This window comes from Chelonia mydas, chromosome 2 (genome assembly GCF_015237465.2).
Source record: "Chelonia mydas isolate rCheMyd1 chromosome 2, rCheMyd1.pri.v2, whole genome shotgun sequence".
NCBI classification, from domain to species: domain Eukaryota; kingdom Metazoa; phylum Chordata; order Testudines; family Cheloniidae; genus Chelonia; species Chelonia mydas.
In genome coordinates this window covers 164115595-164187683 of record NC_057850.1, presented here as the reverse complement: position 1 = coordinate 164187683, position 72089 = coordinate 164115595, and the positions used below count along the sequence as shown (strand labels likewise).

The 72089-nt window shown below is 42.7% G+C and overlaps 2 protein-coding genes across 2 annotated transcripts; one reads left to right on the top strand and one right to left on the bottom strand.

The window, feature by feature from the left end:
- Positions 1-14704: 14704 nt before the first annotated feature.
- On the top strand, positions 14705-22204 carry IGFBP1 (insulin like growth factor binding protein 1). The gene is made up of 4 exons (XM_007061364.4): positions 14705-15105; positions 17556-17731; positions 19464-19592; positions 21210-22204. The coding sequence occupies exons 1-4, from the start codon at positions 14745-14747 to the stop codon at positions 21339-21341; spliced, it is 798 nt and encodes a 265-aa protein (XP_007061426.3). The 5' UTR covers positions 14705-14744; the 3' UTR covers positions 21342-22204.
- Positions 22205-42690: 20486 nt separating this feature from the next.
- Positions 42691-59459, bottom strand: IGFBP3 (insulin like growth factor binding protein 3). Its single transcript, XM_007061355.4, has 4 exons — positions 57713-59459; positions 53427-53653; positions 51965-52084; positions 42691-43204 (listed from the first exon to the last, which is right to left on the bottom strand). The coding sequence occupies exons 1-4, from the start codon at positions 58083-58085 to the stop codon at positions 43079-43081; spliced, it is 846 nt and encodes a 281-aa protein (XP_007061417.2). The 5' UTR covers positions 58086-59459; the 3' UTR covers positions 42691-43078.
- Between the last annotated feature and the right edge of the window lie 12630 nt (positions 59460-72089).

The window sequence follows — 72089 nt, the reverse complement described above, 5'->3', positions numbered from 1 at the left end:
TTCTGAAGTTTGGAACAACCTCCCCTTGGAGGGTTCCCCCTCATTACAATATTTTTCCTTTAGAAGTTAAATGGTGACCTTGACCCAAACATTGTTTTTCAGTTCATTTGTTACACAATCTACCTGCTCATGGTGACTAAGCAGGATGTTGGATGGAGAAGTGCAAAATACAACAAAGACTCTATAGAAGTGGGTTACTTGAAAACAAATGCCGTAGATTGAATTCAGTTTAAGCATAGGAGACTGATATTGCTTCCACTGAAAGCAATGGCAAAATTGCCACTCACATCGGAGGTGCAAGAACTAGTAATACTTCTGTTGGGTGCACATCTAGAGCACTATTATATAGAGATAATTTTAAAGAGACAGGTTAAAATATCTTTTTAAAAATATCTTCATGGTAAAGAAATAATTTGCCATATTTAGTCTAGCTTCTCTCTTTAATGATTCACTTAATGCATTAATGGTTATTTGAGGAAAAAAAAAACCTTTCTTGGTAATTGATTATTTCCTCTGAAGTCACAGTACAATTTCATAGCCAATAAAAACAAAACAAAACAAAATACTATGTAGCAAATTACTAGCAGGACAATGTGGTACTATTAATTACAGTATTACTGAACTGTGGTCCGGTATATACGATTACATAGGACCATAGAACCAGATCATGCCCCCTGAGATCACACATGGACGAGCCATTCCATGCATAAATGAGGTTCAAGTGCCTTATGGCACCCCACTCTCTACTTCCCTCCATAGATCCTCTAAAGGGTCCATGTAGAAGAAATGGGGTGGACTCATGGAGGGCCAGGGGAGAAAGGGACAGACTGAGAGTGGTAACAGGGATGCACAACGTTACCTCCACCTCCTCCAGAGGTGTTCACACAGGCCCAGGCTGTATTCAATTTAATGCAGATGTTGCCTTACACCTTGCAAATCCTGGCCAGAGAGGAACCCTGGTAGCATGGCTGCATGCAATCTGTGTCACCGCCAGGGCTGAGACACGAGCGGAAAGACTGCTCTGAGCAGACAGGGCTTCCGCTTGGATGGCACTGGCTGCCCACAGATCCCCTGGGAGCTGCCATGTTTGGGGTGGCTTACGAGTGTTTACCTCAACCTGTTAACACATGTTAAAACTGCAGCTGCCTTGTCCGTACTAGGATTTTACCATGTGAGATATCACATGCTAAAATTCCACCTTTTTTCCTAGTGAAGACAATGCATCAGTCTAAGCTCCCTTGTATTCAGTTTCTCACTCTGCTTGGAGACTCTCTCTCAGCTCAGGAGTATCTGTACTCTGAAGAGCTGGTTGAAAAAGGGAGGGAAAAATTGGGGAAGGGGAGGGAAAGCTCCTCAACATTATTCCCTGTGTTTTTATTTTTATTTATTATGACATTGCAAAATGAGATCAAAATCTTGAAACTTGAAAAATGTTGGCCAGCTCTTGTGGGCTCCCATATAACAAGAAAAGAAGCTGATAGAACTGAAGCTAGAGGGTAACATTTTCAAAAGTGACTCGGGACCAGCTCAACAAAGGGGACTGAGGCTCAGCCGTTCAAATCTTAATTTTTAGACCCCCTGCACAGCCCCAAATGAATGGCCCAGGCACCTCGTACAACACGTGGAGAGTTAGGTGCCTAAAAAAGGATTCACAGAAGCCAGCAAGCTGAACGGGGAGTGACCTAAGCTAGTCAGTAGGAAATGCTGAGAAGAGGGATAGGGAGAAGGGCTTAGACCTGATGTGCTTGGCTGATGGGCCAGAGATTGGTGCCTTCTTCCACTTAGGATCCTCAGCCACAAACCCTCTTATGGAATTAGGCACCTAAGCCAGATCAGCTGCTTAGATAGCCCTTGATTTGGCAGCCGAAACCATGTCTCTGTCTCCTGCTCGATACCACTCTCATGCTTGCCTTTTGTTTCCCTGTGCACTTGTGTGTCATTTGTGCAAGACAATTGGATAGTCTAGCCTGCATCTAGCCCTCCTAATGTGGGGTCTGACAGCTATCAGGTCTTTGGCATACTCTGAATTTGCCTCTGGGGGATTGGATCCTGCTGGCAGCATACTCAGTGCTTTGGTGGCTTTGTGAATGCCAACCAGTGGAAATTAGCTGCCTTTGGGACTTTGGCACCTATGGTGTTTTGCAGCAGCTGAGCAGTCGTTTTGAAATGTCAGTGACATCTAAATGGAGGACTTAGGTGCCTACAGCAGCAGATAGGAACCTAAATACCTTTGAGGAGCTGGGCATAAGTTGTTTTTCAAAATTCCACCCACTGACTGTCACAGAGCTATAAGGCTAACTGACTGAAAGAAAGACAAGAGAGTAAGCCAGATTTACCCCATAAACAACTGCAAATCCACTGAAGTCAATAGAATTGCAAGCAGCAAATTGCAGTCCTGTCTCTTTAGATTGCTTATGTGCCACTTACCCACTGGCTGCTGCCTTAGGACATCTAATTGATGCAAGAAAAACATGGCAGCTGCGAAAGTAGAAAAGAACTTGCACGTGACCTTGAGAGAGACATAAGTGTGTGTCCCCCTGAAAAAGGATGATCCAACTCCCTGGAATGGGAGAGGGGAGTCACATGAGTTCAGATACAGTAAGTTGGGAACAAATAAACTAAGGATTGAGCAATATTGCTATCAAAATTCCCTAGGAAAACAAAACAGTTCAGGACCACCTCACATGAAGGTTGAGACTTATTTAAACATTCAAACTGATGCATCTTTTGCCAGGAAAAAGTACAAAACATAGATAAAGTAGGCTTAGATGTGTAATTACCAGCTAATAGATCATTGATCAATTAACTGCATGATCAAATTGGCAAGTAGGTCAAACAGAATTTTCCTCACAAGTAACTATGCAGGGAGACTAGTGCGTAGCAAATGTTTGACTATCTTTAAAAAGGAGTCTCACAAAAATAGGCAATATGGTGACTGCTGATTTCATTGGTGCCAAATGGGAGGTAAAGCACAATAGGAGGAATAATTTGAACTCCTAAACATGGTTGGGGAGCTATGTTAACTGTGACTGCTCCAAAAAAAAAAAAAAAAAGCCTTGAGTGACACAATGTAGCTCAATGAAATCCTCAGCTCAGGGTGCATGGATGGTCCAAAACAGCAAAGAAAAAGTTAGGCTGCATAAAGGATGGAATAGAAAATGATACCACAAAGTTATGATGCCCTTATACAAATCAGGAGTATGGCCTGACCTGGAATACTGTGGCCAGTTCTGGCCACCCTATAGCTAAAAAAGATGTCACTGAATGAGAGGGGATTCAGGGAGAGGTGGCAAAAAAACAAAGCAAAAAAAAAAAACCCCAAAAAACAGAAGAAGGAAAAAATATTTCCATGTGACATGAAAATGAAAAGAATGGGACTGCTTAGTTTCAAGGGGACATGATAGAGGTATAGAAAATAATGAATGATTAGAAAAAAGATAAATCAGACACTCTTATGTCTTATAATAGAAGACCAAGGAGACAATCAATGAAACTGAAAGACGTTTTTAAAGAAGTCAGTTTTAAAACTGATATAATACTGTTTGTACAGTGCATAATTAATGTGTGGACCTCAGTGCCACTACATATCATCGAAGCCAAGGAATTTGTAAGATTCAAAAAAAGATTAGACATTTATATTATGGAATGAGAATATCTACAGTTAAATTAAATAGGTTTAAAACATTTGTTTTTTTAAACTCACACTTCAGGGCATAAAACCACTAACTGGTCACTAGGGGCCAGATTTAACACCTAGCAGCAGAGCCACGAAGGGACTTAGCTGCCTAACTGCTATTTGTATGGAATACTTACAATTAGCATTGGTCCAGAGAGAATGTGAGCATGACACTAGTGCCTAGTGGTTAGGGGCACTCACCTGGGAGACCCATATTCCAGTCCCACCTCCATGAATACTCAAGTAATGCATGCAAGGCTCTCCTTTGTGAATCTGCTTTTGAAAATCCTACTAGGTGCCTGTCTTCATCATTAGGTGCTTAAGTACCATTGAAAAGCTGGCCCTAAGTCACTGATTTTAGGTCACTAAAATCTTGTTATTTTCCTGTACCAAAGGTTACATGTCATGCTTCAGTCACAGGGGGCGAAAGAGTGCTCATTTACTGAAAGCAGTCAAATAGCTGTTTGTAAAAGAGGGCACTCTGCTTTCATCTTTAGCGAAGTAGCTCAACAATCTAATCTTAGCCTTCTGTTTTGTTTCATTATACATTAATGATATTGATTCTTTTTGTATCCAGTAACTCTATGTGATCTCTGTGCCTGATGGCTCAGATTATTTATACGGTGGGGCAGGCAAATATTCGTGTGACATTTAGTCTGGACTCCAGTGTGATTTTGATTTATTAACAGGTTGGGTTAACCCCTGCAAATCTGAGTGCTTCCCTACCTCAAGCAAATGTGTTATGGTGTTAGAGCTTAAGATGGTAAACAGGAATAATTAATTTTGCTCTAATAGACAAAGATCAGGGTCCAGATTCTGATTTTAATAAAACTGAGCTAATGAAATAGAAGATTTTCATGAATCTGAAAATACATAATGCAAAAATTCTAGTCCCCTGTGCACAGCCTGAGTAAATGGGCTTTGTTCAAGGGATCTTCATGGGACCCAGAGGAAATGGGCTCTCTGGCCTATGCCCTAGAGTTGTAATAGTGGCTGCTATCTCTGCAATCTCACAAAATGATATGGCTGCACTAGAAGGTGTCCAGAGACAGGTGACAAAAGTGACCAAAGGCACAGATCGATTTCTGTCCGAGAAGAGGCTTAGAAAATTGGGGTCTGGTGAGTTTAGCAAGAAGATGGATCTGAGGAGACATACCACAACTTCACAAAATAATAACTTGTGTAGGGAAGATAAATCCTGCAGTCCTAGTTACCGTTTCTCCTAATACAAGAACATGATGGTCAATGGTATTGAAAGGCAACACGTTTAAAACTGTAAGGAAACAAACACATAATCAGCCTGTAGGACTCACTGCCAAAAGGTAACACTGAGGCAAAGAGTTTAACAGCATTCAGAAAAGGGCCTGAGGGACTTAGGTGCTCAAATCCCATTGAATTTCAGTGGGAGCTGGTCATGTACCTCCCTTAGGCTCCTTTGAAAATCCCAGCCTTATATGGTGAATGAGACCATCCTCACTTGCATTCAATGCATACAAGCTAGACCGAGTGAGTGAGGTAATAACTTTTATTGGAACAGCTTCTGTTGGTGACAGAGACAAGCTTTTAAGTTTACACAGAGCTCTTCTTCAGGTCTCCAAGAAGTCATTCTGACACACTGCAGAGCAGCATAAGTTAACTATGAACTGATGGGGCTCGGAAGAAACTTTCCCTGTGGGCAGAAAGCTGTCCGTTAAGGTGCTTCTTGCACCTTCTTTTAAAGCATAAAGTGTTGTCCACAGTCTGAGCCAGGACATCAGATCACCCAGAGCACTGGACTGATTTGGTAGGGCAGTTCCTGTGCTCCTAACCACCCTACTGCACATGGGACAGTAAATCAATGCAGCAAAGGAGATGCTCAAGTCATCTTATAGCCTATCCTCACCATGGAGAGATGCACTGTACTGCCTCATGAAGCACCAGGGTGTCGAGACTTCCCATATAGTTTCTATATGTCTTTCCCCCAGCTCAGACCGGGGGGCCTTCTACAACGTTGGCAGCATCTGGCCCACAGTGTGGACTCTGACTTTATTTTAAGTTAAACAATTCTCCTTCTATTACTATTCAAAGCCATAATTTGAAGGGGACGCTTTAATGTGTGTTTGAAAGAGCTACTGGGTTTAAATTGTGAAAATAACTCAGGGATGAATGTGTTTGTTTGACCTGCATAGAATTCCAAACTTTAAAAAAAATACAAATGAAGCACTTGCAAAGGGCTTTGGAACGACAGTCCATGAGGCTCAAGGCCACGTTCTGTGTACTCAATATTTACTACCCAGGTGGCAACAGCCAAGCTACTCGACACTACCTAGTCCATGTGCCTCTGTCCTGACAGCTAACAGTGCCCCTAGCGAGAGAGGCAGGCCCGCAGCTGCGGGGGGACAAAGGGGTTAATTGCCCAGGGGCCCAGCGATTTAAAAGGGCCCAGGTGGATGGGGTAGATACGCGTTTGTTCAATAAAAATTAAGAATAAAAAAAAAGAAAATCCGGTTTCTGCTGCTGCTGCTCTGTCCCGAGTGCCGCCCCTCATTGTGACAGGAACAGTTTGCCAGAGCGCTGCTGCACCCTGCTGGGCTGGCGGAGCATCCGCAACAGCAACCTGGGGCACCGCAGAGCTGGGGAACGGCCTCCTCCGGCTGCTGGGGAGCCGCTGTGCCTGCGGTGCCATGCTGGCTCTCCGGCTGCAGGGCTAAGGGCACAGGGAGATTTTAAAGAGGCACAAGCTCCCTCAGTGCTTCCAGAATTCCTTCCCAAGGAGGCAACTCCTTGCCGAACACAAGCCAGCAAGTTCGCCCACCCAATCAAGCTGCCCCAAGTTTGCCAAGAGGCAGCTTAGGCTAGCCCCCGCTTCGCAGCCGCTAACGCTGGCTGACGAGCCGCTATCAGGAGCACAGGATGAGGGGCCTCCTCCACCGCTCAGCCAGGGAATGAGGCATGGGGTTTCCCTCTGCCTCCACCACTGGCCGCCTCCTTGGAGATCTCCCGGTAGATATGGCGCACCATGGCTGCCGTCTCCTCATTGCCCTGGGTGTCGATGTCCCACAGCACCAACAGTGCAATTCTCATATTGTGTATTTTAACTTTGTTGGTCATATTCAGTTGCACCTTGTATATCAGGATTTTTTCCCCTTGTCTTTAGACTACACGTGAATCACGATTAGGTGTTTAATTCGCCTACTTGATACTTCAGGTGTTTTCTTACTTTGTGCTTCTTTCAATGTTTTATATATTAATTAATTTCATTGCATAATGTATTTATTTAATTTAACTATATAATTCAAAATAACAAGTCATACAGCTTATATTTAGGCTCACAATTTGTTTAATACTCCTGCTGTAACTAGAAAAAAAAGTGTCCTGGATCAAGTAATGCCACAGCTTACACATAGTGGGTTTGAATGTGTTAGCAATAGGATAAGACGTAGTATTGTAAACCTCAGCTATCCCTTTCTAGGGGGGCCATCGACTGTTCTGCCCTGGGGCTCGGAATTGCTGTTGGCCGGCCTGGAGAGAGGATAGCTTAGGCTTTGTCTGCACTGGACTTCCGTCGGTAAAACTTGTGTCGTTCAGAGGTGTTTAAAAAACAGCCACCCGAACGACGAAAGTTTTACCAATGAAAAGCACCGGTGTGAACAGTGCTTTGTCAGCCGGAGAGCTCTTCTGCCAACCAAGCAACTGCCTCTTGTTGGGGGTGGAATTTCTTTGTCGGCAGGAGACCTCTCACCTGCCGACAAAGAGCGGCTACACTGTGCATCTTTTAGCGGCAATGTTGTACTGGCACAGCTGTGTCGCTAAGAGGTGCGTAGTGTAGCCATAGCCTTAGCTTCTACTAGGCTGCTAACAATTGTGCTAGTTGTGAGGCTTTGTTTATGATCTGGATACTTGTTCACCAGGAACGCAACATGAGGCTAGAAAATCATTTCATACTAAGGCAGTGATACCCAGACCTCCATTGCGCAGGAGCCAAATTAGCCATCAATATGACCTAAAAGAGCCACAGCAGTGTGAATTAACGGTTTCCTTTACTATAAAAAGAAAAAGAGTACTAGTGGCACCTTAGAGACTAACCAATTTATTTGAGCATAAGCTTTCGTGAGCTACAGCTCACTTCATCGGATGCAATGAAGTGAGCTGTAGCTCACGAAAGCTTATGCTCACATAAATTGGTTAGTCTCTAAGGTGCCACAAGTCCTCCTTTTCTTTTTGCGAATACAGACTAACACGGCTGTTACTCTGAATCTTTTACTATAGTGTTAGATATACATAGTTAAGCAATATGACAGGGGAAATGTTTAGTATATTATTCTCATAGCAAATAAGTTAATAACTTAGTGTAAGTTGATAACTTAATTGGTTCATAACATAGTAAAAGCATCCTGAGGGGTTAATAATTAAATCACACAGTGTTTTCATATCATGTGCTGCAGAGGGCCACAGGAGAGGCATTAAAGAGCCATTTGCTGCTCACGAGCCACAGTCTAAGTATCACTGTACTAAGGGATCTAGGTCAGCTAGCAGAAATCTTTCAGTCACTACCAACCTTGGGGTGTATTTGAACTGAGATCCTGAAGGCAAAAAGCGTACCTCCTTGACGCCAATGGACTGTGAAGCAGGTCATCATATTTTGCAGCTGGCCCAGACTTTCAATGGTATTTAGGTGCCTAATTCCCATTGATTTGTATGACAGCTAGGCACCTAACTATCTTTGAGGATCTGGACCTCTGTCATTTTGTTTCATCAAAGGACTGGAAATTTTGGTTTAGGAAATAAAAATAAATAGGTGCATCATTCCTTCCCATTTAAATGCTCTCCCATAGGGACTCCCATGTACACTCTATTCTAGTCTATATAGGCTTTTATACCACACTCACCACTAGGAGTAGCTGAGTGCATTCCAGTAGTGCATTGAGAGATGTAACTACACATCTGTCGTGTGTTGTTTGTTCCTTCATCTTCTGCCTAAGAGAAGAGGCATGTGCAATGGAGTGTTTTGTTTTGGTAGGTGTTGGCTTTTTTAAAATATACCTGTTGCTATGTGTTTATGTGAGAGAAGGAAAGGTCAAAGAAATGCGCTTTGCACTTGGAGCAGAAGGTGGGGAGCTTTGTGATGGTCCTTAGTTCCTGGGGGGAGTTCATGCCGCAGTTTTGACCAGCCCCAGAGAAAGTTTTCTTTTCCACACAGATGAGCTCTGCTCTCATTGTTGAGAGTTTCTTTGTGCCAGAGGAGGGTAGAAAAGGCAGTGTCATGGTATGTTCCCATTTTGTGACTGGAAATGGTCTGCCTATACAAATTACTCTTAGTATAGGGCCCTGCTGAGGTATGTAACCCTGTAACTGAAAGGAGATATCATTCATTTTTCTGTTCACTACAATTTTAAATAAATGCCTGCAGCAGGAGTAGTGGCAGAGGCAGCTGCCATTCTGTGTTCCAGAACAGATGAAGATTGTTATGTTACCAGATAATCTGGGGGGTGCTTAAAGTTGTCAAACTGGGGGCATAAGTATCATCTTATACTTTGATTTTTAAGACCTTTGGGACAGGGATTGTCTCTTTATACTGGGTTTTACGCCCCCTTGCACAGTGGGGTTGTAAGCCATGAGCAGGGACACTAGATGCTACCAGAGCACAAATAAATAATACTAATAAATAGTCTTTGAACCTTAAGCCCCACCCTGGAATGTTCTAAGTCACAAAGGATTGAAGAGAAGCCTTCCTGCGTTTGTGAGAGGTACAGGGAGGGCTTGGGAGACCAAAACAGAGAGGAAGGCTTCTATCTTGCCCTCCCTTTCTTTGGCATGCCCCTAGCTGCACCGTGCAGCCATAACTTGGCATATGGGATGTCATCATTGGTCAATGGATTCATTTATTGATGTACAGTACATAGTAAATTAATAGTGAATTATTGTGGTAAATTCAATTTTGCGTAGAGGACACACTGGACATTAAAGTTCAGCTTCTAGGAGGATTCCTGCGGAAAGTGAAAAGCAAGTGCTTGTAAAAAAAGAAAAGAAAAACATATTGCATGTCTCCTCTTTAAATGTGCAAGTACTCTGTTTTTTGCCCACACCTGCCACTTTCTGAATTAGATGGGAAAGGGGCAGGCAGGACCATTGTTGTGTGGCCTAGGAGTTGTGTTTGCCCCATTTTGTGGTCAGTAACTGGCATTTTCAAAAGAGCCTAAGAGCCAGGTTTTTAGTGGTATTTAGGCACCTAACTTCCACTGAGCATCTGGGCCAAAGTGGTTTAGGAGTAGGGTTGCCAACTTTTTAATCGTACAAAACCAAACACCCTTGCCCTGCCCCCTGTCCCACTCCTGCCCTGAGGCCCTGCCCCTTCCCCGAGGCCCCCACCTCCGCTCACTCCATCCCTCCTCCCTCCGTCACTCACTCTCCCCCATTCTCACTCACTTTCACCATGCTGAGGTAGGGGCTTGGGGTGCCGGAGGGGGTGAAGGGTGTGTGTGGGCTCCAGGGTGGAGCCAGGAATGAGGGGTTCAAAGTTTTGGAAGGGGCTCCAGACTTGGGCAGAGGGTTGGGGTGTGGGAAGGGGTGAGGGCTCTGTCTGGGGGGTGTGGATTCTGGGGTGAGGGTGGGGATAAGGGGTTTGGGGTGCAAGAGCAGGCTCTAGGCTGGGGATGAGGGGTTCAGAGTGCGGGATGGGGTGAGGGCTCTGGCTGGGGGTGTGGGATCTGGGGTGGGGCTAGGGATGAGGGGTTTGGAGTGTAGGAGGGGACTCAAGGCTGGGGCAGGGTTTGGGGTGCAGAAGGCGGTCAGGGCTGTGGCTGGGGGTGTGGGCTCTGGCATTGGGGCAGGGATGAAGGGTTTGGGGTGCAGGAGGGGGTTCTGGGTTTGGGGCTGGGGCTGAGGGGTTTGGAGTGTGGGAGTTCCGGGGTGGGGCAGGGGGTTGGGGATGGGAGAGGGTGAGGGATACGGCTGGGGGTGGGGCTCTGGGATGAGGCCAGGGATGAGGGGTTTGGGGTGTAGGAGGGGGTTAGGGATGCAGGCTCCAGGTGGCGCTTACCTCAGGCGGTTTCCAGGAAGTGACTAGCATGTCCCTCTGGCGCCTAGGCATGGGGGGGCAGAGGGATCTGCATGCTGCCCACAGGCTCCGCCCCCGCAGGCCTACAAATATTCTAGCAAACCAATGTACTTGCTGGAAAGTAAATGGAAACAGCAAATTTTAAGCAAGTGCTAGAAAATATTTGTGAAAAGCAAATTTTGAACACATAAACTTGAGTATTTGCTCTGATTCACATGCCTGGTCTGCACACCACAATTAGGTCAACATAAGGCAGCTTATACTGACTTAATTATGTCAGTGTCCATATTACAGTCTTGTCCTGCTGATGTAAGTTCCCTACTACACCGACATAATAACTCCATCTCCACAAGAGGCCATAGGGCTTATGTCAGTGTAGTTAGGGAAACCCAGTGCTTGTGTAGACACTGTGTTCCTTACACTGGCTGTTATCTCTCTTGTCAGTTTCACAGCTCCAGTAGACCTGTGAAATTGACAAGAAAGCTGGAACCTAGAGCCCAGCTACCCCCTGCTCCCTGGAGAGCTGGGTGGCTGGACCCCACTCCCAGCTGGAAGCGAGGGTGAGAATGGACCCTGCTCCAGGTGGGGAACAAGGAGTCAAGAAGTGCACTCCCAGCGGGAACAGGGAGCGGAAGGGCAGACCACCAGGAACCCGGGAGCCTGTGGGTCAGCTGAGCCAATGTGACTTAGCGTTCCTGGGAGGGAACTGCTAGCGTAGCTGAGAGACCAGGCTCTCAGGTCCCCACACTACCCCTCTTAAGTCGGTGGAAGCGCTCCTGGTGAGGACACGCACCACCGACCCAAGGCCGGTTGTGTGGACATGCATCATCACAGTAATTACTGTGGTGGCTGTAAACTGACCTAATATAGGTTTAGTGTAGACATACCCTAAGAGTTACCCTTATCCATTCTGAGTACAGAAACAACACCATGTGACCAGTGTATCCAATCAAAATTAACCAACAATAGATGTAATTTCAGACACGTTTAAGAAACTGCTTGTGAGCAATCTACAGACCAACAATTATTCCTAGAAATTATTTGATGAATAAATTTGAGAAAAATCATAATCTTGAATAAGTTTCGCAACCAGAAAAAAGGGCTAAGCTGATTGAATACATTATTTGCTGCTCTCTAGTGCGCAAGGACCAGTTTAGGATATTAAACTTAGAACTCAGGAGCAATATCGCACCTAGAGGGAAATAATAACAATGATTCCACAACCTGGGGAACGGCCAACAGAAATGGCAGGAAATTATTTTACAAGACGACTGAATTTCTGATGAATAGGGGAAAAGAATGAGGTCACCGAATGAAATGACAGAGAGACTGGTGAGTGCATGCAAATACGCAGAGACTATGATGCATGTGCTGTTCCATGATGAGTGGCTCAGATAAGATGACACTAGTAAGAACACCTAAAACTTACTGTCAACAGTTTTCAGTAAACACAATTTTACACGGGAAACACTTTTTTTATCCTATGACTCTTATCTGCACTGTTTGTGTTCTTTAAAGCTATGTCAAGGTCAGGGATGTGGGCTTTGTTGGGAAGTTGTAGTATTACATCAAACAGAGCACACATAAACAGCTGCCCTAGTATCACTTCATTGATTACGGCTGTCTTAGGTAGTTCTGTTCTAAAGTAAGTAAACTACTTACATAGTAAAAGATAGCTAGAGCCTGATTCCTCACCACCTTGACCCTGGGGCAGTCATTTAAACCCATGCAACATCTGGTTTAGCAGACTTTTACCCTCTCTGTGCAGAGGTGCAAATGAGCACAGAAGATGGAAAACAGTGGAGAAGCAGGCCTGTAACTTTATGCGCACCAGCATAAAAAATTCCTCAGGATACTGTATAATTCATGGTTTTGTTAATTAGAGGTGAGTCTGAACAAATCCCAGATCCACATACCCCCAACTAATAGAAAAAAAATTGTGATCTGGCTCAGGTATTTGCCTCTGTCTCTTATCTACATAATAAACCAAAAATAAAACTCCAAGGACCTGAACACCAGGGAATTGGGGAAGAATTAAGATTTGAATCAGAATTTGGCAGATCAAACCTATTGTCGGTAATGCTCAACATTAGCATTAGCATTTTCTTCCTTTAAACCATCCACTCAATAATGTAGTCTAGAAAGGGTTGCACTTTGTTGTAGTGAAAGTGCTTCACCTCTTTCCATGCCCCCCTTTTGCTTCAAGGAATTTGAGATAGGAATTAGGGTTGGTAAAATACGTGCTACCCAGTCATTTGATGTGCAGGAGGTTCTTGATGCTGAACAGTCCGTAGTTATACTCAATTCTGTGCAAAATAGTGCACTTCAAAGCAAAAACCATATATGATCTTTGGGTTTTTATCACTTCCAGTAACTAGTTTTATTTAAGAGAATTTCACAAAATTGTCTTTTTCCTCACCCAGCAGACTGCCTGTGGACTCCTTAGCCTCTTTCTGTGCTAGGTTTGCAGGTGGAGAAGAATGTTCAGCTCATGAGAAAATAAGCATCAGACGTGGAAAAGACACAAGTGCTGTGCTTTTACCATGGAACTCCTGCGCCAGGGCTTTGGGCCAAATGCTGCTCCTATTTCCATCAATGTAAATCCAGAGTAACTCTTTTAAAGTCACTGGAGATATTCTGGTTTACAACTTTTGCAAGTGACTAGTGATTTAGAGTGCTTTGATTTTGGGGTATGCAACTGAAAACACTTAAAGGAACCAGATTTTCGGAGGATCGGTGCTTAGCATTTTCTGAAAACGAGGCCTCGTCAAAATATGTCAAGCTGAGTACCTAAGATTACTAGTCACTTTTGAAAATGTAGCCCTCCAGCTATAAATGAGGGATGTCTTCAGCTTGAAGACAGGACCAAAGGACACAATGCAAAACAATTCACAGTACAATGCATCTTTATTTCACTTTCTTTCATGCAAAATGTATCTCAACATGTTTTCAGGAGCAGAGGGGGAGAGGAATTCAGTTTAAGGAACAAAAAGGAGACCATTTCACACACTGCAGCAGCTGGCTTTACTGAAGAATTTGTTATTTCAAATCTAGGACATAGTGCAAATGCCATGATAAATTTACTTTACTGTGGTGCAGCAGTAAAGGTCGATTTCTTTTTCCTTTATTTTAGTGACAACCACTGTATGCAAAAGAGAAGACAAATGTTGTCAGATGAGATCTGAGACGAGATGGGGAAGCAAAGTGGCTGAGAGATGCAGGAAAGATACATTTCTTCTCTATCTGTTTGACAAGCATTGTTTTCCCACAACAGCAAGTGCTCATGGCTGAGAGCCCCCCCCCCCCCCTTAACTTTCATCAAAGAGCAGCAGAAACTGAGCACATCCACAGGAAACCAGCCCAATCTTGGCTAAACACTCCTTCCAAACAGGTTAATGACATGAGCTCCTACGTGCGTGCGTTCAGTAGTCACCGGATCCTGATAGTTTTATTGCCTTCGGGGCCTCTCGCTTGGTATGTCTGTGTCCTCGTAACCTACAGCCACATGACGAAAATTAAACAAGGGGTTTTGTGTTTTTCCCCCCTCCTTCATTGCTCTGGAGCTATTAGGTCAGCTGCTTCTGTGTCAAGAGGTTCCCCCCTCCCCTCCTCTTTACATTTATATCTTTATTGAACGTCAAGGAAAAAGGAGAGTTACTGCTGACAAACAAAAGGAGAGAGAGGGAAAAACACCAGCCCATCATCGTCCGTTTCCCCTCTGCTCACTCCCACGCCTGGTTTTCAAGCAGGCTGGGGGCAGAGCGGAAAAAATAAAAGTACGATTGCAACTTTAAAGAGAAAAATTAATAAAGCGGGGGGGGGGACCTGCATGGGGGCGAGAGGGGCAGGGGGTCCGAACTACCAATGACAGGATGCTTCTCCAACCCTCCTGCTCAGATAATAGCTAACCTGGGGTTAAAGATTAATAGGCAAGCCAAGCAGGGTATAAAGGGCCGGGCTTGGGCTCGCCCGGCAGTCACCTGCCTCTGCAGCCCGCGCCACTGGGTGTAGCGGGCCTGGCTCCTCAGCACCATGACCTGCAGAAGGGCTCTGATCTGCGGCTGCTGGCTGCTGCTGCTCGGCCCACGCCTCGCCTCCGGGGCCGCCCTCCAGCCGCTGCACTGTGCCCCGTGCACGGCGGAGAAGCTGGCGCTGTGCCCGCCGGTGGCTGCCGGCTGCCCGGAGAGGGCCCACCAGCCGGGCTGTGGCTGCTGCCAGACCTGTGCCCTCCAGCTGGGGGAGGCCTGCGGGGTGTACACAGCGCGCTGTGGCCAGGGGCTCAGCTGCCAGGTGCGGCCAGGGGAGCTCAGACCCCTGTATGCCCTGACCCATGGGCAAGGGGCATGCCTGCCAACAGCAGATGCAGAAGGGATGCGGATGGCAGAGGCTGCAGGTATATCTGTTGGATCATATTAGAGAAGTTCTGTATTAAAATCACAAATGAGTTTGATTCCCCAGAGTTTAAATTCCAGGGTATTACTAATTAAGAGGTCTCTTGGTTTTTGGTACTGTTTCTCTCCCTCTGTGTGTGAAACTTGCAAGCTGCTAATTGCGTTAGTACATTCTAAGACAGAGTCTGTTCTCAAAGCAATTCACACAGAGAGAGACTCAAAGCAATACTCTGTAACAACAGAAACAGCACCCAGAGACTCCCCGCCCTTTTGTTGTATTAACAATTGTGATTAAAATAGAGCTAGAGGATGTATGTGGATGGCTGCTTGGTGTGGATAATAACTGAATGATCAGGGAGGTGCCAGCCTAAGAATCCAGTGTCCAACGGCTGAAGAAGGCGTCAAGTGGAAATAACCAGAGGGGACCGCCCCCGCCCCCCCGCCAGAGGGCAGACTGGAATCCACCCAACAGCCTCAAGAATGGGAGAACCAAAGAACAAGATAACATCTGGCAGCACGGAGCCGTCAGGAATGTGCCATCTGTTGATTGATTCAGCAACAGCATGATGAAGCAATTCCCACAGGCTGGCATAGGAAGAAATTCCTATAAAAACAGACTCTAGAAAGTGAGAACTTTGGGGTCTGATTCTGCAAAGCAACTTCCAGGAGCATCAGATGAGCATCTGACAAGGCCCTGCTCCCTCCTCATGTCCAGGCCACCTGGCCAGTGGCTTGGCATGAGCAACTCTAAGGCTGGTAACTATGATAACAACCTTGCAGAACCTGTGTGTGTGTGTGTGTGTGTGTGTGAATGAATGTGTGAATAAATATGAGATTGAATGGAATGTTATAGCTATAACTAACGGCTTACTATGATTCTTTCTGTATTCACAATAAATGTGGTATTTTGCCTTTTTCCCTTTAATAAGATCCTGCTGGTTTTTATTTTATTGGTATAACATATCCATACTGTGTCTCCCTACATATACTGCAGGTGTTATGCCAGCCTTCTTATGGCAGGTGCTATACAGAACTCAAGCCTATCCGCTGTTGATAAAACTGTGGGAACAGGGTGCATGGAATAAGCAGTGATAGAAGGAGAGCAGGGTTGCTGCTGATGGAAACCATTGATTTGGTGTTTGTCATTACTACTTCAAACCAGGGGAGTGAGGCAGCGCCCCTAGTTCCAGCACCACTGAAGGAGGGGGCATTGACAATGATCCACTCTGGTTGAGCTGGTTGGAAAATTTAGAAAAGTAAAAAATGTAGATGCGAAACGGGGGTGGGGGAAGAATCGGCAATTTTTTCTAGCAAAATTTTCCCACTCTCCCTGAGACACATCAGACACGCTATCAAGGTGAGAAGGCAGGACAAGGGAGAAACCAAAACATAGGCTGTGCAAGAGTCAGAATCCGCTATACCTCCTTGGAAAGGGATTCAGAGGAATCTATTGATTTTTGCTTGTTTAGTGTTAAATGGTCATAGCTGACCAGGTCAGAAGCGCATGGAAAAACTTGATTTGAACCATAACAAATGGTTAGATGGTAGTGGATGTAAAATTTTTGCACTGAGGGCAAAACCACTTACAGTTGCTCAAGTGTTACAAGGAGAGATGCGTTTGGATAGTATTGCAGAATTTCAGCAATTTTTGTGATTGAAATCCTGGTGATTTTACACTCTTCCCCCTCCCTCCCCCCGTCCCCCAGTTTGCCCAAAATATTATCACAGGAAAAGTACTTAGTGCTATTTTTTTCAGTTGTTTTTTTTACTGTTTAAGACCCTGATCCAATAAGATACTTAATCATGTGCCTAACTTTAACCATATGAATAGTCTCAATTAGTGTTAACAGCCTCTGTTGATTTCAGTGGAACTGTTCACGTTCTTAAAGTTAGGTACAGGTACCTTGCTGAATCAGGGCCTGAGTGCTTCATTGTTTGGGCTAGTCCCTGTTTATTTGATCTACTGCACGTTGGCCAGATCTGTTGCCTATCTGTATGAATTATTTCGTTGACGTGTTAGCTAGGCCCTGGAACTCACTGAAACATATCATGAGTACATGTTTGGGGCCATCCCTTCCAAAATTGAAAACCGCACCTCCTCACACTACTGAAGGCTCCAAATTGGTTACAATTTCGATTTGAGTGTCCTGTAGTTTAGCCCACCACCTGCACTGCATACCACGGTTGGGTGAGATCATTCGTTTCTAGTAGTTTGCATCCTAAATGGTAACAAAATAATTGGCTCATGAAAGACTCTCTGCCATATTTGTGCTGACACAAATTTATGACAGGAGTTTATTTTGCTGTGATACACAAGTAAAGTTTAACTCCTGTGTGAGCTACTAGAATTAACGGGCTTTTCTTAGACTCATTTGATTGGTTTGGTCAAATAAATGCAGAAGATTACTGTATCCTAGATTATTACCTTAATGGTACTGTTGTTCCCATATAGACTCTCTGGAACCTGAGGATGCACCTCCAGAAATTACTGAAATAGCACAGGATCAGCGGTTCAACTATCAACTGTTTCCCATTGGCCAGGACAAGTCTCTGCCTTGGAACGCCATCAGTGCTTATGAAAACATGAAAGCAAAGAGGATCACCGAACTAAAGAAATGGAAAGAGCAGGTGGGTTCTCCTACAAGCTTTCAAGTAGCATTTTATTAATAAACTTTTGATTTGCAATTCAGAATGAAATGTTCATATGAGACTAGTGGCTCCATTGACTTCACATTATTTTGTGCAACCAGCCAACAGCCCTTTTCCTTTCGAATGTCTTGATCAGGTGCTTAAGTGATAGACACCTTTTGCATTTACTTCTAATTTGCCTATCACTTAAGCCCCTACACAGAGGTAAATTTTATGCCATGATAAATACCTGATTATGTCATAGCTCTCCAGTGCCCAGAAAGTCCAGACACTGATAATGAGATACTAGCTAAAACCACATATATTTGCCTATTTACGATCACAATAAAATAGTATTAAACAGGTGCACATAAAACATTTAGGAAGGCTGATAATAATGATTCATTTCTACATTTGACACTGCCAGACTACTAAAATTCAGCGTGGTGTGTATATCAGTAATTTAAAGCACCACTTGAGGGCACCAAAGAATAGAAGTTCGGAGGCGTCATCCAGAGTATTTGTATAATGTGGATGGAGCTAAACTAGATAGAGAGGTAGTATGGACCCAATCCTGCAACCCTTACAGTAGTAGTCCTTACTTGTACAGGCCCCAGTTCAAAGGAGCACAGAAGCACATGCTTAGTCTGCTGCTATTCAGGACAGCATTTAAGCACATGCTTAGCTTTAAGCATTCTGTTTAAGTCCCATTGACTTCAGAGCTTAAAGTTAAGCTTTATGTTTGTTTTCTTAAGTGCTTTCCTGAATTGGGGCCAGAAGTGCTTACATGAAGGTTCCATTGTGTGAAGTTTTTCAGGATCACACACTAAGGTTATTTTTGTTTTGCTAAAGTAAAAATATTAGTTTGATCATAGCACCCCTATTTACCATTATTCAACATAAAACATGTAGGCTATTGTTCAGTTCTTTGTTCATACAGTTATGCTTTTTATTTTTTAAACAACAGTGAGAATTACAGAGAGTATGTTACCCTCAATTTTACACTTTCTGGATTTTGTTGTTATTACGGATGTGACATGATCCTTTGCTATAAAATTACTGTCCAGTACATTTTAAGGATTGGTTGACAGCCAGGTCCAATTGTTTAACTGTATTATAATTATTTGCAAAAATAAATACCAGGAAAGAATTGTTAAGTTAGAATAATTGAAAATGTAACATTTTATTATGTTTTGTGCATGTATCAGGAATAATGATTCATTTGACTGAATTTGCAATCTACTCCTGCGATGTCAATACAGTACATACAGAGGGCAACAAACATTATGGTATACATTTTTGCAAAAAGTCTATTCTGTATACATTAAAAATAACACAGGAAACGTACATGCCTGAAAAATGTAAAGCCAGATCCTCAGATCCTTCTTTGAAATCAACAGGGCTATCCTGATTTATACCAGCTGATGATATGGCCAATAGTGTCTAACCATTAACATGATTATTTAGTAAGGGGAATGCATGGGAATTTAGGAACATAAATCCTCACGTTTTGGGGCAGAAAATAACCCTAATGACTAAAAGACAAAGGGCTAAATCCCCTTGAATATTCCATTTTGGTTCCTAGTGACACAAATGGAAACTGCAGGCAATATATCCAAAGGAAGAATTCAGGCCCAAATTGCAGCTTCATCTCTTAGTTGACTTTATGCTGATTTTTATAGATTTTTTTTTTAAGTCAGCATTTATATTACATATATAAATATTCTTTCAGGGACCTTGCCAGAAAGATCTCTACAGGGCACTGGATAAATTAGCTAAAGCTCAACAGAGAACTGGAGAAGACCTATACAAATTCTATTTACCAAACTGCAACAAGAATGGATTTTATCACAGCAAACAGGTACTTTTGTTTTTATTGCCCACTCACACTACTGTGACTAGTGGTCAGTTACAGCCACCTTTCCATTACAATCACCCATCCCCAAACTCAGAGTTTTCAGTGGCTATATGAATTGATCGTGAAAATAAGAATATTGTGTTTTCAGATTTGGAGCAAATTGGGTTTCTTTTCTTTTTTCTCTTTATATGTGATCTTAATGCTCAGATTGGCAGAAAAGGAGGCTGAAGTCCTCTTTTTATACATAAAACAGATGCATTACTGAGCCCTTCCAAAGTACTTTAACCTCCTGCCTATCCTTAAACAAGTTCCAACTCTGTGCTCCTAATCCGTTATGGCATTCGTAACCGATCTACATTCACAATATGCTTTGTAGTCAGCATGGTGATTGTGCAATAAGGGCTACGTAGAAGGAAGGAAATCTATGCACTGTGGGTAACATTAGGCCCCATGGACATCAGGTCAGGATTCTATCCTCCATATTTTGAGATGAGATTATCCTTCTAAGAACAGAACACAAAATACAGCTGTATACATTGTATATGGAAGATATTACTGTTCAGATTCATAAACAGTATAAAGAACAAGGAGTACTTGTGGCACCTTAGAGACTAACAAATTTTTGTTAGTCTCGAAGGTGCCACAAGTACTCCTCATTCTTTTTGCTGATACAGACTAACACGGCTACCACTCTGAAACCTATAAACAGAATAGTTAATCTGAAGAAGCTATTATGAGATGTATTACAAATGAATTTTAAGAACAATCTACAAACTTTGGCTATTATATCAGGTTCACAGAAGTCTTGTATGCATGACCATGTACATGGGTTAAGTTCCTCCCCTTTTTAGAAGAATCACAACACTATATTCAGATAATAAGAGTCCAGATTAAATCTAACGTGGAAGGAATTCAGACTTTAGGCTAAACTCCATCCATACCTGCTTAGTCCATATCTGCCTTTTCATGGCTAAGACTAGCATGAATCTCCAAATTCTGGATGATCTGTCATGATTTAATATAACCTTGAAAAACTGTCAAAAAAATTTACCAGTCCATTCGAGGTCCCTTAAATTTACACCACGCCCACAGTCTCCACTGTTTGCATTCCTGATTTCATCGTTCCCTCACACCCCCACAACCCAATCCCCCCCTCTTGCTCTATTCTAACACACAGTGACATGCGGTTGTCTCAGGCACACCATCTGAAATCAACGTCCAAACTCCCACTTACTTCAGTGGAGTGAGAATCAAGCCCCTGCATCAATGTTCTTACTCCCAGCTTCTACACTCTGCCTTCCCTCCCTCTCCCCCTCCCCCAGGAGAAATGTATGACTGTCCGTTGGGAAGTCAGCAAGCCGAATTTTGCAAACTGCTTTAAATACCAGTAGGCTGCAAGATTGCACCCAGCATAGTTCAATTGGGGTCACAGGCCCAGTTGCTATATGGTTTCTAAAACCTAAGCCATGAGTGAGGAGGGTGAGAGGTTCTGTAAGAATAGGGTGTGATAATACAAAAAGTCTGTGCAGTGCAGCTTCCTGTTTTCTAGTTCTTGCGATTTCCAAATACTTATGCATTTAGTTTCATTGTGTCATTTTTTCCCCGCCCCAATCATCCTAGTGTGAAACTTCGCTGACTGGAGAGCCTGCTGGATGTTGGTGTGTCTATCCAAGGAGTGGGAAAAGAATTCCTGGATCTCCTGAGTTGAAAGGCGACCCTGAGTGCCAACAGTATCTCAGCTCACAAGAATAAGACCAAACACATGACAGCATTTCCATTTGCTCATACGAAGACTGTTGCAGGGCCTGATCCTGACATCATTTATGCCCAATTCACCAAGGTACTTAAATATGTGTCAACTTTAAGCGTATGAGCAGACCCACTGTTGGTAGTGCTCACTCCCACAAGGCATACCATTGAATTCAGCGGGACTAGTCACACATGTCTAAGTGATTGCAGAATTGGACCCCATAACCTGAATATTATATATATATATATATATATATTATAATGAACTGCTTTTGTACTCTACAGATGCCATGGTATGTAAACCCACTGAATTATTTATTTCACAGTAAATTTATTTTTTGTGTCTGTGTTGTTAATTTATATTCTCAAACACTTCATAACTTTATATGTAAATACATAATATTATTGCTCTTAAAGATATGCATTTTTCTATTTCTAGAAGAGCACTGCTAGTTAAACTTCAGTTGGAATAATACTAAATATCAGAGGGAAATGGCATGTAAAACTTGCATTTTGTATTATGTATTTATAGATTGCAGCTGTAAAGCTGAATTTTTTAGAAAAAAGCTGTTAGAAAAGAACAGGGTTAGGAACTTATTAAAAACGCATTTCGTTTGTATAGCATGTTGCTTTTGCACCTCTGTTTCCATGTCAATCTGTTTTGTTTTTTGCCTTTTAAGGAATATTGACTCTGGAATATATAGTGAAACACTGACAGGAGAATATTAGTTTATATTTTCCAAACATATGCACTGGATATATTGTAAAAATAACAGAAAATATTGTACAACCTTTAACAGGTAAATTGTTCACATGCTGACATTGTCATGTTATTTAAGATGAGCTATTAAATAATTTCCTTTGGACACTGCTGGCTTGTTGCTTTCAGAGATATACTGTACTGTAACTCTAAGCTGTAGAGTCAGAATGGAATCCTTTCAGTGGAGCAGGAGTGAAACTGCAGTCTGCTCTCAGCAGACAAGCATGGTGGGCAGTATAGTTGGAGGCAGGTATCAGCTTGCAAAGAGGTCACAGGCCCCTTGTGCTGTTTGCTGGCATGTGATGAAAGCAGCAAGCCTCAAGAGGGAGTAGGATACAGGGGAAAAAAAATCACTCCTTAAGGATTCCACCCTCACCCCCGGGGAAGCAAAAAATGTTCTCAATAAGGAGGGTGGGTAATTGCTCTCTTTCCTCCCTATCCTTGTCATTGCCCAGACAATGAAAGAAGCTCAGAATATTTGACCCACCCCAGGGGACTTTTTCCAGAGTAGATGTATCCTGCAGTCCAATCTTGTCTTTTCCTAAAGTTCTGTCTCCTTAAGGGCAATCCATTTTTCTTGTTGGGTTTTTCTTTCTCTCTTTTTCAATATCTTCTTGTACCTTTGGCCTGAGCGAACTGAAAGCCCATAATGTAAGTTATTATAAAACTTCCTGGGTAGGACAGCTGGATACATTCCCTGACCAAAGCATGCAGCGAGGCAGCGTGAGTGTGTTTGAGACAATACAGGGACCTGCAGGAGTGACAGTGAAATGCTTCCTGCACCGAATGTCGTGCTCCCGTTCTGCAGCTCCATGGCTTGTGGGAGCAGCACTTCCCACCCCCTGAGTGAATGGTGCAGTGAGATCCGGTTTCAATCTACTTTATCCACTGCCAAAAGTGGAAGGGGAACCATGCAAATCTACTTTCCACTTAGAAACAGGCTAGAGAGGAGACGATAACCTTGTCTCAAGACCCAACAGTAGAGGAGCTCAGCATAAAATCCTCTGCAGTTCCTTGGAAAAGGCTTTAGGTTTGATGGGGGGTGGAGAAGCTGGCTTAACAGAAAATCTTATTTGTTTTGCCTAATAGACTTTGCATTTGCCAGGCGTTAGCTAGATTGATCGCTGCCCCAGGAGTAGAGTCAATGCAGAGATGGAGAATATGCTGCTTGCATCTCCCCTGTTTTGCTGCTGCTCCAGGCCAAGAAAGACTCTACGCCAGCCCTGGGGCTGCCCTAACTTGTGCCTTCTGCTGCCATAGCTTTGCTGGGTTTGCAGCGGCAGGGAATCACAGGCACCCAAGTCTGCTCCAGCCAGACCGCCTCTCAGCCATGCCCCACCCCGAAGTGGCTTGGCTTTAGTACAGCAGTGAATTTCCCCCCACTCTTGTTTTAACCCCCAAAGTCCAATGCAACCACAAGTCTCTTCCTAATACTGGGCTCTGCTAAGTGTTAGGCAATGTTGCCTGTGCATCACTTACCTGGAGGGGTATCGGCAGCTGTGTCTCATAGTAGACTTTGGAGGGGTAGCAAAGTAGAGGGACCGAAAGATCAACAGCATCAGCTCTGCTTCGCTTCCACAATAGAAGTGTCCGCTGCAAAGTTTGTTTGTGCAGGGAGCAGAGCTCTCTCTGGGGCTGGTCCAAGACGCCAGCAAGAACTAAGGACTATCTCAAATCTCACCACTTTCCTTTCCTAGAGCAAAATGCACTCCTTGGACCCTGTTTTCACTAATAAAAACTCCGAACACATCAAACAAACATCAAACCCACACACGACTTTCCCCCGGGGGAGTGGACTGGGGAAGGAACCACAGGTAACAGAGGCTAGTCACGTTGCTGAAGGCACACACACACACAGACCATGGTAATGGGCATGGTATAAGAACCTAAACAGAAGCTCATAGAAAAATAGATGAAGGCTGCTTCCTCCTGAAAGGTCAGCTGGAGAGGTGCCCACAGATGACGAAGCCTCTGCCCTTTAAGAGGACAGCCCCATTTCTGACCTGAATGATAAATTTGGAGTTCACTGCTGTCCCCAATCTCACAATCATCAATGATTCCCCCCCCCCCCTCGCCCCCGCAAAATTAATGAGTTGTGGCTGGGAGTAGAGGTGTACCATGGCCCAGCAGCACTGTGGCGGGGGGTGGATTTTTTTTGTAAGGAATTTTATAAATTTTTAATTAAAAATGTTGGGGTGGAAAAAGGACATTAGAAAGGAAGTTTCTTTCCCTCACCAGGCCTTTGACTCTTTGCTGGCTTGTAAAAAATTGGCCACAACAGTGCCAGTAAATTCCATAACCACAATTAGAACACCCTATTCCATGCACATTAAGAGGACTATACCAAGAGCTTGCGCTTCTGAAAACACATGCTGCTAACTTCCGTAAGTGCATGAGAATGAGCCAACAAACCTTGCAAAGGAGGCAGCAGCCCTGCTTAACCACACCCTAGTTTACAAGTTCTTCAAAGGCCCAGAACCATTTATAAACTGAAAAGTTGCCCTCTGAGCTCTTTCATATTTCAATTAGAGCTTCAGGAACTGTGTGAAGGGTTGCTTGCTCAGTCAAAATCCACCTAGAGTAGGCTGGGGGCAGGTCTACACTACAAACTTGCATTGGAGTAGCTGCACTGGAGCATCTAATGAAGATGCTCTAAGCAGAGAGGAGACAGCTTGCCCATTGGCTTAATAACGCCACCTCCATGAGAGGTGGTAGCCATGGGTGTGGGTATCAAAAGCCGGGGGAGGCTGAGCCACCACAAACAGTCGTGCCTGGCCCCACTCACACTCCTCCCTCAGGCCTCCTCCTGCTTCCCAGCGCTCTGTGGCTCTTCCTCTGTGGCTGGACTAGTGTGTGTGGGGGGGAGGGGGGAAGAGGGGGACCAGCCTACGGCCAGGGACTCTGGACAGCTGGAGCCAACGCTTGCACCACCCACCCACCTGGCGCTCTGGGACTAGAGGCTGCACCTTCCACCCGTCCGCCACTCCGGGGCTGGTGGCCATGCCGCCCGCCTGGTGCGCTGCGAGAAGCTCTCTCACCAACATAGCACTGTCTACCCAGGAGGCTAAGGTAGATATAACTACATTGCTCAGGGGCATGCATTTTTACATCCCTGAGGGACGTAGTTATACCAAAGTGCATAGTGTAGACCTGACCTTACTGAAACGAGGTGGGTCAGGTAGCTTTTATTGCATCAGGGTCTGTAGGCGAGAGAGAGAGCGAGCGAGAGAGAGAGGGAGAGATTCTGAGCTTACACAGCTCTTCTTTCAGTCTGGGAAAAGTACTCACTGTCACAGCTAACTATAAGGTGAAATAGATTGTTTAGCCTAAGTAGTAAATACATAGTTCAAGGGACCATTCAAGGTGACGTGGCCATAGGCGCTGACTTCTATTTTTCCCTGGAGGTGCTCCAGCCGTGCTCCTCCCCAAGGCCCTGCCCCACCCACTCTGCCTCTTCCCCCAAGGCCCTGTCCATGCTAAGCCTCTTCCCACCCTTGCTTTGTCCCACCACCCTTGCTCCACCTCTTCCCACCACCCCCACTCCACCCCCTCCCGCAAAGCCCCCACCAGCAGCTCACTACTTTCTGTCCTCCCACAAGTGCCTCCCGCAGCCGCCAAACAGCTGATGGGGGGGGCTCCAAATAGCTGTGGCTGCTGGAGGCTGAGCACCCATTATTTTTTTTCTGTGGGTGCTCCAGCCCCGGAGCACCCATGGAGTCGGCACCTATGGAAGTAGGCCCATTAACATCCCTCAAGTCATAGCGAGGGAAGGAAGGGCAAGGGAAAAAAAACGGCAGTATGAGGGTGGCGGGGTGTAAGTGGGTTACATATTGCTGTAATAAGCCAGAAATCCAGTGTCTCTATTCAGCCCATGATTTTTAGTATCTAACAAAGTGATGAATTCAAGCTCCGAGGCTCATCTTTTGAAGGTGTGCAGGTTTCCTTTGAGAATGAGGACTGAGAGGTCAGATATAGAGTGATCACTTTGTAAAAAGTGTCCATCCACAGGTGATATGGTGTTTTTGTCTTTTATCACTTTCCTGGGTGAGTTCATTCAAGAGCATCGTGATTGTCCAGTTTCAACCACATCGTTGTTGTTAGGGGCCATTAGCACACTGGAGGAGATACACCACATGTTTTGATAGGTATGTGAGGACCCATGGATCTTGAAAGGTGTATCATGGGGGGGTGCTGATAAATGTAGCAGAGGAGATATGTCTTCAGATTTTGCATCTGTTGCTCTGCAGGGTCCGTTGCTGCTTTGAGTTGGTGTTTAGTGGTCTATGGGGACGTTGTTTCTTATGATGAGCTTGACAAGGCAGGAGGTGTGTCTGTGAAGGCCTGACGAACGAGTTCAGGAAAGGTTTCTCTCAGGATGTGGTTCCCATCGAGTATGGGTTGTAATTGTTTAATAATACCCTGTATAGGTTCCAGTGTGGAGTGGTAGGTGACAACGGGGGAGAGGGTTTGATTTCCGTATTGAAGCAGGTTTTCTTGGGGTAGTTGGGTGGCCTGTTGCATGAGGCAATGTACTTCTGTGGTGGACTGTCCTTGTTTGGTGAAGGCGGTTTGGAGCGTGTTAAGAGATATAGCCCGGACTTTCTCCTCGGAGTGTAGTCCGTGGTACATGAGTGACTGGCTGGAGATATTAGCTTGCTTGGTATGGATTTAAGGCTTATTACAACAATCTATAACCCACTAACAATCCCTGCCCCCTCCAAGCTGCCTTTATTCCCCCTTCAGTCCTTCCTCCCCCACCATGACTGGAGGGGTGGGAAGGAGCCTGGGACACTGGAACCTTTGTACAAACTGGGGGGGCGGGGTGCCAAGGCCAAAGCTGCTGGGTTGCCTGGGTGCTGACGGGTGGGCCGAGTCTGATGGGAACCTTTTGGAGAAGGAGGCATCTACACAGGAAGGTTGGTCTCCACCTAAACTAAACAGAGCCAGACATGTAACATTAAAAAGGTCATAGAGGAGTTTTTAAACGAAGGGCTGGGGGAAAGCCGACAGATGCAGATGAACACCTGGTTCAGAGGGGAGGATCTATTAATGGGGATTCTCTATATCCTAGTAAGGAGGAAAGGCTGGCAGATGATAAATTACGGCAGTATGTGATAAGAAACATCACATGAAAAGGATTTCCATTCAGTTGCATCACATGAAGGAAGACTGCTAAAAAGTGACTAACTTTGTAAGTACTTATATACAAATGCTAGAAGTCTAAATACTAAGATGGGTGAGCTTGAATGCCTGGTATTAAATGGGGATATTGATATAATAGGTATCAGGAATCTTGGTGGAATTATGATAATCAGTGGGACACAGGAATACCAGGGTACAAGATCTATAAGAATGACAGACTAGGTTGTGCTGGTCGGGGAGTGGTACTACATGTGAAAGAAAGCGTAGAGTCAAATGTAGTAAAAAAACTTAAGTGAACAAAATTGTGCCATAGAATCTCTATGGTTAGAAATTCCATGCTTGAATAATAAGAATATAGCAATAGGGATTTACTGACGATCACCTGACCAGGATGTTGATGGTGACTGTGAAACGCTCAGGGAGATTAGAGAGGCTATAAAAATAACAAAACCTCAATAATAATGGGGGATTTCAACTATCCCCATGTTGACTGGGTACATTTCACCTCAGGATAAAAGAGATAAAATTTCTTGTCACCATTAATAACTGTTTCTTGGAGCAGCTAGTCCTGGAACCCACAAGAGGAGAGGCAATTCTTGATTTAGTCCAAAGTGGAGCACAGGATCTGGTCCAAGAGGTGAATTTAGCTAAACTGCTTGGTAATAAACACCATAATATAAGTACATTTAACATCCCTGTCGGAGGATAACAACAAAGCAGCCCATCATGGTAGCATTTAATTTCAGAAAGGGGAACAACACAAAAATGAGGACGTTAGTTAAACAGAAATAAAAAGTGAAATTCCTGCAAGCTGCCTGGAAACTTTAAAAAAACACACCATAATAGAGGCTCAAATTAAATGCATACCCCCAAATTAAAAATTATAATAAGAGGACAAAAAAACTGCCACCCTGGCTAAACAATCAAGTAAAAGAAGTGGTTAGAGGCAAAAAGGCATTGGAAAATAGAAAGGAGTATAAACTCTGGCAAGTCAAGTGTAAAAGAATTAGGCAGGCCAAAAAAGAATTTGACGAGTAATCAGCAAAAGACACAAAAATTAACAGCAAAAACATTTTAAGTATATCAGAATCAGGAATCCTGTTATACAATCAGTGGGGCCATTGGACAATTGAGATGCTAAAGAAGCACTCAAGGAAAATAAGGCCATCACAGAGAAAATAAATGAATTATTTGCATCAGCCTCAAGAGCTCTGAAAGAGCTCAAATATGAAATTGCAGAACTACTAACTGTGGTAAGTAAGCTATCATTTAAATCAACTTTTGTACCAGATGATTGGAGGATAATTAATGTGATACCAATTTTTAAAAAGGCTCCAGAGGTGATCCTGGCAATTGTAGGCCAGTAAATCTAACTTCAGTACCAAGCAAATTTGTTGACAATATAGAAAAGAACAGAATTATCAGACACAAAGATGAACACAATTCGTTGGGGAAGAGTCAAGATGGGTTTTGTAATGGGAAATCATACCTCACTGATCTATTAGAATTCTTGGGGTGGGGGGTCAACAAACATGTGGACAAGGGTGATCCAATGGATATATGTGATAGAGTGGGACTGTTCTTAATGTTTCCTCTGAATACTGTAGGGGTGCCTCAGTTTCCCCTATGCATTTCTTAAGTCTCTAGGTGGTGGGATAAGGGGGTGTAATTGTTGCAGAGCAAAGGGCCAGTGTACATAAATGGCTGACACTCTGTCTCCTGGCAATTGATGGCCTGGGTCCTTCCCCCCTGCAAGCTGCTAGCTAAAGGTGTTGGAGAACCAAGGAATCAGGTGATCTCCTGGCCGGGGAAAGGGTCAAAACCCAGAGGAGGAGAGGGTGGAGAGTGAGTCAGTTTGGGCTGGCTGGGGACGTGGAGTGAAGTGCAGATGTGGTTGTCTGGCTCACTGCCCCCCAAAATGGACTTGGCTGAGGGGTCCTGTTCTCTGTATCTACAAGCCCTGTTTTAAACCATGTTCCTGTCATCTAATAAACCTCTGTTTTACTGGCTAGCTGAGAGTCACGTCTGACTGCAAAGTTGGGGTGCAAGACCCTCTGGCTTCCCCAGGACCCCACCTGGGCGGACTCGCTGTGGAAAGCGCACAGAGGGGCAGAGGATGCTGAATGCTCCAAGGTCAGACCCAGGAGGGTGGAAGCCATGTGAGCGTCTTGCCCTGAAGACAGTCTGCTCACAGAGAGGCGACTTCCCCAGAGTCCTGACTGGCTTCATAGGGAGCAGTTCCAGAGCATCGCGTGGGGACTCCATGACAATATAGTGGACTTAGACTTTCAAAAAGCATTTGACAAGGCCCCTCACCAAAGGCTCTTAAGCAAAGTAAGCCTTCATGGGATAAAAGGGAATGTCCTTTCATGAATCAGCAACTGGTTAAAAGAAGAAAACAAAGAGTAGAAATATATGGCCAGTTTTCATAATGGAGAGAAGTAAATAGTGCTGTCCCCCAGGGATCTTTACTGGGTCCTGTGCTGTTCAACATATTAATAAATTATCTGGAATAAAGGGTAAACAATGAGGTGGCAAAATTTGCAGACGATACAGAATTACTCAAGATAGTTAAGTCTAAAGCAGACTGCGAAGAGTTACAAAGAGATCTCACTAAACTGGGTGACGAAATTCAATGTTGATAAATGCAATGTAATGCCCAGTGGTAAACAGAATCTCAACAATACATACAAAACGATGGGGGTCTAAATTAGCTGTTACCCAGAAAAAGATCTTGGAGTGCTTGTGGATAGTTCTCCGAAAACATCTGCTCAATGTGCAGCGCCAGTCAAAAAAAGATAACAGAATGTTAGGAACCATTAGGAAAGTGATAGATAACAAGACAGAAAATAGTATAATGCCTCTATATAAATCTAGGGTACGCCCACATCTTAAATACTTTGTGCAGATCTGGTCGCCCCATCTCAAAAAAGATATATTGGAATTGGAAAAGTTAAAGAAAAGGGCAACAGAAATGAGGAGGGGTATGGAACGGCTGCCATATGAGGAAAGATTAAAAAGATTGGGACTTTTCAGCTTGGAAAAGAGACAACTAAGGGGGATAAGCTAGAAGTCTATAAAATCTTGACTGGTGTGGAGAAAGTGAATAAGGAAATGGTATTTATTCCTTAATATAACAGAAGAACTGGGGGGGGGGGGAGGGTCACCCAATAAAATTAATAGGCAGCAGGTCTAAAACAAACGTAAGGAAGTATTTCTTCACCCAGCGCACAGTCAACCTGTGGAACTCATTGCCGGGGATGTTGTGGAGGCCAAAACTATAACAGGGTTCAAAAAAGAATGAGATAAGTTCCTGGAGGACAGGTCCACCAGTGGCTATTAGCGAGGCTGAGCACGGATGCAACACCATGTGCTGAGTGTTCCTCTCTGTTTGCCAGAAGCTGGGAATGGGTGACTCGGGCTGGATCACGTGATGATTGCCTGTTCTGTTCAGTCCCTCCAAAGCACCTGGCATTGGGCAGTGTTGGAAGAGAGGATACTGGGCTAGATGGCCCATTGGTCTGACCCAGTAGGCTGTTCTTATGATGGGGGAGGGGCGTCTCATATGAGTCGCAGATTGAAACGTTGCTTAAAGGGCAGCGAGAGCTGAGATGGGCCCCCAGGGGCAGGGGCAGTTTGACTACTATATTTGGGTGGGGCAGCGTGCATGTGCAGACACATGTGTGTGCTGAAGCCAGTTCCCCTGGCTCACTCACCCTCTCTCCCCATCTGGAGTGGTACCTGGGCTGCGGGTGCTTCTACCCCCAAGTTAGTTCAGTAGTAAACAGGTTTAAGGAAAGACTGATCATGTTCTTATCATGGGAAAAGTACTCCAAAAACTCAATGTAAACCATCGCTGGCAAGTTCTGTGGTGCTCCATGGAGGCCTTTGAATGCAAATAAGTTAATCAGCCAATTTGCACATTGCAATAGTTTGGTTATAACCATCACCTTCAGCTTCTGATCAACACACCCTGATGCAGCCACTGTGCTGGAGAGTGGCTGGGAGGTGTTAGGGTACATGAATGGGTGCTTTGGCTGCTGTGTGTATGTGTGTGTGGGAATTAGCTGGTTTGGGGTCTCTGGGTGAGCATGGGACCCATGGTGGGTGCATTGCCTTGTATTCCTGAAACCTCCGTTGGCTGTTCCTTCTCTACTTAGATCTACCAGTGGGAGAAGAGAGGTAGAGGGGACTGCAGCTCATTTGGCACCACAGCAGCCATTAGTTGCAAGCCGTTCCTATAGCCTAGCTGGGTGCCGGGCATTTCAGCTGGGCTATGGAAATGCATGACAGGGCTGCTTGCATTTGGCAACCCTGCTTAAGGATGCCATGTTAGCCAGCGTAAATGGAGAGCCAGAAAAGTAATACAAGGGGCAGGCCTTTTGCAAGGATGAGCTGGGATCTGGAGCATTATCCTTAGCCTTGGTGGTTGTGTTCTGCAGGATTTCAGACCACACCTCATGGCCCTCTCACCTGTTAGGAGAAGAATAGGGCAAAACCACAGCTTGAGTAGGATTTTTTTAACTTCCTGTGGAATTATCACCAGGACAGCCGCAGTTACGCAGCACAAAAAGCAGGCAGTGAGTTTAAAAAAGTTCTTCTCCTAATGAACAACACATTTATGTTGCTTACCAGTGCACCTAGGACTGTTTTCTTTTAGTAGAAAGATACACCATATTCACTCAGCTGATCTAATGCAGTAGAGCAATGGTCACCCGGACACCACATGTTGATAGATTAAATGGGTTCAAGATGAAAGAAGATATTTATCCCCCAATGGATACGCAAAAACATTTTCCTCCTAATAGTAAGTACTACCTAGAATGAACTTCCCACACTTGCAAACATAGTCTTATTACACGCAGTGATGACTAAAAGCAAAAAACCAACCCCCTCTACCTCCTCCCCCAAAAAACCCAACCACACTGGAACAGTCACATCCTCAGTCTTCAGAATTATTTATCAATAAATAAATAAACAAAGGGGAGCAAGGATCATTTTATAAGAAGCAAACATGTCCTGATAGATATTAATAATTCAGACACCAACCATTTTAAAACGAGCAACTTGTCCATTACAAAATATCATTTTAAATACGAAGCTCTGGCATCCAGCAAAGTTGCTCAGCACTTTTCATACTTTAACTACAATTTGTATGGCTAACACGTAAACTCTCTGGAGCCATCCATGGACACCCAGTTTTAAAGAGTGGCTCGAGATATCAAAAAACGATTTCCCAAAAGATCTGTAAAACCATTACTTAATTTTAGGGCTCAGTTCAATAAAGAATTATGCTGTTTCTATGGAATTTAGTCATAAAAAAAGTTCAGACTGTACTAAAAACTAATTAATTCTGTGGTTTTGGTATTCATTGAAGCCTCCTTTCCCCTTTCACAAATAGCTCACATTATGCCCTGAAGGATGTGCATGCCAAAATGGTGGACAAGGATATTCTGAGCTCAAAAGATTATAGCAAAGTATGTTGATTTAAAAAGGAAACTTTCTCAAATGGCTTGAGAGATAATAGAGCTGCCTGCAGGCAGATTTAACTTGCATTCTGGTCATTTATGGGGACTTACTATGCAGCTATTTATTCCTCTGGTTAAAATAAACACTTACCGCCTCAATACGTTCTACGTATGGTACTTATGTAATATCTAGAGATGAATTATCTTTCAGAAAAGCCATCATTCACAATATGGACATTAAGATTAACTTTTGTACTTCTCTGCACGACCTCATGTGAAAAAAAAGTCAGAAATAATCATGTTTTTCTTGAGAATTTTACGTTTTCATCTGCAGTGTCCGTAATTCTCAGAATAGCTTTAAAAATATTAGCTAATACACGTTTGCTTAATAAAATATTGAGCTGAAGAGACGGAAGGCATGAAAAACAGCAGTAATCTATCTAATGCATTGATTCTATTTCCGCCCTCAATAACAGCAAGGGCCACGCATTTTTACTGAATAAAGTCCTCCACTAATGACAGCTATTAACAGGACTAGTTTTTAACCTATGGGTGGGGTGAAAGGAGATCTTTCCCTAAGCTGATATTGATTGACCTATATATATTTGCATGTTCGCCTGATTCTGCCCACACTCTACTGCTCAAACATAACCCACAAATATTTTGTGTTTAAATCGGGCATTCATTATACAGTCCATGCAACATTCCGTGGGAAAATCATTACATGCCCATGTAACGTGTTTGTTGAATTGAACCCTTGTCTTAACAGAAATAGTAACATGAAAAAAGCACAGTTCATCTTCATTTTAATGAGTGTTTTTGTGATAGCAATAAGGTTACTTTGTGTTTCACACCAAGAATGTTGTCTGCTGGGATACTTGTATACACAAACTGCAGTGTCTGGTATTAGAGTAAGTATACCATGGTCATGTGAAATATATAGCAGGCAACTACTCATCAAGGAAATGGTATATATATATATATATATATATGCACACACAAGAGAAACATTTTATTTACTATTTTTAGATACATTAACCTTTTTTTTTAATAAAGTTGAAAAGTTGACTGGCTAGTGCATAGCCATAAAATCCTTTTTACTGCTAAGGTTATGTGTTTTGTATGTCACAAAAAGACGAGAGTAATTAACATTGCACAGGCATGCAAGTTAATCAATGAATCATATTTTTAAAATAATTTATGTCTCCCAGGTTGCTGTAATGAATGAAGGAGCATGTTTGAGCTATCAAACATTTTGCATTTTTGTAAACTATCGATGGCTAACGCTAAGTTTTTGTCATGGATATTTTTAATAAAAGTTACGGACAGGTCACGGGCAATAATGAAAAATTCACGAAAGCCCTTGACCTGTCTTTGACTTTCACTAAAAACACCCATGACAAAATGGGTAGCCTGGGCAGCTAAGGGGCAGCTCCAGGGTACCCCTCCGCTGGCAGCTCCAAGCTGCGGGGGTCCCCTCTGCCTCCTGCAGCAGCAGTGAGCTCTGGGGATCCTCCCTGCCACCCACCATGGCTAGGAGCTGCCGGGGTCCCCCCTGCCACTCACAGCAGCCCGGAGCTCCGGGGGTCTCTCTTGCTGTCCGTGGCAGCAAGGAGCAGCAGGGGTTCCCCACTGCTGCCTGCAGTGGATGAGAACAGTGGGGATCCCCCTGCCGCCTGGTCTCCCCTGCTACCTGGGACACCGGTGAGTGGGTGGGGTCCCCCCTGCTGCCCAGGATGGCAGTGAGCTGCAGGGATTCCCCTGACGTCGGGTACCCCCTGATGCCCCCCACCCTGCCCGTGGTGGCTGGGAGCGGCAGCGGGGAGCTGTGGGGCTCTCCCCTAACGCTCGGGTGGCCGGGAGCTGCAGGGATTCCCCATAGCTCCGTGCCTCCGTAGGAGGCAGGGGACCCTGCAGCTCCCAGCTGCTGCTGGCTGAAGTCACCAAATCGCAGCCTTATCAATGGCTCATTAAAGGGCTTTGTGTCATTAAAGAACCTTAATCAACCATCCCATTTTGCCTACATTTAGATATTTTTCATTGCTGTCAAGGGACAAAACAAACTTTCGAGGACTTAAAAAGCTAACCAGAAATGTTACTACAGGCAGTTAAGTTTTTTAAAACTTTCCTTGCATGCAGGAAGAATGTTGCTTGGAAGGCAGCCATCCTCCTTTTCTGTGAAGATACTAGCTTACATTCCCAGCAGCTAAGGAATGTGTGAAAAAACAGTTACTCACCTTCTCGTAACTCTTGTTCTTTGAGATGTGCTGTTCACGCCCATTCCAATCAGGTGTGTGCACATGCACATGCACAGTAGCCGGAAGATTTTTTGCTAGCAGCAGTTGTTGGGTTGGCCGGGGCACCCTCTGGTGTCGCTCCTTCGTGGCTCTCAACACAGAGCTGTGTCGAACCGCCACCCCCTCAGTTCCTTCTTGCCAGCTACCCCGACAGACGGGTAGGAGGGTGAGTATTGGAATGGACATAAACAACACACCTCAAAGAACAACTTACGAGAAGGTGAATAACTGTTTTTTCTTCTTCGAGTGCTTGTTCATGCTGATTCCACAAGCCCAAGGTGACTCACAAGCCCAAGTTTAGGTGGTGGGGTCAGAGTCTTCCACTGATTGGAGCACTGCTCGTCTGAAGGTTGCATCGTCTCTGGCCTGCTGGGTAATCGTGTAGTGCATGGTAAAAGTGTGGATGGAGGACCACGTCGCCACCCTGCAGATTTCCTGAGTGAGAACCTGAGCCAGGAACGCTGTTGATGAAGCCTGCGCCCTGGTGGAGTGCACAGTGATCAGAGGTGTGGGAACCCCTGCCAGATTGTAGGACTCATGAATACAGGATGCTATCCATGACGAGATGCGTTGCGATGATACGGGCAGACCTTTCATTCTGTCCACCACTGCCATGAATAACTGGGCCGATTTTCTGAATGGTTTTGTTCGCTCGATATAAAAGGCAAGCGCCTGTGGACTTCCTGTGAGTGGAGTCTCTGTTCCCTGCTGCTGGAATGAGGCTTAGGGTAGAACACCTGGAGAAAAATGTCCTGGTTGATGTGAAACTGTGACACAACCTTTGGGAGGAAAGCAGGTTGAGGTCTGAGCTGAACCGTGTCCTTATAGAACCTGGTGTAAGGGGACTCTGATGTTAGGGCCTTGAGCTCAGACACCCTCCTGGCCCAGGTCATCGCTACCAGGAATGCCACCTTGTAAGAGAGGTAGAGCAGGGAGCACATCACCAACGGTTCAAATGGTGGTCCCGTGAGCCTAGAGAGGAACAGGTTGAGGTCCCAGGTGGGGACAGGCTAACGGATGTGAGGGTACAGTCTGTCGAGTCCTTTTACAAATCAGCTGACCATAGGTTAGCAAACACCAAGCGGCCTCCCGCTCCCGGATGGAAGGCTGATATGGCAGCTAAGTGCACCCTTAATGAAGGCAACGAAAGCCCCTGCTGCTTCAGATGGAGGAGGTAGTCCAGAATGAGCGGCACTGAGGCTCATGTCAGGAACGAATGGCGCTGCGCCAACCAGACTGAAAGTCTCTTCCATTTGGCCAGGTAGGTGGCTCTCGTAGAGGGTTTCCTGCTGCCAAGGGGGACTTGTCTAACATGGTCTGAACAGGAAAGCTCCATCGGGTTCAACCACTGAGCTTCCATGCCGTGAGGTGAAGCGAGTCATGGTTCGGATGTTGAAGACGACTGTGATCTTGGGTCAGAAGGTCCGGGAAGAGTGGAAGAGTGACCGGGGCTTTCACAGACACGTCTAGGAGAGATGTGTACAAGTGCTGATGAGAGCAGGCTGGTGCTATCAACATGACCTGAGCTCATTCCCTCTGGATCTTGAGGAGTACCTTGTGAACTAGCGGTATGGGTGTAAAGATGAAAAGGAGATGGCCTCCCCATAGAAGGAGGAACGCGTCCACTCTGGAGCCCAGGCTGTGATTCTGGAAGAAGCAGAACTGCTGGCACTTCCTGCTGTGTTGCATGGTGAATAGGTTTATCTAGGGAAAGCTCCACCTCTGAAAGACTGAGAACGCAACGTCCGCGTGAAGGGACCACTCATGGGCATGAAACGACCTGCTGAGATGGTCCGCCTGCTCGTTCTGTACCCCGGGGAGGTACAACACTTGCAGGTGTATTGAATACTCCACAAAGACGTCCCACAGCATGAGGGCTTTTTGGCACAGGGGAGAGGAGCATGCACCCCCGTTTGTTGATATAGAACATTGCTGTTGTATTGTCCGTCATAACTGATACGCATTGTCCCGTTTAAGTGTGCACAGAAGGTCTGGCATGCTGGGCGCACCGCTCTCAGCTCTCTGACGTTGATGTGGAGATCCAGGTCTGCTTGAGTCCTTGAGTCCTGCGCTCTCCCAGATGAACTCCCCAGCCCAAGTCTGATGAGTCCATCACTAGCGAGAGAGACAGCTGTGGACTGGTGAAGGGGACCTCTGAGCACACCTCCTGAGGGTCGAGCCACCAGATGAGGGAGTCGATGACCGGGCGAGGCAGGGTTGATCCTGTCCAAGCTGTCCCCGGCTGGGCAATACACTGACACAAGGCACAACTGAAGAGGTCAAAGCCTGAGTCTGGCATTCGGCACCACATAGGTACAGGCAGCCGTGTGTCTGAGAAGCTGCAGGCAGTTTCTTGCTGTGGTGATGGGAAACTGTCTGATGCCTCAAATGATATCTGTCAGGGCCTGAAACCTTGCTTCCAGCAGGTATGCCCTGGCTTGGGTCGAGTCCAGTACTGCCCCTATAAACTCTATCCTCTGGACGGAGGACAGAGTTGATTTTGCTTTGTTTAGAAGGAGACCCAGGTTGTCAAAGGTGGCTCTGATGAATCCGACCTGTGCTTCCACTTGGGTCCTGGAGCGGCCCTCGATCAGCTAGTCGTCAATGTATGGAAACACCTGTACTGGTGCCTGTGCAGGAACACAGAGACAACTGCCATGCACTTGGTGAAGACTCAAGGTGCTGCTGACAGGCTGAATGGAAGGACTGTGAATTGGTAGTAGGTATTGTTCACCACAAACCTCAAGTACTTTCTGTGGGACTAAGTGATTGCGATATGAAAATATGCATACTTCAAGTCGAGGGCGGCATACTTGTCTGCTGGATCCAGTGAGTGGATGATGGAGGCCAAAGAGACCATGTGGAACTTGAGTTTCTTCACGAATTTGTTGAGTTCTCGCAGACCCAAGATGGGCCTGGGGCCGCCTTTGATTTTCGGTATTAGGAAATACCGGTAATAGAAGCCCTTGCCCTTCTGCTCCTGAGGAACCTCTTCCACTGCCCCTAGCGATAGGAGTGACTGCACCTCCTGTATAAGGAGTTGCTTGTAAGAGGGGACCCTGAAGAGGGACGGGGAAGGGGCTGGAAGGGCTGGAAGGCACAGAATTGGATGGAGTATCCCCTATCGTGTGGTGCACCCAGCGGTCCAAAGTAATACGGGACCATGCACGGTAGAAAGGGGATAGTCGGACGAAAATGTAAGGCAGGGTGGATCCAGATCTACCTCTGGTGCGCTGTCCTCGACCGCACCTTCAAAAGGTCGGTTTGGCCCCTGAAGAGGGTTGGATTGTCCTGAGCCCTGGCCAGAGCGTTGACGTAGACTTCTCCTGCCGCTCTGATTTCTCCTTCTGGAGCCCTCTTGGCAGTTCTGATGACCGAACCGCTGAGGAGGCTGCAGACAGAAGTGTCTCTTCTGCGTTGAAGGCGTATAGAGACCCAGGGACCTAAGGGTGGCTCAGGAGTCTTTAAGGCTGTTTAGTCTTTTGTCAGTTTTCTCTGACAAGAGAGTATCACCTTCAAAAGGCAGGTTCTGAATAGTTTGCTGTACCTCGTAGGGGATGCCAGAAATCTGGAGCCATGAGCCCCTTCTCATAGCCACTCCTGTGGCCATAACCCTGATGGCCGCATCTGCCCTGTCAAGTGCTGCCTGCAGGGACACCTTTGAGATCAGTCTCTCTTCCTCAAGAGAGGAAACTCGGCATGGGAGTTCGAGGGGAGCAACTCCATGAATTTAGCCATCGCTGAGCAAGTATAGTAGGAGTACCTGCTGACGATGGCCTGATGGTTGGGTATGCGGAGCTGTAAGTCTCCAGTGGAGCAGACTTTTCTCCAAAAAAGGTGAAGCCTTTTTGCCTCCTGATTCTTTTGGGAGGGTCCCTGGAAACCCTGATGCTTGTGTTGGTTGGCAGCATCGACCACGGGAGAGTCAGGTGTGGGATGCATGTATAAATGCTCATAACCCTTGGATGGCACAAAGTAGCGTCTTTCGTTGAGCTTAGCCATAGCAGATAACAAAGCTGGGGTCTGCCACAGAGTTTTCGTAGTGTCAGAGATGGTCTTTTTGAGGGACAGGACAATACATGCAGGTCCAGAGGGGGCGAGGATGTCCACCATTGGATCTGCATCCTCCACTACCTCCTCTCCCTGAATGCCCAGGCCCTGGGCAACCCTCCACAACAATTGCTGCAGAACCCTGTTGTCCTCCAGGGCTGGGGCTGTCGCCGTGCCCGCCAATGCTTCATCTGGTCAGGAAGAGACCCCCGTGAGGGATGGCTGCTCCCTTCCTTTCTCTCCCGCGGCACCTGGGTTTCTTGGGCCGGTGCTGACCCAGATGGTGTTGCACCCCTCAGTGTAGGGGCTGCATATACCGAAACAGGCACCGCCGGTGCCAAAAGTGCCATCAGTCATCCTCGATATCGGAATCACCGTCGATGCCAGAATCGCTATTGGTTCCGGAGCCGGAGTTGACGTTGCCGCCGGTGCTGGAGTCCCCGCCGGTGCCCGTGCTGCCGGGACCCCCAGGTCCACTGCTGGCTGCACCAGAGGCATCGAGATGGTAGTGCAGGGTGGTAATGGGCCTATCCCCAACCCTGCTGGTGCTGGCAATGCTGGCAGGGGTACAAAAGAGGCCGAGGCTACTGACGTCACCCTGGAATGAGACCCTTGACTACGACCTTGTCTTTGATGAAAAGCCCAGGGAGTCCAAAAGGGCCACTGCACCGGGGGCTGCCATTGGGCAGGCCAAGGTGCTAGGTAAGGGTGTTGGTCCCGAGTTCATGTGGACCATCTGCTCCTGCTCCTCCGGGACAGATAGGAGCCCGACTCTGACTCCGAGGTGTCTGAAAACAATGACCACGGGGAGAGCAGTACTTCTAAACACCGAATTTTTGTGCCAAGGGCTCAGAGGGATCAGCATGGCTGCTGGGTGTGCTCCGGTGCCGGGGAGTGGCGCGCTGGGGTTGGAGATCAGCAGGCCATCATAGCGGGCTTTCCCCTTGAAGGACCCTAGGGAATGACCGTTGCTGTCGACCTGTCCCGTCTGGGAGGAGAGAATGGTGACATGAGGTGAAGCCTTTCTTAAGCCACTTCAAACGCCTCCAGTATCAAAGGGAGGTGCAGCTCACGGCTCGGCCGCAGAGAGTGAGGAGGGCCTGGACTCAACCGCCCTTCTACACGGGCAGGAGTCAATACAACCATCCCCGGTGGAGCAGCTTTAGTGTGGCCTGACTCGGGTATAACAGCGGGAGGCTCCTTAGCCTTAGCAGGGGGAAGATGACCCCTCTCTGGCCTCTTTTTTTGCAGCACTGGCAATTGCGAATGGTGCCTGCGTACCGCATGTGAGCCGCGAGTGGAGCTGGGACGGTGCCATGAATCCTTGTCCTTACCCAGCACCGGTGCTCGTGCTGATGGTGCTCGAGTGCTCCGCACCAAGGAGGAGGTACTCAGCGCAGGATCCGTCGACCCAGGGTGGGACTGGGGGCGGAGTTCTGCCTCCATCAACAGGACCTTCAGGCGCTGCTCTCTATCTTTTAAAGTCCTGGGCCAAAAGGTCTTCCAACTGGCACAACGATCCTTCTGATGACCCTCTCCTAAACACTTTAGACATGAGGTGTGAGGATTGCTTCTGGGTATACACTTGGCACAGGCTTCGCAGGTTTTGAAGCCTGGAGACGCTGGAATGCCCTGGCGTCGGGAGAGCATAGGAGGGGATTTCCCCCCCACAAAAGAAACTTACCTAACACTAATGAACTACTAACTACTCACTATCAACGAACAATGGAAAACTTATGAAAAACAATGTAAGACAAGAGCACAGCGAAGTTCCAGCTAACCGTCACTGGCGGTAAGAAGGAACTGAGGGGGTGGCGGGTCAATAGGGCTCTATATTGAGTGCCAGGAAGGCACGACTCCAGGCGCCATCCTGGCCCACCCAATGGATGCTGCTAGGGAAAAATCTTCCAGCTACCATGCACACATACCTGATTGGAATCAACATGAACAAGCACTCAAAGAAGAATTGTTATTATTAGTTATTATTATTGAATATTGTTAAATATTGACTCCATTTCATGAATCTAGCCCTTAGTTTCATGTCTACAGTTACATGACATAAAGCTGCTGTATACAATTTCTTGCTCGTGTGATAGTACGAGGGTAGATTGTTTACAGCTTTAAAAAAGTGTAATTTCAATGATTTCTTGGTAAAACTTTTACAATTGCAGTATTTTCATCAGTTCACAAATCTGTCTGAAACTCAAATATTCAGGACTGTACACATTTTGGAGTAACAACTACTTCACTAACCTGAGTTTGGATTAGGATTTGGGTTAGGATTTCAGTTTTAATGATGATGCAAGATCATTTTGTTAGATTATAAACTGAGAAACTGCATGGGATGCAAGTAAAGCTGTTCAGATAACCCAAGCCAAATACAAGGCTGGTGGCTGCAGTCACACAAATCACCTAATTCCTGACTCGCTAAATATTCAATAAGACATTCAATTAACAGTGATTTTTTTTTTTAGTTACACCACTTACTTATATGCAGTTTGTAATAAAATATTATTACTTTTCAAATCTTATCCAAAATGGAAAAGATGCTCAGTTCCATAGGCCACATCCCACAACTGATTTTCATGTACACTTTCCCATTACTTTTAATGGGAATCTGACTCCAATTGATACCATATGCCAGATATTTGAAAGAACTACAAACTCAGAACATAAAACCTCTCTTCAGATTGAAAATCTAAGTGAATTCATGACAGAGAGACATATTTTTCAGAACTGGATGGTTACTCTTCTGCTCTTAAAGGCAAGCAGACAACTCCCAATGAAGTCAGTGGAAGTTACGACCATGCAATAGAAGAGTTGAGCTTGGAGAGTCCTAAAATTTAGGTCTATATCCTCTTTTCTGTATATGTTTGGCACTGACTTTAATACGAGTGCCTCATGTAGAATGAAGGTAGAATACGGCCTTTAGTTAGGTTTTTGTAGTAAGACAATTAAAAATGGATACAAGCTTGTGTTTTAAAAAAAATGTCATAAGAGGAAGGCAGAATATCCACAGACAGAAAATTAATCTAGTGTTAACAGTTTTAAAAGAGGAGAAGAAGGGAAAAAATTGTGTTAGAGTAGCTGAAACAAGTAGGAGAGAAGAGTTGTTTATCATCAATTTCAATGCCACTATTAATTGCTTATCTAACATCTAAGTACTACAGTGAGGTATGCACTAGAAAAACCAATAGAAAGATTGATTAAAAAGTTATTTTGATGGTTTTAGCTACTTTAAATAGGGAAACAGCCTTTTTAGGAAACTTTTTCTTCAGGCAGTAAATCTATTTTGGCTCATTCCCATTAAGTAAAGATATATACGCCATTCTATTTAAAATCCCCTTTGTTTTTTGACTTGCATGTATTCAGTAGCATACACCAAAATGAATGTGTAACATTTGGTATTCACATGTTACATTTAAATAAAGTTTATTAAAAAACAATTATATTAAATACAGACTAACAGAATATTCATAATATACTTTACAGAAAAAAATAGCCATGTCTTTATTTTAGAAACACGTTTCTTTAAAAAGTTCTTTGAGATTTTTATAAAACATTTTACCCGTGAAGATAAGTTTCCCGTCAGACCTGTATAGAAAAAGCTTAAACTTTAAATCCTTGGGTTTTTCTTAATATTTTTACAAGCTTACAATCTATAAATTCTTTAAAATAAAACACAGTATCTTTCGGGATCAAATTGGTCACAGGCCGTTATTTTAAAAAGTCAGTGGAGACTCCCTGAATCCATTCTGAAGTGCCTTTTTTTCTTTCTGGGGATAAATAGTGCAGATTTAATTGGGAATTCAGAGCTCCCTATGTTCTATAGAAAGCAGGAAGTGTGTCAGTGACAGGGTGCAGCTGCAGAGTCCATAGAGTCAATGAATCCCCCAGTATCAGTAGGAGGCAGAACTCGTAACTCCAAGTCCAATGCAGTCCATGCTTTTTCCCCAGTCCCTCCAAGGTCTCTGATGGGTTGAACTGCCACAAACAGATTCCACAGGAGATGGCACCTGCCCCTCATTTGCTTTCCAAGTTGTAGCAGTGGACATCTCCTTTTCCTTTCCCATCGTATCCAGGAAGTGGCTGTCCATATTTATCCACACACCAGCAATAGCCTCTCTTTCGGCCTTTAGATGGGCGGCACTGAAACAAAATGAATGTAAGATTCAGTTAACGCCATTTTTTGGGGTACAGCAGGGGTTCCAGTTAATTCTAATCTCTTTAATAGCTTCAGTAATATAACATGGCCAAATCAGCACTGCTCATGCTGTGAGTATATGGAATTCCAATTACCAGCACAAACTATTATAATGATATTTTACTTCTACTGCCAGCCAACTATTAGGGATCTAATCATCCTACAATAAAACTATTCTTATAAGCACAAAAAGGCAGCTTTATAAACCACTCCACATGATATCACACAGCACAGCTGTCCATTATTGAGCAAAATCAACTTCAATGACACTACTTGCAACTGTAAAGGTTGTAGGATCAGGTCCTTTATTTAGGAAAAAACTCAACAGATTACTCTTACCATACTAAGGGAGCACATGTTTGGCAGAGACTACACTTGCAGCAATAACACCTCAGCTTGCATCTGTTTGCCAGGGGAATTTCAGTACTGTAGTTGACATTTATTAACAGATATATAATACCCTGCAACAGAGTTATCACTTCAACAACTGCTAGGTATATTAGAGCTTTACATATATAATTTCCTATAAATAAGGTTGCCTGAATATCCATAATCCATAACCTAAATAATTTCTAGAGAAAGCACTTGCCTACCAAGACTAGTTATCGATACAAGCCAACCTGAAATTGTAATACATAGTGTGTATGTATGTTTTTGCTATAAATTATTTATATATCTATATAAAAGCTGAAACTTGCTCTAGAAATAATAATTTAGTACAGGAAAGATGGAAAACCAAGCACACTAAAGAGATTCTTCTAAAGACCCCAAGAGTTACAAAGAGAATCTAAGGCAGCATACATAGTTCCTGATCACATATTGCATATAACATTCCTCAGCTACCTCGGGGCCCAGTCCAGCTGAAAGGTACCTCTGTAACTGTGAAAGTTTTCTTCTATTATAAGGGGAAGCACCCCTCTCTAATAGTCATGCAATGTCATATTAAGCATTCTACAGTCAACCTCCTTCCCAGGATGGAGTCACAATCTATGTCAACTGGACTTTGGGATTTTATGGTTGTAGACTCACTGAATGCCCTACTGCAGAGACATGTTCATCAGAGCTAAAATAACCACCATTTAGTAGGTGAAGAATTTTAAAGAGTCTGTGGCACAAATTTATCAGGCTCTTGCTAGATGACAACTACAACAGATATATCACCTAGGAACAAGAACAGAGAAGCCATGTAGCCTGAAGACCTCGCCCGCCCTCTGCCACCAAAAATAAAAACACACAAAAAAAGAAGCCTACCTCCACCTCCTTTGGAAGGAACAAGAGAATCATCCTCCAAAGCAGGCGGGTGGCCTGTGTACATTTCCAGCTCATGTATTTTATTAATTGAGGATGAAATTTATCCAGGTTGAAAGAGTCTGTAGAAGGCCTATGCAGGCACCAATTAAGTCCTCAAAACAAGGTTTAAGTAGGACTTAAATGGTGCACAGGCCTCTGCATAGGAGCCCATTTCACCCTTATAGCATAGCTGATTGGTCCAGGAGCCAGGAGCCACTAATTTACCAATCCAAGGCCACACAGTGCAGCACACACAGTCCCTAATAGTTGAGTACTGTGGAAAGTGGGGAGCTCCTTTGCTCCTTTATCCCTACCCCTAGCCAGCTCCACAACTCCCCACCATGGACTTTTGGGGGAAGAGATCTCTTTGTGGTTTCCGTAGTTGGCAAATTTTCTTTGGATTCCATCATCCTGCCATGAAGCAAACATCACCCATAGTTTTTCAGAGCTTGCATGGTTCAGAAAGCTGGATATTGTGTTGGACAGACTCCTCTCCCTGAGGAATGTTTGGTTTTACCATGTTTATTATGGTACATGAACTAACAGCACTCACTCTAACTGAAAATGAGCAGTCGTTTAGATTCATTGATTCCAAAGTCCAGAAGATGATTATCTAAGTCTATATTCTTGTTATATCTTTGGGCAGGAAGACCAAATATCATGTCATGTGCTGAAATAACACAAAACTTTCTCTTCTTCAGAACCTTTGTTTTGCAGTCATACTGCATGCAACAATCCTAGTCACTTCAATGGCAGTTATGCCAGAAGAATGTCTACAAGATCAGGTCCAAAGTAAACAAATGCTTATTTTCTGAGGGGGAAAAGCAACCCTGGCCAATCGAAAAAAGAGTTGCATTAGTAATTCGCCTAATTATCTGACTATCTTTGTTTGAATTACAAGTTAGCCATTCAGTCAGTTGTCCTTAAACATGAAACCAACATGGATTTTATCCTTTTACATTGTTTAACAAGCCCATTAATGGCCTGATCCACTGGCCATTGAGTCAATGGGAATTTTTCCATTAACTTTAATGGCCACTAGATCAGGACCTAACTGAACTGGTAATGTTTAATCCTTAAAACTCTTTGGCGTCAAAATAATTTAATACACAGTCAACATCTCTTTTATTATAACAAGTTCATAGATCAGGAAACTAAGGCAGAAATTCTTAAGTGATTTTCCAAAGGACACACAGTCAGTGTCCGAGCCCAGAATTAGAGTTAGGATTTCCTAACTCTCAGCCTGGTATGCAGTTCACTAAATTGTACCTCTGCTAATATCTGTAACATATCCTCTTTGCTTTCAGAGGTACTGTATGAAGTGTTCTGCACAAATCTCAATGGTTCAAAGGAATTGACTTTGATTACTGTCAAAGACATACATATGTAAACCAAATTATCAGTTTAAAAAATTGGTCTCATTTTTAATGTCATTTTATTTTCTACAATCTCATCACTGACTTTCAGAATTAAATACAGTTAGAAGCCACCTTTCATTTCTTGTTTTGAGAAAAACTCTCAGATCTGCTGTGTGCCTTAGAGATAAGCAGCAAAAATAATGCTTTGTCTCCAGAGCAACACAGAAATGTTTTTCAGATCTCTCAAGTTCAAAACAAGGATTTGCACTGACTGCCCAGCACTGGGGCAAGGGACAAACATATCTCCGATAATAGTTTGATCTGGCCCAAAAGGGATGTTTTGCATTTTCTTGCCCTGACATCAACTGAAATGATAGACAGTGCATATCAAAAAGACATCTCTTATTCTGTTTTGTATACCAGTGGGGACAGATTCTTGGGCCCAGCTCCAGCTGCTTTGTGCTGCCTCAGAAGTGCAAAACAGCTGGAATAATGCCCTAAATTGGGCAGCTGAGGATTTCCTCTGACAGAGGGGCCAGATGTCAGCCCTGTTGCCCCCTGCTCTGTCCCCTCCACAGAGGAATACAGAAGGGACATGGCAAAGCATAAGGGGCGCCACTTAATTCCTGGTCATTTAGTCATTCCTATGGGACTGCAATTGGCATAACTTGAAAGCAGCCTTCAGAAAGCTCTAATTTACAGCAAAGGTTATTTTGGCCTCTGGCTGGCCCAGGATTGGGGGAGCTTTGTCTTAAATGGAGGAATGTCAATTCACATCTACTGAAAAGCTAGCCATTTATGTGGATTTGGGATAATTCTTAGAGAATCTTAATTCTATCAAAAATTGTTTGCTTGCTTGAGACAGATATACTCCTGCACCATGAAACTATATCCATATACCACAGTATATGACTTAGGCATGAGTAAGTAGGGATCAATGTCTAACAGATCTGGTGCAGTATATAATAAACAAAGGGGTCCTATTATGCTCTGGAGGGGTCCCTCCACGTTTCTCTTTATCACTTCCTCTCTTTTACACAATTTACTTGAGGACTGAACACAGATATCTTTAGAGCTCATCAGCGTTGCTCCTCACTTCCATGGGGCATGATGACAATGACTCTGTACCATGTTTCCAGGTTCTGAGGATCGAGGAGCAAAAATTAAATTAGGGACTCAAACTCTGATCCCTCTACTCTAGAACAATCACAAAGCCAGACTTCCAGTTTTACCTTTAAACCGATGTTTACCAAGAAGCATTGGGCCAGAAAAGTAAAGTAAATAACAAATATTAATTTAAATGGACAGGGAGCAAAGGGCAGAATTCCTTTCAGAACTGTTCATGTAGCTTCCAGTACCACTGACTCTCCTATTTGATTTCATGTTGTACATCACATGGCTTGGCAAGATGATAAGTGCATATTAGCAACCACATTTATTTGATAATTTCCCCGTGCTCCTGATTTAATAATAATTAAATATTAAAAAAATATATAAATACTTTAAATTGCTTTCCATGATGTATCTTTTCCTTTACAGCAAACCTCTCACTAAAACTACCCCAAGGGTGTCTGGAAAGTCAATTACTTGATATACAAAAATCAAATCATGAAGAACAACTGCATTCAACATGTTCCTGAAGAGCTAGTCAGTGAGGAAAAGAGGTAGTTCATGTGAACACGAAGAGGAAAACTTTCTTATGAAAGACTTTATATGGCTCTTTTAGATGATCATGATACTTCACTAGATTTAGCCCAAACCTATCACTTATCTGTAGACAAATGCTGGTCCTTTATAACTAGGGCCCTACCAAATTCATGGTCCATTTTAATAAATTTCACAGTCATAGACAGCATTTTAAAAATCCTGAATTTCACTATTTCAGATATTTAAATCTTAAATTTCACAGAGTTGTAACAAAGCATGAATATTTATTGAAAAATGGCAAAATATGTAAAGCCCTTAAGCCAACATTTCTCAAACTGGGGTTCCCGACCCAAAAAGGGGGTGGCAAAGCTATTGGGGGGAGGGAGGTCAAGGTATTGCCACCCGTACTTCTGCTCTGCCTTCAGAACTGGATAGCTGAAGCACGGCGGCTGCTGGACAGGTGCCAAGCTCTGAAGGCAGCACTGCCACCCAGGAGCAGTGCAGCCTTCAGAGCTAGATTCCTGGCCAGCAGCCGCTGCTCTCTGGCCACCCAGCTCTGAAGGCAGTGCCACCACCAGCAACAGCGCAGAAGTAAGGGTGGCAATACTGCAACCCCTTTACAATAGGCTTGGGATCCCCTTTTGTGTTGGGACCCCCAGTTGGAGAAACACTGTGTACTTGTATATCCTTTTACCTTATAGTATAAAGGAGTATAGCATAGGATAAAAATACACAAAAGACCAGATTTTATGGGGGATTGGTAAGGCCCTATTTATAACCATATTGTTTCTTTGTGTTAGTTCTGCACTGCATACCTGGCACTGTGCTGAAATACACTGTACTACTGGACTGTATCTGTATCTACAACACAGAAGTTGCACTCATAAAGTGCCTTTATTTTCTTAAGATCTCAGAGCATTTATTAACATTTTATTTGATACTCACAGCACCTTAGGAGGAGGGTATTAATATGACATTAAGCAAAAAGGCCCTAATCATGCAATTTGCTCTGTATGAGCAAATGCTTATGTCCATGAATTCAATGGGGATCCATTTAGGCATGAGAGTGTTTGCCTGTGTGGAGCAGCTTGCAGGATCAGGGTCCATATCAGTGGCAAAGCCAAAAAGAAACACTGGAGGAGTTTTGATTCCAAATTACTGTTCTAACCATTACACCACACAGCTTCTGAAATGACAGCTAAACTGCTTTGGTAAAGAATGAACTACTTTTACAAAATATGCAAACATCTAATTTTTGCTAACCTTCCCTGGGCAGCATTCTTTGAAGGTGGCGTGCCACCGTAGTGCACTGAGCTGCATATCCAGCTACTTTAGAGGTACCAGAAGAAAGCTGATATTTCCATTATTAAAAATGCCTGCCTTCTAGGACAGTGAAAATAATATTATTTAGGATGATTTACTATTTCCTAGTACTGTATAACACACTGAATTCTTCTGTCATAATGTGGAGTTACAAATGCTAAATGATGTTAATAACAGCAATGCAGGAAATCATAGAATAACCTAGCTTTATGTTATTCAGATTAGATATTTTCTCTGAGTTCCTAAAGTATCAGACCTAGATTTATGATGCTGCAAAAAACAGTGCAATCACTACATTTCCCATACGGCAGTGAGTGCAGTCTATTATATATGTACTTATTTCTCATACCTATTGTGGTATTTAATTTTAGAAAGATACTGTAAACATATTATTTTGCATTTTTGTGAGCTGCAGACTGTATCCTTGACACCCACCCTAAAGTTAAGGCCTGCATTACAGTTTGATAGCGGTACTAAGTGTTGGCACTAGATCAGCGCACAGGTAAGATATCTGCTTGTGTTGACTCTGCCTGTGCTCACTGAGGGCTTGATTCCCCAAGATGCTGAGCTTCCCTCAGTTCCAATTGAAGCCAGTGGGACATACAGGCACGTGGCATGGCATCTGGCAGGACTAGGCACATCCTTTGCCCCAGATGCCCCCATGATAGGCCACTACACGTAGTGCAGGAACTCTCTCCGAAATTCAGCAGATGCCGTTTTAAAGCCTCTGGTGGAACATGCACCACAGAATTTAGAGTGCAGAAGCAGCTCCCCTTACATAGGCTCTTCCTCTTATTCTATTAAATGAATAGCTTTGAATGATGACTAGAACTGGCATCAAGGTACACTCATTTTAATATCATTTTTTGGAGTGGGGAAGTGCCCAGGTTCCCTAATGGCAGAATTATCACTGCTCAAAAATGCACCTCAACATTTTGGTGCCTATGGATCTTATTATTTATTTACGGTAGTACCCAGGAAAGCGCCCAGCATAGAGTAACACTGAAGAAAGAATGTCCATTCCATAAAGAGCTCACAATCTGAGCTGCAAGTTGACAAAAGTACTGCAGACAATTTCTGCAAGTGGACAAAGTAGAGCATATTCTTTGGTCTTCTTTAATAGCTAAAGGAGCACACGGACTACAGTATGTAACAAAAAGCATATCTCTTGGAACTCTGTTCAAATATCTATTGCTTTAAATAAGCTAAACACTTCTATGTCATAGGAACAAACACACAATCTTGGTTCCCACTCAGAGGGTCAGTGCTGTCCTTAGTCCATTGAATAACTTTCATTGAAATTAATGGCATTTTGGAATGAATGCAGATTGAGGGCTGCAACCTACATATGGCCCTACGTTAATTTACATCAAGTTAAAATATCATGGAACAAGAATTCACACCAGCTTAAATGAGACCTCCAACCCAAAAAAAGAAACTTGCCCCGCTTGAGAAAATCACCAGCTGCTCAGGAAAAGCTAGAGTGAATAGATGAGCTATGCAGCACGCCCTAAAGGTCAACAAACATAGGCACTGTCAGATCAGTGGAAGAAGTGTATTCTAGAGCCAGGAGCCCCCACTCTGAGTGCCCATCATCAAATCTGCAGAGGTTGCTGATCTCAGTTGTTGAGATGTTACATAAGAGGAAGGATACCCCTGTGCTGAAAAAAAGTGTGTTCTTAACTCATGTTAGCTAACCTGGGTTAAAACAGCAGTGATGTCACGGCAACTTGGCTTTTAACTCAGGTTAGAAGCTGGAGTTAAAGCCTCTGAGGCAGCCTGGGTTGAACTTGAACTGCTAACCCAAATTAAAGACCAAGTTGCTGTGCCTTCACTGCTACCTGAACCCAAGTTAGCTAATGCAGATTAGCTAACCAAGTTAAGAACACACTTTTTTTTTTTTTTTTTTTGCAGAGTACACATACTTGAAGAAATCCATGATCCAAGCAACAGAGAGCAGCAGGACTTAAAGTGAAGCCTATGGATGTGTGGTAGCCAAGTTGGGCTGGCTGCTCATTTCACTTTCATTTCCAACTGATAAAAAACAGAAGGCAACTAAAAATACATGGAATGCTTTCCTAATATTATTTTCCAGTGTGAGGCACTGCTGTGGTTACCACAGGGATGTGAAGGGAGAAGTGGGCCTGAGTAATCATGAAAGGGAGGGAGAAGGTGGCCCACAATACAAATTCTCTTTAAAGACGTGAACCAGCCCACTGAAAAGCTTGAGAACCCCTGACATAAAGCTCTGTAAATTTAAAACTGCACCTTGAATTGCACCAAGAAACTAATTCAGAGCCATTGCAATCTACTAAACATTGGAATTATGGGTTCTGACGTGGAAAAACACTAAGCAAGAGCCCTGATATTTATTTTCCACTAGCCAAAGTTTCTTGAGAGCCCTTCACGGGCACCCTTAAGTAGAGCATGTAGCAATAGTTCAATATGGAGATAACAAAGGCATGAATAGCTGTGGCGGTGTTTGCATTTGTCAAGAAAGGTCACAAGCACGTAACCAAATGCAAATGGAAAACCAAAGGGGTTGAGAGACCATCATTACTGAAGAGTAAATACTGAGTGTATCACTTTCACTATAACATGACATAGATTTTGGAAGTGATCTCTGCAGTGTATAAACGACAGATATATGGCTTTCTCAAGTTGCTTTTTGTAATGTGACCTAATCCAGTTCTTCTAGGAACTCTCAAGCAGCTATTTACAATTCAAAGCACTGATCTATTACAGTCATATGGTGACTCCAACAGTTAACACTGTGGGTTAATGCTTTTTTTAAACTGATGGGCATTGATATCCGGGGCTCTGGCCAACCCATGTGTGATTGGGTATGAAGTTTCTCAGATTAATCTGTTGTCAGGAACGACAGCAAATAAAAACACTGTCTACACCTGACATGGCTTGGTGCTATGCCACCAGGTCCTGAAACTGGGCTTAAACTAATGTTTCAGTAAAGTGCTATGTAATGCACATGAACATTACTAGTAATGTTAAATTTGACTTTGTATTAACAGATAACGATGTGGAAAAGCTGAAATACACTTACTGAAATGATCAAGAAATATTACTCACTTGCTTTTTCTTGTAAAATCCTTTCTTGTCACAATTTGGAATATGGAATCCTCTTGGACTCAAGACATTCTGGATCTTTAGGTGATTTAACGTGTCTTCCATTTCTCTACGGCAGGGACCCTGTCAATGATCATGTTTTAGAAAGCACAAATGAAATCCTCTCGCTCAAACCCTGTCTCCTATATTCTTAAAAATAGTAAATCTGTAGACATTAAAAAGCACTAAGCAGCAAAGAACTCCATAAAAATAGGGTGATGGATCTGACCAGAAATGACTAGAAACATCCACACTTCAATTTTTAGCATGCTAGCTTGAATCCTGCAAGCACAAGTCTGACTACTGGGGCTGACAAGCATGCTCCCAGCTGCTGTGTAGCCATACCCTAAAAGCCCTAGTTCTGGGCCAGTGCCCCATAATCTCTCATCAGTCCTCACAGCTACCTAAAATGATAATTCTGCTATACACAGATTTATTTTTTGGAAGAAGGACATTCTGAACCTCTCAGACTCTGATGTGCTTTAACTGGAACGTCTGACTTCAGTAATACATTGAACAGGCAGGAAAATTAACCTTGCTAATTTGTTTTAGCTGCCATATACTCTCTACATGGATGGAACTCACTACTTTTTGTAGGTTTTGGAACATTCTTTTTGTGGAAGAAAGATACGTCTGGATCACCCATGAATATTCTGATGAAGTGCCAAAGTATACCCAAGAAACATTTTGCATGCCTGTTGGCACTGGTATGAGGATAACCAGATTGTCTGCCAAGAGCAGTACATGAATCATAGTTTTACCTGCTCACATTCTCTATACCCAGGCTGCCCTGCAATCTTGCCCATAAACTGTAAATAAGGAACAAGAAACAGTGGCAGTTCTTATCCCTATGGTCATTACCTGCAGACATTTTCAGTGTGACAGAGCAATTACTACAAATCTAGGGACAGATTTGTGTGCACTAGGCACATTTGATAATCAATCAAAAGCTGGTACTTAGTTCCATGCTAGAGCACTTTCCATAATTTGCTTCCTGGAGCACAGACTCAGACCTTTGGATTGAATGTAAGGCCTTTTTCTTTTTTGCATTACCCTTTCTTTCTTGCCAGTGGATAATCAAATCTAATCAAGCTATTATTAGTCCTAGTCTGAATCTGTTCACACCCATATGTGAAAAATATAGGTGAGATTAATCTTTTTTACTGTCCAAGGATTATTATTGATAATCAGATTAAAAACAAACACTAGACCTCTGTGGTTTCCAAATGTGATCTGTCTGGCCTGCTGACCCTCTGCATTTGCATCTCCAGTAGTTTGACTGATCACACAGTCAGAACTCCTTAAATGGCTACAACAATTACCACCATCTGGTTTTCTATTTATCTTGTCAAATACAGCATGCCAAAAAAAAAAAAAAAGCAAGCATGAGAATGTATTTATCTTTTCTACTTATAAATATACTTACATATTCAGTCTCTTGTTTGGATTCAGAAGAGAAATTCAGTGTATCTGTACTTTGTGAATCATATTCCACTTTGTACCGCTGTGTATTTTTGGCTTGTTCTTTCCTGATGATATCTATTTTGGTGTGATGTGGATGTGATTTGGAATCTGACACCCTGTGAGAGTTAGGGATGGCCTGATTCTCTATGCTACTGGCATTCTGGTCTTCTTCTGAATCACTGGAATTTCCTTCAAATAAAATAAATTCAACAAAGAAACAAAGTTAATTATTCAGTTAAGCCTAGGAGCACAATAGCTTATTTTAAGAGATTCTATTATTTCTTTTCTTTTTTATTAAAAAACACAGAGAGCCTTAAATGACATAGTGTTCTTTGACCAGCAATGTCTGTATTTCCTGAACAGAAATAATTCTAATGTTCTCATGACTGAAATATCTCGTAAACTCCTAGTAATTCTTTTAAACTCTGCCATTCCACTGTCACTGTTGGTTGCTACTAATTAAACATCTTTCTTTTCTACTTAATTGTATGAACATTTTCATTTATACTTTCCATCAATTTGATTTTTTAAACCACTGCTATTTAAACTGAGTATACAGCTAATTGCTTCCCTTAATTTGAAGTTTTTTCCCACCAGAAGGGGGCAGATTTGCACGGGGACTTGATCATTTCCAGCGTTTGGATCTGAATCAGAAATCTGTTATCAACTTTACCAATGCAAGACGTGTAAAAAATTCAAATAATTTACTTATGTCCTAGAACGGATTTTATTATCACTTAGTAGTGATAATGAATTCCTGTAATGTCTTATGATGGTTAGTATTCTGTAAGGTAGTGTCTCTCCTTTCAGAGTAGCAGCCGTGTTAGTCTGTATCCCCAAAAAGAAAAGAAGTACTTGTGGCACCTTAGAGACTAACAAATTTATTTGAGCATAAGCTTTCGTGAGCTACAGCTCACTTCATCAGAGTTCTCCTTTTCTTTTTGTCTCTCCTTTATATCTTCTCCAGGAAGGGAATTAACAAAGAGGTATTACTAAATAGAAGTAATACTACCATGTTAATTTTAATGGGCCTTAATACAGTTATTTCTTAATTTTCTCCCACATACTGCAAAAATTTGTTAAGTTAAATTTTACTTAGTTGACAGAGAATTTTCCAATTTGATTCTATTTTTATATTAAACACATTTCAGATTATGAACGCAACATTGCCATCCACTCTGCCATAGTATCAAAAAACAAACTTCCAGTTTATTTGCTTTTCACTCTGAGTCAGAAGAGTTTAAAAATATTTTCTTCTCTATCTACTTTCCATAGAAGTAAACAAAAATAAAGTGCCCCAGAATACTGTGCAGGCACAAAGTTTCCATATACAGTACTTAAGATTATGTGTCTATACTATACTATACCTTACAGGACCCTTCCAGTGTAAATGTAGATGGCTGCATTTCCTCTGAGACATTTTTAAAGTTTATATCTCTTTATCAGTTAAGTCAGACTGCTTGCTGCATTTCAGCCCTTTGGCTGCACGCCATCTGAACTTTTTAAAAAAGGAACGGAAATCACATTGGGAATGTAAAATGATAATTGACGTGCAGGGCACAGATTACTTTTAAAACCATTGCTTCAATGCTATACTAAAGTTAAAGCACAAAATCTATATTAAAATAGTGCTAAAAGGCTCACTAAAAAGCATCAAAGCCAAGAAATTCAGCATCAAGACTGAAAGTCTTCCTAACATATCCCACTGAGTCCAACAATTTTAGCACATATGGCACTAAGGCCCCTGCAATACATAGGCACAGGGAGGAGGAGGAGGGATCAGAATTAACATCTTGTGCCAGTGGTTTTGGTGTAGCCACTGCTGGCAGTAGACATAATTGACCAGGAAAATCCAACTCTCAGCGCAAATGGATTAAGGAAGTTTAAGTCTTAACTCTGAATTTCCTGGCTTTTGTGGGTTTAACTCAGACTCTCAGCGGTATTTGAACATATTTTTTGTGGTTTAATTTCTTTTTTTTTTTTTACAGTAGTATTTTTTTTCTCATTCTCAATGATGTTTGGAAGCGTTGATACAATAGAACATAATAATCTAGCTCTCCTAAATCTAAATTATTTCCCCAATAGTATTTTGCAGCCATTCCACTTTATTCACCATGTACATATAGATTTAGAAAGTATTTTAACAAGCATTATGTAACCAACAGATTACAGTGGCCACTTCACAGTTTATATAATTAATCATGGCAATCTGTTCTTAAGCAGTTCTCAAATCAGATTTATGAGTTATGACTACAATTTTTTTATAATGTCAAGACATACTGTATTGCACCAGTTTATTCTATAGAGCTGTTGTCATGTTAGTTACATACCCATTCCTAACACATTCAAAACCATCATGAAAAAAGCACAGGGAGAGTTGTTTTTTCTTTTATTAATAATAATAGTCCCTTAAAATGTGAACTGTATCAATGCCAGAAAGATCTAGTATGCACTAGAAGTTAGTGGCCTTCTAAATCTGGCATTAAAATGACATTTTAAAATATAAATCCATATAAAACTTTTTTTAGCACTTGCTGTAATGTAACAATGACAAAAACAATTTTACATGGTATTCTACTTATCTGTATGTGTGGGAACAGATTTGATCCTATTATGAGAGTTTGCTGTATGCTAGAATCTGTACTGGGAATTTGGATTTAGGATTGAAACTCTAGTAGTCCCTTAAAGAGGCAGGCGCTATGCATAGCATTGGTTCAGCAGATTTCTTCCCTCTTGAAAACTAAGCACTCAACTTGCATTCCCCAGGAAGGGGCCTACTTTTCACTTTATACACAGGGGCGAAGTTCCCACTGACTTCAACAGGCTTTATGTCTGAATAAGGAGTGCAAGCATAGGGCTTTAGTATTTAAACTATTTACGGATGAAGTTAGTAAGAGATCCAGAACAGAAGTGAAAGTCCAGAGCCATCTACCCCTTCCCTTCCTCTAATATTTACAGTTACATAATAAAGAATAATAATAATAACAACTGATAATTAGCCGTTTCCAATTTCCACGCATTTGGATGGATACCCCCCTCATCCAGGATTCCTTTTAAGGTAGAGTTAACAGCATCAAGCTCTTATGATGAAGGATGTTGCCATGTGTTTCAATGAGGTTTAAATCTTCACTCAGCATGTTTTGAACTCTCCCTCTTTCAAATTGTCACTGCTTGTGAGCAGCACAAAAATAATAATAAGGCATTTTGTGCTCCTGCTGCAGCCAGTTAAGAGCACACTGGCGGCCACTTCCCCTCAGACAGCTAAGGAGAGGCCAGCCAAAGAGTGCCTGCAACCCAGAAGAAAAACTCCACGCTGCTTTCAAACCTTTTATCATGCTGTCTTATAAAGTAGATGTTACATCATCGATATTGGTTAGTAAACTCTCTAATGAAATTTGTGCAAATATTAATTGTGCTTTCCTGATCTGAATCCCAACTTCCCTTGTTTCTGAACATTGCAAAACGTGGATGCTTACAGAAGTTGTTCCAACTTTCCTTCCCTCCCTCTTAAAGAAACACACTCTAAATGGTTTTACTTACAAGAGAGTACGGGAAAGGTTTGTTTTTACCAATCGTTTATCTGCAAAAGTGTACCCACAATATTCACCCCTTTTAAAACTACCAGTCTCTTTGTTTTAAATAGTCAGTAACTTTCCAGGCTGGGAAAATATTTGTCCCATTCTCTATGTACTCCTTTACAAGCAATTCACCCATTTTAAATATCTCAGCCTGGCAGACCTGCTCCTCAGTCAAAGGGGGAACGACTCTCTCATATTTTTTAAAAAAGCATCCTCACCTCTGTTGAAAGGAAGGATTCTGCAAGAGCGGAGATTAAAGAACCTTTCTTTTCTTATTCCTCATTCAAACGATCCCCAACTTGACACACAGCCCTAGATTTGACCGCGAGATCAGAAAACACGACGATTTATTTTGAAGAGCAGGAATGACCACGTCAGTCTTAACAGCGCACTAAGGCTGGAGTTTTGTTTAAGAACCCATCCGCTAGGAGCTGGCTGCAATACTTGGGTGGCGCTTCACAGCAACATTTTTGCAGTAAGGGAGTGGTTTTTTGTTTTGTTTTGTTTTTTGGTGTGTGCAAACTAAACTTTTTTTTTTTGCATAAAGGCAACGGATTGATAGATTGATTTGCATCAAACTTTTTTTGGAGGGGCAATTTTTTTTTTTTTGCATTAAACAACACACACACACACACACACAAAGTGAACGGCTGGAGCCTGCTCGCCTTACCTGGAACATGTGGTCCTTGCAGCAGGAAGGTCCGCAGCTTGCTGCCCGTGGTCACGTTGGTGCAAAGCCCCCTGCCCTCCAGCAGCGCCTGCAGGGGTCTGAGCTCCCCTCGGCGCGGCTGGCAGGTGAGGCCGGCCCCGCAGCGCTCGCTGTAGACCCCGCACGGGCGCCCCTCCTGCAGGGCGCAGGTCAAGCAGCAGCCGCAGCCCGGCTCCCGCACCAGCTCGGAGCACTCGGGCGCCAGCGGCTTGCACTGCTCCAGCGCCCGCGCGTCGCAGGGCTCGCACCGCACCACCGGCCCCACCGCCACCGCCCGCCGGCTCAGCAGCGCCAGCGCTGCCACTGCCCACAGCACGCAGAGCCGCGCCACCATAGCAACAAGCGCAAGGGGGGGGGGGGCAGGGCTGGAGAGGGGACGAGCAGCAGCAGAGAGAGCAGGAGAGGGACAGAGCCGCAGCCACACACGCACCTAGCCCGGGGCAGAGCCGCCCCCCCACCACAGGAGAGGGGAGTCACAGGCACTCGCCCCCCAACACAGGAGAGAGAAGAGACCAGGACAGACCCCTGCCCCGGAGGTTCAGAGCAGGAGGCTCAAGCCCCAGCCGCTCGCCCCCCTAACAGAGGAGGCGAGCCCAGCAGGCTAAAGCTACAGGGACCCCCGCCCCCCCCCTCCACCCCTGCAGGAAGACGAGAAGGAAGAGCAGCTAGCGCCCAAGACGGCTTGTTGCTTCCTCCCCTTCAATAGCGCCCAGGTCACTTGGCTTTGACACTGATTTCTTGCCGCAGACACAAATTTGAAAATAAAATAAATTAAAAAAAAATCAACAACAATAAAAAAAAATACCCAAACCGAGCAAAATGGTCTGGCTGGGAGGAAACGTGGTCCCAAAATGGTCACGGAAAGAGAGGAGAGCAGAGGGGAAATGAAGGAGAAAAAATAAATTAAGAGAGAGCAAAGTTCCCTTCTTTTTATTCTCTTTGTTGCCTGCTATTGGCTTCTACTCTCTGTAACTCTGGGCTCCCATCTGTTCTCTCATTCAGCTGAACTTCTTGCCTATATACAACTCCTGCTTAGGACACGCCCCGGACTATGAATAATGAACAACTCTGGCACTCCAGGAGAAGGGGAGTGACTTTCGAAATCCAGATTTCGGTTCAGAAAGTACTGTAAGGAGGGGGGACCCCCCTGGTTGTGAGTTGAGTTTAAGTGCCCTTGTGAGAAACCCCCTTTGAGGAGAACGGGAGGACCTGTGACACCTTAGAGACGAACACATTTATTAGAGCGTAAACTTTCCTGAGCTACATCCCACTTCATCGGATGCATAGAATGGAACATACAGTAAGAATATATATATATACACACACACACACACACACACACACACAGATAGATGCGTTGGGACTGACTTTGGGCAGAGAGAGAGGCTACATCGAATGCGCTGTGTTTCAAAGAAAAGTGTTCTCCTTCCCCCACTCCCCTTGGCACTGTGAGAGGAGACAGGAGCAAAGCTAAACGAGAGTGCCCTTTTTGGCTTCCTGTCTACAATCCTGTCCACACTGGAGCTGATTGATAGCCCAGGACAACCTGGGAGGCGTGCCTGTTAACACACACAGTCAGGGTTTAGGACATACCTTGGACTAACTTCCATCTCACATGACAATTGCAAGTTCTTGGGAAAATTGAATATCTCTCTCTCTCTCTCTCTCTCTCTCTCTGGCACTGGAACACGGTACTTTCGGTGCAGCTGATGTATGAATGTTCCTCCGAAGTATCTTTTTTAAAGTGCTCTCTGAACTCTTAAGACTTTACCTCCTTGCCAAGACAAAACAGTTTACATAACTACTTCCTTTTCCAATTCTGAAAGGCAAAACTGGATTTTGCACAGTGAATTTAAACTGTCTCTTATCAGTGAAATTGCAACTTCTGTTCTGCTTGGGTTTTTTTTAACGTCCCGTTTTGTTTGATTATAACCTTAATAAAGAAAAATTTTAAAGTAGCGTAGCCAATGTTTCTATATATTGTATCTAAATATGTTACATACTACAGACACTTTAAAAGACCCTAATTTGTTTATGTACATATGTACAGCCTTTCACTCATAAACATTTTTCCTCACAAGTGAAAATTAACAGCACTTCCAAAATACTGTCTAGCAAAACTGTTTCCTGTCATGGAAACGAAATGAATCAGAATACTAATCTGTTTCCAAACCATTTCTTGGCACTGAGATTCCCCTCTCAGTGATTCTTGTCAATCCGTTTGTCTAAATCCAGACGAAAGAGTAAAGGGTTTACTTTGTTACCCAATATATTGCCACCCTACATAGATTGTGCATTCAGAACACTACACATTTAAAATCAAATGCTTTCAGCATTGAGGTCAACTTTCTACTTATTCTCCCGTTCTGTATTCGGCGCCCACACTTTTCTGCTACAGTCCTGAAGGTGGCCCTTTTAACAATTTTAAACTAGTTCTGATTTTGTATCCTAAAGAATATGCGTAAGAGTTCTTTATTAGAGATTTTAAAATGGAAAAGGAATTTAAAATGTACGGAGAGAGTGGTCTGCCTCATTTCATCTCCCCATGCATAATACACGATGACTTGCAGACTTCTTTGTCCTCCGGCTCATTTTATAAATTCACCAATAGAGGTCGCCGGTTGCCCAGGATTGAGTCAAGGACTGAATAAACTTGATTGAGCTCATTTACAAAAAGGGGATTGATGAACTTGCTCTAAACTGAATGCATTTTGTTTAGACACTATCTCAGGAAAGCTTTATGTTACCTTCCGTCACCCCCACATTTTTATAGATGGCGAAGTCTCAAAAGCTTTGGGATCATTTTAGGGTTAGTATCAGGAGGATCACAACATTGCTCAAAGATTAGGTCCAAAAGAAGGATTAGACCTTCCTGTTTTCTGTCCCAGCAATAGCACTGCAGGATAGCAGAGCAGATCAAATATGTATAAAAGCATCATTTTCAGCCACAAACAATTTTTATAGTTTACTGGTTTCAAAATTGAAGCAAAAAGGTAAAGGAGACACTGACCAAAATAAATACATAAATACTAAAATAGCAATTCCCTTTCCTTGCCACAAAAACACACATAAATTGTTCTCAATTTATGTGTGGAAGTAACCTGTTCTTCATATTTCTTTATGAACATTTCCATCAACCAGCAATGTAATCCCCACTGTCAGTCTACCCTCACGCCTCAATTACAGAGATTTACACTGTTATTATTTATTTCACTTTTTACACTAGGAAATATTTGCAATGCCACCAAATAAAAGTATTTTAAGAATTTTTTTTAAAAAAACTACCTTTGGTGAAATTAGCTTATATGCCAATTGAATAATAAAATCTAGGCAACTTGAAGGTTCTACAGTTGAATAAAAATTAGGAAATGCAAAAATTATGATTCTATTACTAAAGAACCCATCCACCCACAGGTCAGATTTAGCTCTATTGTGAGTATAGATCCAATGATATGTAGTTGTACCCACTTATACCAGGGCTGAATTTGGCCTAACATATATTAAACTAGCCATTTTAAGGGCATCATTCTGCACTGATACACACCCAGTGCAATTCCATTCCAACAAATTGGATTGTTGGATTAGAATCAGCACAGAATTTGGCTGTAACCAACAATCAATAATACCACCTGTACACATTGAGGCCACCAATCTAGCTTCCATTAAAGTCAGAAGTCTTGCCAACACACAAAAATTGCGCTGATTTAGTTAAATCGGTTTAGAAACTAGACCCTCTTAAATCAATCTAAGAGGGTCCGCGCAAGGGAGTTGCACCAATTTTTCTAATTCTGTTTCTAAATCAAATTAAAGTTTATCTGCACTAGAAAGTATAACGCCACGGGAGGACATAGTTACAATGGTATAAATGTGTTTGTACCAGTATAGCTTATTTCAGTTTGGGACCAAAATAAGCTATATTGGTATAAGGTACCTATATACTGGTATAACTGTGTCTAAACTGGGGCTTTTAATGGTATAATTATGTAGACAAAAAAATCCTTTCCGTAATTGACATAATCATACTGATAAAACTTTTCAGTGTAGACCAGTTCTTAATTAAATTGGTGCAATACTGGTGTGTGGACAAGGCCAAAGGCAAAACATGCAACATGGCAAGGTTAATAAATAGGGTCGTACTAAAGTCACGGCCATGAAAAACTCATCACGGACTGTGAAATCTGGTACACTCCATGAAATCTGGTATTTTGTGTAGTTTTATCCTATAGCAGCATTTCTTAAATGGGATCTTGACCCAAAAAGGGGTCTCAAGGCTATTGTAGAGGGGTTGCAGTATTGCCATGATTACTTCTGCGCTGCCTTCAGAGCTGGACGGCTGGAGAGTGGAGGCTGCTGGCCGGACACCCAGCTCTGAAGGCAGAGCCACCACCGGCAGCAATGCAGAAGTAAGGGTGGCATGGTATGGTATTGCCACCTTTACTTCTATGCTGCCACTGGCAGCTGCACTGCATTCAGAGCTGGGCAGCTGGAGAGCTGGATGACAATACCGTGATCCCCCTACAATAGCCTTGCAACCCCCTTTGGGGTTTGAACCCCTGTTTGAGAAACTCTGCTACAGGGAAAAGTACACAAAAAGACCAGATTTCATAGGGGAGACCAGAATTCACAATCCCTGGTGCATTTTTCACGGCCGTGAATTTGGTAGGGCTCTAGCTATGACAGTGAAATTTATGAAAATGGACCATGAATTTGGTAGGGCCATGTTTATAAAACTTTATAAAATCCTGAACTATTAAATTGCCATTCCCATTTCTTTGTTTACATTTGTAACCTTATTGCATTAATATAACTTTTGCATTTAATTTCCTTTGTTTGATTGTTTTTATTTTCAGAGACAGAAAGAAAAAAGGGGGAAGAGAGGGAATGAGAGAAAACAACACAAGCTATAGTACTTCACAGTTGCACAGACCTACTACATTGAGCCTTTAGACGCAGCCCTTAATCAGGAAGGTGGGGATGCACAGCTGCACCACCCAGGAGCACCAGGCAGGAATTGTGCCTGAGAGAATCTCATTTTCTTCTGTACTTCCCACCTGCTTGCTCTGGGAGGGTTAAGTACTTTATTGCAGCCCTAAAAAAGATGCATTTTATTTCATCCCTTGCACCCAGCCACCTCTGCTAACCAGTGTCCTGGGTGAACCCACTCATTTCACCTCTTCCCCACCCACTTTCTTGCTGGTTGAAATGGTGCCAGGGACTGCATTCTGCATGGGAACTGAAGCCTTGATCTAGGTAGCTCTCATGTGGCTGTACAAGGAGGCATCCGTTACTTCTTCTCATTCTATTGTACTGTCACAATAGGGCTAATGACAATCTAGACCACTGTTTTTTGTGCAGTTCCAGTGTACTGTAACTAATTATGCCACATAAAATTTAATTTAAAAAAAAGTTATTGTGCGTGCATAAAACCATTTTTAAATCACATAAAACTTTGCAATTACTCTTTTCCAGATCTATACGGCAACTCTTCTTCATTGAAATTGACCCTCCTGTAACATTTATAGTATTAAAATTCAGGTTTCAGAGTAACAGCCGTGTTAGTCTGTATTCGCAAAAAGAAAAGGAGGACTTGTGGCACCTTAGAGACTAACCAATTTATTTGAGCATGAGCTTTCGTGAGCTACAGCTCACTTCATCGGATGCATACTGTGGAAATTGCAGAAGACATTATATACACAGACACCATGAAACAATACCTCCTCCCACCCCACTCTCCTGCTGGTAATAGCTTATCTAAAGTGATCATCAAGTTGGGCCACCTTGATTATCATACACATTGTGAAGACAGTGGTCACTTTGGATGGGCTATTACCAGCAAGAGAGTGAGTTTGTCTGTGGGGGGGCGGAGGGTGAGAAAACCTGGATTTGTGCTGGAAATGGCCCAACTTGATGATCACTTTAGATAAGCTATTACCAGCAGGAGAGTGGGGTGGGAGGAGGTATTGTTTCATGGTGTCTGTGTATATAATGTCTTCTGCAATTTCCACAGTATGCATCCGATGAAGTGAGCTGTAGCTCACGAAAGCTCATGCTCAAATAAATTGGTTAGTCTCTAAGGTGCCACAAGTACTCCTTTTCTTTTTATTAAAATTCAGTCATTCTTGAGCTGAGCACAAAAACCCAAATATTAAAAAATGTCCACTCTTAGGGTGCTTCTGGTTTCGGGTTCCCAAACTTTAGAGACCTGGGGTGAAATCTGGGACTGCATTGAGGTCAATGGCAGTTTCACTGTTGACTTCAATGGAGGCCAAGGCTTGCACTTGTAGGGTCTTATTTTTCAAAAAATAATGAGTGCCCACCACTCCAAATGAAGTCAATGGGAGCTGTAGGTACTCTGAACCTCAGAAAATCAGGCATTCGAAATTTCAAGTTAGGTACCAAAAATTAATGGGCACTTTTGAAAATTTTGGCAAAATGTCTTAAGTTTTAATTTACATGATTCTTTGTAGGTAACTGGCTGACAGAAGTGAGGCCTAAAACTCAATGGCATTTCTCTGTCTGTCTATAGCAAATTTAGGTTTATGGGCAATTATCTTTAAAATTGCTAGAGGATCAGGGATAGAGAGCTCCCACTACCTGCCAGCTCGGCCTACATAAGCAACAAAGTGCACTATCTGCTAGTTCTTAGTTACTACTTTTGTGAAGGCTCAAAAATATGCCAGATGCCTTACAAATGCAAGTAAAAAATGTTCCTGCTCTGGAGACCATATAATCTAAATTCAACATAACGCAACAAATGAGGGTCATGCTTGTAAATAGACAAAAAAGTTGGAAGAATGGGGGGGAAATAACAAAGGCAGGATGTGTGTTTGTGAAGAATGCTTATCTAGACAAAGGGTGTGATCTGCAAACATCTACAGATATGCATAAAGTTCTTCATGTGAGTAATCCATTGAAGTGTAACTTTATTCACAGGCATTGGTTTATAGAATTGGGCCCTACTTTGGCAACAAAGGCTGATATGAATGAAACATACATCAGCAGTATTGTAGGGTGATCTTTCCAACTACTGTTTACTAAGCGATCCTTCCAGTTACTGCAATCAAAATAGGAAGGCTAGCTCATGGATATTCCTAATCAAAGAACTGAAGTAGTAACACTGTTCAACCTCCACATTCCTGAGTGGATTGTGCCTACCTCAGACACTTGAAGGAAGCTGTCTCTTTTATGCTTTCACAATACTTGTATAGTTTTTCATGTCCATAAGGTCTTACTGAACAGAACTGAAAGAGACTGTGAGGTGGGGAGAGGGGGAGGGGAAGCTAACTCTCAAGACTTTTCAGTAGGAGCAACAAAGATTGCTTTTTGGCTAGAAATCTCCCATATCCATTCCACCACCAGCAATCTGGCTATTGTGTAATATTCAGAGATGCAGGTGTCAAAAGAAATAACAACAGGAGAAATGCTGCTGTGGGTGCCTTGAGAGTGCATAGATGTGCTCAGAGCTACATTTACTGACATGCGTGCACTTCTGTTCATGAATAGCAGGAGAAAGGATCAGATTCTGCTTTTATATCTCAAAGGGAGGGGAGGTAGAAAGACAGTTGACTCCAGGTTGCCAAAAAAAAGAAAGACATTCCAGTTAATACAACGGAAGTAAGGAGCACTGACACTCTCCAGAAATGCAGCTTACTGTCCTTGGACACATTTACTTTTAGAACATTCTGCAAATTGCCGGGTCATGGAAAGTTCGTGTGTGTGTGTGTGTGTGTGTATGTGTACACAAACCCAAAGATGTATGAAGGATATATATACAAACTGATGTACAAAGTATTTATCAGCATGAGTGTGAAATTATAGCATTCTTCTATTATACCACTCCCCCAGCCCATGATAGATTCAATATATATCACATATATTTACAGAAAAAAAGGTTTTTAAATGTTTTAGAGGTTTTTTAAAAAAAATAATTGGTATTTTTTCACCTCTCTTCAAAGTCAGGTGCTTTAGTTACCATGAGTTCAACAGAGTCACAAAACCCTCTTAAAATCCCTCTAGAAATATATCTATACAAAAATTTCAGTTTTAAAGTCTATTATCACAGACTAATCCAGTGCTAAAAATATGTAGTAGGAGTGCACCCCAGTGAGCAGCTGGGAATTTCTCCTTTCCAATAGTATAACATTTTCATTTTTATATTTGCAGGGTCATGTGATAATGTAATTTAAAACTGTAACATTTTATAATTTTAGAAAACTTGTTACTGGCCCAGAACTGGCTATTATTTATCTTCTTTTATTGGACCAACTTCTGTTGGGGAAAAGACATGCTTTCGAACTCTATGTAGCTCAAAAGCTTGTCCTTTCCCCAACAGAAATTGAGATATGACCTCATCCACCTTGTCTCTCTTATATCCTGGGAACAACACGACTACAACAACACTGTAGATGACATATTACTTATCTTAGACTTCTGGATAGTATAATTTTGGAGAAAATTGTACATTTGGAGTGAAAAGAAGGAAACATTTCTGGGGCAATTTGCAGAGAGGGATGATATCTAGATATAGATTTATACACAGCATTCTGAATTTTGTAAGAGTTTTAAATTGTTTAAATTATAGTTCCTTCACTCTCATTCCTCTCCATTTTTATGTATTTGTAATAATTTCTTTCCTTTAACGTCAACACAAAATGTGTTTAAGTTATCCTAAGCACTTAAGCCCTGATCCTCAAAGATACGTAGGCACCTTAGATATTATGGTGATACATGCTTTAGCAATGTGGAAAGGCAAAGAAATAGATGGAAAGATGGTAAAGGTAGATGGATGGATGGATCAAAAGACAGAGACATACCCAATAAAATGTTACTTGAAAACTAACTAATGCCTAGGAGCTGGCTAGAAGCATTACTCCATAGTAACACTTATTTTCAAATAACAAAGTTATGTTTAGGGGTTTACAACTTGAACACATAATTTCCACTAACCAGGGTGGATGGAATTAAATCAAAGCAATTTAAAATACCAATTTTAATCATGATTAAAATAATCAAGTAGGAAATCTTGCTTTAAATAATCAATTTGAATTGTGTTTTGCATTTGTACTTTTTAGATGTTTTCCTAAAGAAAGGCTGTCATAACAATAAACGGAAGGGTAACCACCTTTCTGTATACAGAACTATAAAATCCCTCCTGGCCAGAGGCAAAACCCTTTCACCTGTAAAGGGTTAAGAACCTAAGATAACCTCGCTGGAACCTGACTAAAATGACCAATGAGGAGACAAGATAGTTTCAAAGCTGGGATGGCAGGGGGGAGGGTCTGTGTCTGTGTGATGCTTTTGCTGGGAACAGATCAGGAATGCTCTTCATAACTCCTCAGAACTTCTGTTAAGTTAGTAAGTAATCTAGCTAGAAATGCGTTAGATTTCCTTTTATTAAATGGCTGGTAAAATAGGTTGTGCTGAATGGAATGTATATTCCTGTGTAACTTGTATTTTGTGTAACTTAAGGTTTTGCCTAGAGGGATTCTCTATGTTTTGAATCTGATTACCCTGTAAGGTATTTACCATCCTGATTTTACAGAGGTGATTCATTTACTTTTTCTTTAATTAAAATTCTTCTTTTAAGAACCTGATTGCTTTTTCATTGTTCTTAAGATTCAAGGGTTTGGGTCTGTGTTCACCTATGCAAACTGGTGAGGATTTTTATCAAGCCTTCCCCAGGAAAGGGGGTGTAGGGCTTGGGGGGATATTTTGGGGGGAAGACCTCTCCAAGTGGGCTCTTTCCCTGTTCTTTGTTTAACACGCTTGGTGATGGAAGCATAGGGTTCAAGGACAAGGCAAAGTTTTTACCCTGAGGAAGTGTTTAACCTAAGCTGGTAAGAATAAGCTTAGGGGGTCTTTCATGCAGGTCCCCACATCTGTACCCTAGAGTTCAGAGTGAGGAAGGAACCTTGACAAAGGCTGATTCTCATTATTTGATAACCATTAAACCATATTGATTTGCAATGAAATATATCTTTTAAACTAAAAGTGGTGCTTCTTTTTGCAAACCAAGAGGATACACTATATCTATACACATTTATTTAAATAATCATATAGCTTAAATAATATTTATTCAGCTTCTTAATTTTTACATTTTTATTATGTTAGAAAATGGCGAATGATGCATTTTTTATTTACTAGCTAATGATACATTTTTTACTTGTGATTTGTGTCAAGCTTTGTTTGGATGGAAATTCAAATTTAATTAAAAGTGCATACAAACGGCATTTTTTAAAATTAAATACAATTCCTTAAACATGCTAAATACATAATAAAACATGCATTTAAAATGGTTTCATTAAGCAAAAGAAGTATTCTCTGTAGTTAGTAAATTAAATTGATTGTTTCCAGGCCTTCAAGATTTTAGAACTAGTAGATCTCATCCTCTCAAACCTAGTTTTTATTTATAGCATGGAAAAGGAACACTATATTTCCTGCTTTTTCTACTCCTGGTCAGTTTCTTAACTTGAATGAACTAGTCATTGACTTGAATAAATGGAAATGAAGAAGATATTCTCTCTGAACCTGCAGAAGAGGCTTCTGCTGTCAAAAGCTGGTTTAGCACTTCAACTCTGGTTTCAGATGTTTGGCCAGTGACTTTCACTCGTTCAGTAATTGGACTTTCTTTAAAACTTGGCAGCAAACATGTACAGCTTAATACTATTTTTGGATTTAATGTAATTATTTTAATAGATTATAATAAATTTAAGCCTTAACATAGGTTGTCAATTTCAACTTTAATTTTCAATAGTTTTTTTTAAATAAACTTATATTTCCTTTGAATTAAAAAAATCAAATTGAAATGAATACATCTGATTTATTTTTTTAAAAAATCATAGATTACTATCCATCCTGCCACTTACATATTGGTAATACAACATATCAACCAAAGGTCAATTTTAGGTGAAAAATAATACTAAATATAATTTGAACAGATACTTTAAAATGACTCTATATCAAAATAAATTGGAAATCATAAAGCAGGGCTGGGGGGCAGGGGAAGGGAAGAAATAACATAACCATCAATTAAAGTTTTTGTTTCAAAGTCTTTCTGCCATTTAGCATGCAGAAAAAGTTGTTGCTAAAATAATCTTCTTGGCCTATCGTTGTGACTATGTCATCCCCTCTTTGAGTTCATGGGAGCCCACCTCTTCATTGTATGTGCATTACATGTGCAAATAATTATTTTCAGTTATGGATATATATAAAATAAATATAAATAAAAATGGCTTGATTGACTGTATTCACATGAAAGATTCACTTAACTTGTTGTCTTTGTTGACTACACAGATAGGTAATAATTACAATGGACATTTCACCCTTTCCATCCAAATCACTAGTAGCAAAAGCAAAACAGGACTCAAGCTTCTTCTTTGTTAGAAACAATAAATATCTCAAAAAGGATGTAGTATATGTAGGTGCCAAAAGGTCAGCACAATGCACTGAACACTGCCTTGAATCAGTCTGATCCCAAACCCAACAGGAGTCTGATTTCAAAGTCAACTGAAGTCTTTGCATGGACTTTAGTGGGCTGTAGATCAGTCTCTTTGGCTTGAGCAAATCTAAGTGCATGGATTTGGCAGTGGGAGTTTGGGGGAATGCAGGACTAGGTCTTAAACTTGACACACAAGCTACAGATTGACAGGAGGACTGTTTCAGGAAATCAGCACAAAATATTTTTTCTAAAAAGTGCAGCCACATGCTCCAGCATTAGAAGACATACCTAGAAGGAAAAAAACAGAAACACTTGTGAGCTATTGGATGGTGCATGTTTGCTATTCATGCTGTCTAGTGCTTCTTGCTGTTATCCTGTTTCTTAAAAAAAAAAAAAAAAATTAGCCAGCAAATTCTTATGATATTTTAAAACAAATTGTAAATAAACTGATTCCAAATTTCAGCATAGTTTTCTTTGCACAAAATGTAACCTATTTATGCAATTCAATGGAGTGTTGTACATCTCAGCTTTTGGATATATGCCACAAACAGTTGTTAGGAGACTTTGGAAAGTTAAAGCACAATACATAAACAAACATTGTGATCCTTCAGTGTACAGTAGAAAACCAGCAGTTTCCCAGAAACATTGATGTCATAAATGAAGCAAGAAATCTATTTTTAATACATGAGTACAATCTGTGCAGAAGGGGCCAAATTAAATCCTGCTCCCACTGATGTCAATGACAAAACTCCCATTGACCAGGGTTTGGCCTTGTATTTTATAACGTCATGTGATAATGCATAACAATACAATAAGTCCAACACTGGTCCCTTTGGAAATGAGAAATTTACTATTGACTTCAATGGAAACAGCACTGGGACCACACACTGGTATTATAAAGGACAATCTGTTACATAAATAATAAATAGAAACAATTTTGAAAATATGGGTTCTGTAGAATCACTTATTGAAAATTTTTGAAGAGCAGCCTGTATGGATGGAAAGTGAGAAGCAGCTTAGTTATTAGTGGGGTCTGCATAAAAAAAAATCTAGCCCAGTATCCTGTCTTCCAACAGTGGCAATGCCAGGTGCCCCAGAGCGAATGAACAGAACAGGTAATCACCAAGTGATCCATCCCTGTCGCCCATTCCCAGTTTCTGGCAAAGGGAGGCCAGGGACACCAGCCCTGCCCATCCTGGCTAAGAGCCACTGATGCACCTATCTTCCATGAATGTATCTAGTTCTTTTTGAACACTGTTATAGTCTTGGCCTTCACAAAATCCTCTGGCAAGGAGTTCCACAGGTTGACTATGCGTTGTGTGAAAAATACTTCCTTTTGTTTGTTTTAAACCTGCTGCCTTTCCATTTCATTTTGTGACCCCTAGTTCATGTGTTATGAGAAGGAGTAAATAAAACTTCCTTATTTACTTTCTCCACAGCAGTCATGATTTTATAGACCTCTATCATATTCCCCCTTAGTCGTCTCTTTTCCAAGCTGAAAAGTCCCAGTCTTATTAATCTCTCCTCATATGGAAGCCGTTCCATACCCCTAATAATTTTTGTGCCCTTTTCTGAACCTTTTCCAATTCCAATACATCTTTTTTGAGATGGGGCGACCAAATCTGCACACAGTATTCAAGATGTGGGCATAACATGGATTTATATAGAGGCAATATGATATTTTGTCTTATTATCTATCCCTTTCTTAATGATTCCCAACATTCTGCTTGCTTTTTTGACTGCCACTGCACATTAAGTGGATGTTTTCAGAGACCTATCCACAATGGCTCCAAGATCTCTTTCCTGAGTTGTAACAGCTACTTTAGACCCCATCATTTTATATGTATAGCTGGGATAATGTTTTCCAGTGTGCACTACTTTGCATTTATCAACATTGAATTTCATCTGCCATTTTGTTGCCCAGTCACCCCGTTTTGTGAGATCCTTTTGTAGCTCTTCGCAGTCTGCTTGGGACTTAACTATCTTGAGTAGTTTTGTATCATCTGAAAATTTTTCCACCTCACTGCTTACCCCTTTTTCCAGATCATTTATGAATATGTTGAATAGGAGTGGTCCCAGTACAGACCCCTGAGGGACACCACTATATACCTCCATTCTGAAAACTGACCATTTATTCTTACCCTTTGTTTCCTATTTTAACCAGTTATCAGTTCATGAAAGGACCTTCCCTCTTATCCCATGACAGCCTACTTTGCTTAAGAGCCTTTAGTGAGGGACCTTGTCAAAGGCTTTCTGAAAATCTAAATTTATGTCCACTGGATCCCCCTTGTCCACATGCTTGTTGACCCCCTCAAATAATTCTAGTAGATTGGTGAGGCATGATTTCCCTTTACAAAAACCATGTTGACTTTTCCCCAACAAATTATGTTAATCTATGTGTCTGACAATTTTGCTCTTTACTGTAGTTTCAACCAGTTTGCCCGGTACTGAAGTCAGGCCTGTAATTGCCAGGATCACCTATGGACCCCTTTTTAAAAATTGGCCTCCCATTAGCTATCCTTGGCAGTCATTTGGTACAGAAGCTGATTTAAATGATAGGTTACAAACTACAGTTAGTAGTTCTGCATATTTGAATTCCTTCAGAACTCGTAGGTGAATACCATCTGGTCCTGGTGACTTATTCCTGTTTAGTTTATCAATTTGTTCCAAAACCTCCTCTAATGACACCATTAACTTCAAATGCTAGTACATTCAGTATTAAGTGTTAGTAGGATTCACTGCTAAGTAACAGCATTGTTTCAGTGCTCTTTCTCATACTGAATAGCACCATACTGTGCATATAGTCTTGTTGAAACCAGTGAGACTACTTGTGGAGTCATATGCTATTCAGTGTAATAGTGGCAGAATCTGGTACTAAGAAAGCAATGCTAAGAAAGTCAA

What these genes read in the sequence shown, in the direction of transcription:
- IGFBP1 (XM_007061364.4), top strand. Translation starts at nt 14,745, where the DNA reads ATGACCTGCAGAAGGGCTCTGATCTGCGGCTGCTGGCTGCTGCTGCTC. An exon ending in TAAAGAAATGGAAAGAGCAG is followed by an intron (nt 17,732 to 19,463) that starts GTGGGTTCTCCT and finishes ATATTCTTTCAG; the next exon opens with GGACCTTGCCAGAAAGATCT. An exon ending in GATTTTATCACAGCAAACAG is followed by an intron (nt 19,593 to 21,209) that starts GTACTTTTGTTT and finishes CAATCATCCTAG; the next exon opens with TGTGAAACTTCGCTGACTGG.
- IGFBP3 (XM_007061355.4), bottom strand. Translation starts at nt 58,085, where the DNA reads ATGGTGGCGCGGCTCTGCGTGCTGTGGGCAGTGGCAGCGCTGGCGCTG. An exon ending in CCAAACAAGAGACTGAATAT is followed by an intron (nt 52,085 to 53,426) that starts GTAAGTATATTT and finishes GATCATTGACAG; the next exon opens with GGTCCCTGCCGTAGAGAAAT. An exon ending in GATTTTACAAGAAAAAGCAA is followed by an intron (nt 43,205 to 51,964) that starts GTGAGTAATATT and finishes ATTTTGTTTCAG; the next exon opens with TGCCGCCCATCTAAAGGCCG.